Source organism: Phodopus roborovskii, unplaced genomic scaffold, assembly GCF_943737965.1.
Source record: "Phodopus roborovskii unplaced genomic scaffold, PHOROB, whole genome shotgun sequence".
Taxonomy (NCBI): Eukaryota; Metazoa; Chordata; class Mammalia; order Rodentia; family Cricetidae; genus Phodopus; species Phodopus roborovskii.
Window position 1 is genome coordinate 23,976,216 of NW_026126416.1, and position 72,089 is coordinate 24,048,304.

Consider the following 72,089-nt stretch of genomic DNA (forward strand, 5'->3'; position numbering starts at 1 on the left):
CCAAGTAAGCATATGTTAAAACGGTAACAAAGGTTCCTCACACCTGAGAGGTTGAGAAATGGGCAACTCTTCCATCCTTGAGGATGCGAGCTTCATAAGTTGGAGTAGTCCCAGACAGGTGTCTCACACTCAAGCGGCCAGCAACCCAGTAGCTGCTCAGGCTGGTGCCTAAAAACACTGGTTCTGATATTAATAAAGTAAAACAGCACCAGTAACAAGCAAGCGAGCTTAGCAGCAAAGGAGAAAGCCAGGCAGGTAAGAGGGAAGGCCAGATGAGCAAACGGTGAGCTAAATTTCCTTCTGCTACACCATTTTTCATCTGGGCTGCTACCATGTGGCACCCACATCCACGGTGAGCCTCCCTGTCAATTAAGACCCAATTCAGGTGAGCCTCCCTACTCAGGAGTGTCTAATTGTGGCAATGAGGCTCTAAACCAACAATCACGTTCTTCTTCCAAACAGCACTCAGAGAAATTCACATCACATGGGGTCCTAGTGACTTGAATCTAACGGTTCCCCTTCCTACTGCAAATAGTAATAACAAAATGCCAGCAGCATTTAGTGAGCTCTTTCTGGGTGTGAAGCGTCACTCACAGCACACATACCTGGGCTCTGCTGAGAACTCACTTGAGATTAGCTGGTCTAGGATGGTCACTTCATGTATTGGACACACTGGGGTAGCTTACCTGTCTCACAGCCTCTACCCCTCCCATAGGCTAGCTCAGACTCTAACACTACAGTCTGAAGAAAATCCACTACTTGCTAAGTCTCTGTCACATTCAACATTGTCACTGTTGGTCATGCAGGCCGCAAGTCAGAGTAAGAAAACACCACCGAAAGGCACAGATCAAAGGGTTAGGAGGACTTGGGTTGGGTTCCCAGTGCCCACATGGTGGCTCGACCATCTGTAACTCTGGGTGTAGGGGATGTGATGCTCTCTTTCAGCCGCTGCAGGCATTGCAAGCTCATGGGTACACATGCATACATCCAAGCAAAATACTCACACAACAAAAAGTAAAAATCATCTTGAAAAAGAAGAGCATTCGTGGTTAGCAAGGATTCAGAGGCATGCGTTGTGACGAGCAGATAGGGAAAGCAAGGGCACAGGAGGAAAGTGCCCTAAATTGGAGGCAAAGCAGGGAGCTGATTCAGGGCTGGGTTTAGTCCCTCTCTTCCTTCCTTGTTTTCGTTTTTTTTTTTTTTTTTTTTTTTTTTTTGAGGCAGGGTTTCTCTGTGTCACCCTGGCTGTCCTGGAACTCACTCTGTAGACCACAGATCTGCCTGCCTCTGCCTCCAGAGTGCTGGAATAAAGATGTGCACCACCACTGCCCAGCTTCGTTCAGTGTTTCTCTGTGGACATGTAAAACAAGCTGATTCAATGATACCTCATATAATAATAACAAAGATGTAACAGGAAAACATTTGTTGTGCAAAATAAATTAGTTCTATTCCATGTGCCCAGTGCCCAGTGCCAGCCTGAGGTGATTGATTGCCTTTGTGCACATAAAAATAAGACAGACTTGGAAACATTTTCTAGAGTCCAGAAAGGTTGCCTCCTTTTTTAAAAAAATCAATTATGAGTTTCCGCTTGAGAGAAAAACACTTCACAGAGCATTTTACATTCTAAGTGGAATTTAGCTCCCAGCTGAAATGTACCTGGAAACCCTTCTTGTCAAGGAGTCAGGTAGGAATCACCAGTTACCTCTGCTTCGGCTGCCGGTAGTGATTCAACAGAAGCCGGCTCGATAATGAACTGCTTTGTGTAAATCAGGAAGAATCTGTACATCGGGTTCCCCTGCCCTGCCCCTCCCCTGAGCAGCACGTAAGAAAGGACTGAAGTGTCCCGTTCCCCCCAGCTCTGCCCTACCAGAGGCCAAGCTCACCCTTGGTTCTGCTGCCTTCTCAGAACCAAGTGCACAGTTGGCTAAGGGCCTCACAGGTCTTGACCTTGGTTTTCCTCCTCCTTCGTGCAGGGGGGGTAGCACTGTTCCATAGGGTTAGATGACACAGCACTGTAGGGCAGCTGCAGAGGGTGGCGCTTGCACGAACACGTAGATGAGGAGCGGCCATGGGGAACATTTTCCATACACACAGTCCCAAGCGCTGGACAGCCAAGCAAAGCCGTCCCCATGAAGAAGCTATGAGAAGCCAGCTAAGGAGGAGACAGTGGGTTATTAGCTCTACCTTTCATATGCTAGTTGAGGGGTCCTTGGGAGGGGTGGTGTGGTGATTCGGGCACATTCGGATGAGTCACTGCTGTGTGACAGACTCCTCCTGGGGAGATGAAACACACAGGCCTACCCAGACAGGGAGTCCATGACAGGCCAGAGGCCAGAGTACAGATACCACCCAAGTCTGGCTTAGTGAACCAATGAGTTTTATTGGAGTTACTTACAGGAATATAGGTGAGATGAGGGGTTACTTACAGGACCAGATATGACTCAAAGGCAGTCGTATCCAAAAACCCAGCCCAGCATGGGGTGACAGCTCACAAAGCTGAGAGGAACCTGGAGCTCACTGCACAGCACGTAAGAGGCCCAGCAGGTTGAAGAGCATCCTTTCCAGGCGGCTCTTCCAGTTGGTCCCAGCCTCCTCCAGCAGCTTGGTGGATCTGGTCAGTTTCAGGGGCTTCCTGAAGTCACTTGGGTTGCTTACTAGAATTCTGTCTTACTGTGCTTCCCAGTGGACGCGATGTTTCAACCTCAGAAGAATCTGCTGACATAGAGGCAGTGAACAAAGACTGTGGAGGTTTTCCTGGCTCTGCGCTGGGCAAAGGAAACCATGTCCGACAGCCCCCTTTCCACGAGGGCAGTGTGTTCTGCCTTCGGAAGAAAGAGTCTGAGATGCTGCTAAAGGGGACCGTGGGCCCTGGCTGGCCACAGCATCTCTGAGGGTAGTGACAGCACCAGGCAGAGAGAACAGCCCTCTGGTCACATCACTCCCCAGTCACTGAGCCTCCAGTTGAAAATGATGACAGAGATGCACGGCTTCTGGGGTATTGGGATGAGTCTGGAAGTGCGGAGATGATCCAGGAACCATTTTGCCGACCCCACTCCATATGTATGGAGTTATCTTGCCAGCCAGGCTGGTTGGCTCTCCCCTTATACTGGCTACTTCTTCCCAGCCATTTTGGCCACAGAAGAACCACATCCTCTTCCAGGGTTAGGAGGCTGGTGCTGACCCCTGAGCCCACCTCTAGCTTCTCCCCTCCGACTCCTACCTCAAACTAATTTCACCTCTTCTTGTTTTCTCTGCCAGAGTCCCTTTGCCCTCAGACCTACCCAGACCTCACCTGGGTGCCTGTGAACTTCCTAGTCTAGGCTCACTCTGCTTTAGTTAGGCTCCTCCCCAAACAGCACTACAAAGAAGCCAACCTAACCCTGGCCCTCTTTGCCTATGACCTTGACTTCTCTGTCTGAAGAGTTTTACCACCCGACAGACACGTCTTGTTTACGTGCGTCTCCCTGTACTGGGTTCTCGGTGCCAACAGAGTAGAAGCTTGGGGAATGAGGGTGATTTTAGACCGCAGCAGCCGGCCCGTGGCTGTATCGGTGTTCCTTGCTGTTGACCTTTGAGAAGCATAGCTTGTCTATCACTTAGAGAGGTCAGTTTGATTAAATGATAGACAGAGGATGACCCCACTGGGTCATTGGGGGTAAAAAGCCTGAGGTGCTGGGTAATACAGCTCGGGTCATGAGCCCAGTGCAGGAAAAGGTCACTATGCAGATAAACAGTCACCCACAGTAGCACTTAAGAGCCCTCCATGAGCATGTGCACGCAGGTGGACAAGTGAGAACTGCCCAGGGCACTGAGGCACCCAGTGAGAGCATCAGATACATGCCAGAGTCCAAGCTCTTCCCATGCCCCAACCCTCCATCCATGAAGGTTCCTTTCAGAGCCAGTAGGCCAGCTGAATGGGTGCTGAACCCTGTCAGGGCAATTAGGAAACACAAAGCTGAAGGGTTGATAGCCCAGGATGTGGCCCGGAGAAGTTTCTCTGGGCAAACACAGAATAAAGGATCTGCCTGCCCCTTTCACCCCTGCCCAGTGCCAGGTTATGTAATGTGTTGATGCTGCAAGTGGCATCCACCCAGCCCTCTGCAAGCTGTGCCTACACCCCAGGAAATGAGTCTCAGGATGACCCAGATAGCTGGATGCTTCAGCGAGAGAGACATGTGGCATCAGAGAACAGATGGGAAGGCCAGCACAGACTGCCCAACATGCCTACACATAGATACATGCATGCATGTACACCGAGTTCACACACACATACAAGGCACATACACCAGTGTCCAAATAAATGCACAAACCTGCCTTTGGAGTCATTCACATAGGAATTTGTATTATGCCCTTAATTTTTATTAAGTACAGTTAAAAAGCAGAAAACAAGATGGAAATGAGTGCCCTTGCAGCACTGGCATTTAGGGTGGGGAACAGATAGACACGTGACACATCACACTGGATGCTTATTTGTGCTCCAGAGGACAACAGCCAGCCAAGAAGGAGAAGATGAAAAGGTGTAGGCTGGCAGATGTCAGGGAATGGGCAGGGGGAGCATTTCAGAAGCAAAACTGAAGTACAAAAGCCACAAGGCAATAGTGTATGACCTCAAAATTGCAGAAAATCTAGAGAGGCTTGAACAGTGAGAGAGGGGGACTGGGACAGGATAGGAAGTGACAATGGGCGAAGACCTTGCCTTCATGGTCAGGAAGAGAGACATGCAGCATCAGAGAACAGATGAGACAGCAAGTGTGATCCTGTGCATGGGCACGGTGCAGTGGCTGCACCTCAGCTACAAGCCGCGCTGGGGACCCCTCCACCTCTTGAAAGCATAGTGGGGAGTCACAGGACATCTGAAGCTTGCCCATGAATTGCCACTGTATATGCACCCTAGCTGTGTGCCTCAACCAGACCCTGTGGGCCACCTAGAGGGGATGAGACGGAGGAAAGCCTGTATGAGGATGAGCCCTCTTTATATCCCTGGCCCGGGCCCCACACCCAGGCAGGTTGGGAGCAAGAGGCTGACAGACTGGGGGTCAGGACTCAGGTATTATCTGCTGCCTTAAGTGGATTCTCTGAGCTGAAAAGGCTGGGGATGGAGGGAGGCAACCACCCATTTTGATTCCCCTCCAACCTTTCATCTACATATTTTCATAATGGCAGAAAAGACAGGACTCATACAATGAGGACTTCCACTCTTCACCTAGGATGAGCATGTGACCCGTGTGTGTTCTCTTTCTGTCTTCCCCCTTGGCAGGTGGGCAAGCAGGATGAGTCTGTATCTGTATCTATATCTATCTCACAGCAGAATGCACTGGGTATTCAACTAAACAAGGGCCACTCTTCCATACAACAAAATACCAAATACGGCTACCTTGTCATAAACTATCATGACAAAGCCCTGAGTCTATCAAGGAAGAGCCTCTTCACTTGCTGAAGTCCCTCATGTTGGAACTATAATGACCTGAGCGCTACTGGACCACCCTTCCCAGTGTTGTCTCTTTCATGCCACTGGCATTTTCAAGAGAGACAGCACAGTTGTCTTGTGAAATGTCTCTCAATCTGGGCATAATTCACTGTTTCCGCATGATTAGGTTCTGGCTAACCATTATGGGTAATACCCTGAGAGAGGAGGAGCTGTTCCTACCCACTGTTACATAAGCAGGCACACCACGCCAGTTTCCCCTCTCATGGGTGATGCTAACTGTGGTCATCTGATTAAAGTGCTTCCATTATGAAGGTAATCCCTTTTGTAAATAATAATTCATCTGTATGATGGGTTATATTTGAGATGTGAATATGCTATCCCATCACAAAGTTTCACAAAGTGATTTTAATAGCTGTTGATAGTTTTCTTGAATCAATCATTGCATTAGTGGCTGTGAAATTATTTTTTCTAATTCTGCTATTTTTTTTTTCTATACATGTGGATAAAACTTTTCCCAGCCTTTTTCCTTCTCAGTTTCTGTAGGATTACCATACACTTCTGTGGGTTTTTAAAAAAATCATTATTCAACGTGTTAAAATATATCACTACTGTCCTTTTTAATGCTCACATTATTACAAATTTTGTCGGGGGGAGTGACTCCCTTTAAGCAAATTTAATACTCTTTCCCTTCCTTTCTGAAATAATTTCATTGAGGCATAGTTGACATACATTAAATTACTAAGCATCTTTGAATTGTGTAGCTTAGTATGTTTTGACATATGCTTGCATTCATGAAGCCATCACTGTATACAAGATAAGGAATATACCCACTACCCCTTGTAGTCTGCCTTCTAGCCCTTCATTTCCCTCAAGCGACCGCTGACCTGCCTTCAGTTATTATTGCACACTTGTTTGCATTTTCTAGGGTTGTGTAGAATGATGTAGTTGCGATTCTTTTGAGTTTATTTCCTTTTGCTCAGCATAATCTCTTCAAGGCTATCCTGGATTACTATATGCACAAGTAGTTTTTTTTTTTTTTTCCTTCCTTTTTGTCATGAATAGACCTCCACTGTGTGTACACACCACAATGTGACTGTCCAGGTGTTGATTTTCAGACACACATTTGGTCTTGTTTGGGGCTGTTACAAAAGGGGGAGGCTGCTATGAACATTCGTGTAGACCTTTGTATGGGTACAGACTGCCTTTTATTTTCAACAGAAAAGATGAAATGAGTGACTACATGGATTTCTAACAATTGTAAAGAACCACGGGAGAATCATTTTCTGTCCATACCAGCAGGTATAAGATTTTAGTTCTCCCACACACTTCCCAGCACCGATGTGCTCAGCTTTAATTAGTCTATTAGATGTGTATTCTATTAGATGTGTATCCGTCTATTAGATCTTCTTGAGGCTTGTTTCAGTTACTTTTCTGTTGCTGTGATAAATAAATAAATAAATAAAGATTTCTTTTGGCTCACAAATCAAGGCCACAGACCATCATGTGCGAAGGGGAAGTGGCAGGAACTTGAAGCAACTGGTCACAGTGTGTCCACAGCTAGGAAGATGCAAGCAGTGACTTTCTTCACATGCAGACTAGGCCCCAAGGCCTGGAATGATGCTTCCCTCCTTTAGGGTGGGTCTTCCCATCTAGATTAACAAGTTTTAGATTTGTATGTCCCTAGTTCCTAGGAATTTTGAACATTTCTCATTAGAGATTAACTCTGAGTTACCAGTAATGCACAGATGTCACATTAAAGAAAGAAATCAAGTTGGGTGGTGGTGGCACACACCTTTAGTACCAGCACTCGGGAGGTAGAGGCAGGTGGATCTCTGTGAGTTTGAGACCGGCCTGGTCTATAAGACCTAGTTCCAGGACAGCCTCCAAGAAGCCACAGAGAAGCCCTATCTTGAACCACACACACACACACAAAAACAAAAAAGGAAGGAAGGAAGGAACGAAGGAAAGAAGCAAAACACTTCTCCTAGAACAAGTCTAGGATTGAATTCTCTACTTTATACCCCGCATCTCTTTACACCCCTTCCATTCTCTATCTGTTTGCATGAGTCTGGATCTGTTACTGACTGAAAGGTGTTTTGTGAATCTGTTTTCCCTGTGTCTGTGTCTGTCCCTGTGTGTCTGTCTGTCCCTAACAAAGGGCTTTACTTTGTATTTACTGAACAGCATAGGACAGAAAGCATCACATGGGGAAGGAATGGGATGCTTCACAGAAACCTTTAACAGAGTCGTATAGGGATTAAATCACCGGCTCCTGATTCCAGCTGACCCAGATAACAAATGCCATTGTTTATCAGCCAATATCCATACAAGTTTGCTTTCCACCTTAATGGTAGATTTTAAAAGTTGCTCTCAACTTCCATATTCAATGTTTTCAGCAAATTATACACATGTATTATCTAGGTCAAAGGCATGAAAGAGTGTATATTTAAGATTATAGGCATTAGTTTAGGCTTTAAAAGTTAACCACATGGGAAGTCCAAGGCAAGTAAAGTTGGTTTTTACATTGTTCTCATAAGGGCAGGTTAAACAGCTTGAGCACACAGTAGGATAGCGGTCCTGAGTGACCTTAAGTGTATTATTAGCCAGCTGTTGAGGTCTAGCAAAGTTGTAAGAATGCAAGAGATATTTTCATAAAATCCATAGCCCAATTTTTCTTTATGTCATTAATTTTCTTGCCTTTTTTTTTTTTTTTTTTTTTTTTTTTGTTCTTTATACATTGTGGGCCTCCTCTTCATTCTGCTGTTTCATTAGATGTACAGAAGCTCCCTAGCTTTATGAGGTATCATTTGTCAACTGTTGGCCTTAATTCCTGAGTGAACAGAGCTCTATTCATGAAACCCTTTTCTACACATATATCTTGTAGAGTACTGCCTGTGATTCCTTCTAGTCGTTTCAGGTTTCACACTGAGGTCTCGATCCATTCGGAGTTGACTTTTGTGCAAGGTGATAAATATGGGCCTAATATCGTTCATAGGTAAACAGACATTTCCCCCAACTACCTGTTGAAGATGCTGCCTTTCTTCCAGTGTATGTTTTTGCCATCTTTGTTAACTATCAGATGTACTCATCTTGCATCTTCTATTTTGTCCCACTGGCCTACAAGTGTTCTGCCAACACCACACTGTTTTTATTACTACAGCTCTGTAATAAATCTTGAAATCTAGACTGGCAATCCCTCCAGAATTGTTGTTTTTGCTCGATTGCTTTGGCATTGTGGGGTCTTTTGTGGTTCCTTGTAAATTTCAGAATTTTTTTTTTTCCTGTTTTTACAGAGAATGACATGGAGATTTTGATTGGGACTGCATTTAATCTGTAAATGACTTTTGGTAGGATGGCCACTTTCACAATATTAATTCTATTAATTCTACAATCCACAGGAATGGGAGGTCTTTCCATCTTCTAGAGTCACACTCTGTATCTCTCTTTAGAGATGTCAAGTTTTCACTACAGAGATCGTTCACCTTCTTGGTTAGGTTTATTCCAGACACTGTATTTTATTATTTTTTGAGGGTATTATAATGGAATGCTTCCATGGTCTTCTTTCTCACCCTGTTTGTCGTTGGTACATGGAAAGGCTATTGATTATTGAAAACTGATTTTGTATCCTACCAGTTTGTTGAAATTGCTGATCATTCCTAACAGTTTTCTGGTGGAATCTTTGGGATCTTTAATATATATTATCCTATCTTCAAAAAAGTGACAATTTGCCCTTATTTATATCCCTTTAATTTCCATCTTTTGTCTTACAGCTCCAGAGAGTGCTCCCAGAACTATACTGAAAGGGAGTGGGGATGGTGGACAGTCCTGTCTTGTTCCTGATTTGAATGGGATTGATTCAATATTTTCCCTGTTAGGTCTTCATTATGGTGAGGTATGTTTCCTTTAGTCCTGCTCTCTCTAGATCAGCAATTCTCAACCTGTGGGTCATGACCCCTTTGGGGGACACATATCAGACATCCTGAATATCAGGTATTTACATTACAATCCATACAGTAGCAATATTAGTTATAATGTAGCAATGAAATAATTTTATGGTGAGAGGTCACCAAAAATGAGGAACTGTATTAAAGTATTACAGCATTAGGAAGGTTGAGAATTTTTATCATGCACTAGGATTTTTATCATGAGATCACTTTCCATTTTGTCAAAGGCCTTTTTAACATCTATTGAAATGATCATTTGATTTTTTTTTTTTTACTTTAAGCCAATGTATATGCCTTATATTTATTGATTTACATATGTTAAACCATCATCCCTGCACCTCTGGTATTCACTTGATTATAGTGAATGACTTTTCTGATATACACCTGTATTGGTTTTCAATCATTTCATTAAGGATTTTTGTATCTATGTCCATTGTTCCTTTGTGTGTGTGTGTGTGTGTGTGCGCGCGCGCGTGCGTTCATGCACACACATATCTTTAGCCTGCTTCTTTATATTGCATAATGACTTTATAAAATGAGTTCTGAAGTGTTCTTTCTGCTTCTTTTTTTCTCCTTTGAGAATTTAACAATTTTTGGTTGTAGATCTTTTTTTGAAAGTCTGGTAGAATTTTACTGTGAATCTATCTTAGCCTGGGCTTTTTTTTTTTTTTTTTTTTTTTTTTTTTTTTTGAGAGAGGATGGAGGTCTGAGTTCAAGGCCAGCCAGGTCTACAGAGCAAGTTCTAGGACAGCCAGGACTACACAAAGAAATCCTTTTCCAGAAAGTAAATAAATTCAATTCAGTTTTACATGTATGGATGTTTTACTTGCACACGTGTCCATGCACCACAAGTGTACCTGGTGCCTACGGAGGACATGGGATCTCCTAGAACTGCAGTTACAGATGGTCACAAGCATCCATATGGTGTTGGGCATCACACACACGGCCTATGGAAGAGTAGCCGGTCTTTTTCTGAGCCATTCCCACTCTCTTAGACTCCATGTGCAGACAAGTTGAGAACCAAGGTGAGCTGCCACAAGCTGTTGGAACTGTTATCTTCTCCAAACTCCTTAAGTTTGTTGATGAAGCTTATGGTGTCTTCTTTTAATGTCTGATATGCACTCTCACTGGACACCATTTCTGTAGGACTGGTGGGTTTGGGTCCAGGTAAAGGTCATGTTGTCTTGGCCTTTCATGCCTGCGTTTGTATGGTGACACCTGGACATGTGGACTCTTTTTCTTGGTTGTGTGTTTGATGTGAGGTTCTAGACTGCCTTTATAGATTAGAAGTTTGATTGTGTTTTTGTTGTTCAAGCTTGGTTTTATTTCAGATCACATATGAGAACTTGGTAGGTCAGTCCTCTGGACGGCCAGTGTTGCTTTTGGATTGGAGGAATGAGAGCAATTCCAATTCAGTGGTAACCAAGAAACCAGGAGGACGGGACTAATGGCTGGATTTGCTTGGGTTGGGCTACCTACATTTTGCCTGAGAGTGTAAGGATGTTGTGGGTGGACCAGAGTCTTTGATACTTACCAGGTCAGCACACAGGCTGGTGTCACAGGCTGGGCTGGGCTGATATGACAATCTATGGTTTGTGGTTTGAAAGAAAATGACCCCCACGGGTTTGGAGGGAATGGCACTATTAGGAGGTGTGACCTTGTTGTAGCAGATGTGGCCTTACTGAAGGAAGTGTGTCACTGGGTGCAGGCTTTGAAGTCTCAAATACTCAAGCTAGGCCCAGTATGGCATTCTCTTCCTGCTGCCTGTCAATCCAGATGTAGAACTCTCAGCTCCTTCCCCAGCACCATGTCTGCCAGCACACTACCATGCTTTCCGCCATAATGATAATGGACCTAACCTCTGAACTATAAGATGGCCTCAATTAAATGTTTTCCTTTGTAAGAGTTGCCATGATCATGGTGTTTCTTTACAGCAATAGAAACCCTAACTAAGAAACTATCCAAGTTTCCAGGGACTTGTCAGGCTATATAGGTACACGAATGTGTTTCTCTGCCTGGGCCTGGAAGTTGGGGGTAGTGCAGTTGGCTAGGGTCCAGAGGACTCACCATACTAGACCAGTAATAGTATGTGTAACCTGGGCTAAGCCTGGAAGTTGGATATGACATGGGTAATCTAAGGTCTGTTGGATTCAGGGGGCTGGCTAGGTACATTCCTGGGGCCAAGTCTGGAGTGTGGGAATAGCAGGACTCACTAGATTGGGCTGGTGTAGATAAGATGTGGGAACTGGGGTAAATCTGGGGATTGGGAAGGTGAAGGTGGACTAGGATCAGGAGATTCACCAAGTTGGACCAGGGCTCAGGATGTATGACTTGAGCTAAGTCTGGATATGATGGGCAGGATAAATTTGAGCAGATTCAGAGGATTGAGCTGGCACAGAGGGTCAGGTAGATTCACCAGGCTGGGCCAGACAGAACACAAAGTATGCAACCAGGAATAGGCCTGGAGATTGAATATGGTCTAGGTATTTTGTTCTCTCTTCTTCACTCCTACCTCAAACCTTTCTATGGCTTTTAAATTGTCTTGCTTTGTTTTGAAGCTACATCGGCAAATTTTTTGGATGTAGGGTTTTTCTATGTAAACTATGTAAATCCACTATGTCACCCAAGCTAACCTTGAACTTGCAGCAATCTTTATGGAATTACAGGCATGTACCATCTTTATGGAATTACAGGCATGTACCACCATAGCTATTATCTGCACTGGAACCATGGACTGAAGACAAGAAGGCCACGTTTCCCTGACTTGATATATTTATTCAGTAGGAGTCTTGTGTGGTCCTGTTCTCTGTGTGTGAAAAGACAAGTTCTGTCTTGCTTTAGCAACTGCTGCTTGTGAATCTCCCATTGAGTAGCAGTGACCAATCCTCACGGAAATAGGTAGTCATTAGCCTCATTTGTACATGAGGAAACTGAGTTCTTGAAAGGTAGAGCAACTTGATTGGAACCCAGGCTGTCTCACAGTAGGGCCAGTGTGCAAAAAACTAAAGTATAGGTGCCTCCTAGCAAAGGCTGATGGGATATGTTGGCGTTAGGTATACACCAAGTGAAAGAGCCAGGCCCTGGCAGTGTGGGGCCAGGAATGTGTGAGTTTGGTAACACATGTAGTATGCTGACTGGACTGACCATTCTGTGTTCTTTCCATATTCAAATTGTCTGGTCAGTGCTCCCAAAGCATTTGGGCAGGGGACCTAGATTATGGTTATTAAATTCCCAATATTATTTGTCTGCCCTCAGGGAACAAGAAGACCAAGCAGAGGAAATGAATGAAGGTTTTGTAAGAAGGATGTGATTACAGTCTCATGGGAAACAGGATGGGGCAGCTAAAGTCCCCTGGAAGGAAATCAGGATCTTAGAGGTGGTTTAGCATCCCCCAACATGGACTCTAAGGCAATTCTCTCACAAATTAGTGCGAGGAGATGTTAGCAGGTGGTAGTCAATGTGTGATCAGTGATCTGACAAGTTCCAGGTAGAGCGCTTAGTGTAGGACTTCTCAGATGTACAGTGGAAACGCCAAGAGGGAAACAAAACAAACGGCATTTTTTAACATTATTTGAACTTAGAACCTTTAATTTGAAGAGTATCTTATAGGGTGCCTTTTGGCTTAAGGAACAAAACAGAACTAGGACTAGACCATGAATGAGCACTTAGCTCAAATGTCTACTTTCTCCCACGCTCCAGGCACTGACAATCAGGGAGACCCAGAGAAAGTGACCTAAACTTCTGCCTTCCACCCCACTCCCAACACTAACAGGCAAGGTGTTCCCAGACTCAGACTTCCAACACCTACTCACTCCCAGTACCAATAGATAAGCAGCCACAGACACTCAGCCTCCGAGCTTCCCTTCCACTCAACCAAGTCCACATGTACAAGTTCCAGTGCACAAACAAAACAACACAAAAATCCAAGACAATACGTCTCCTTCAAAAACTACTAATCCCACAATAAAGGACCCCAATGAGAATTGGAAGAAGGTCCAAACAAACATTTCAAACAAATGATTTTAACTCCATCCAAACAGCTCAAAGAAGACATGCATATGCTCCAAGAGAAAAAAATACAAATGGAATGAGGAAGTTAGTATAAGAAGTGAAAACAATTCAACAAAGAGAATAACTGAAAAAAAGCTAAACTGAAATGATGAAAATTCAATAAATCAAATAAAAGCTCAGTGAAAAGACTCACCAACAGAATGGATCACGTGGAAAACAGATTCAGAGATGGAAGACAAGGTAGAGGAATTGGATTATACAATAAAAGCCAATGATAAATTCTTTAAAATATGAATGGAAAATAGGAGTGCTCTGGGAAGCTATTATAAAGACCAAGTCTTCAAATTATCGGCATAGAAGAAAGAGAATAATACTGCACCAAAGGCTTACAATATATTTTCAATAAAATCATAGAAGAAAAATTTCTTGACGAAAATTTTCACCTAGAGAAAGAGATGCCCAGCCAGGTATGAGAAGCCTACAGAATATTAACTAGAGAGGAGCAAACCAAGGAATTCCCCATGACATAGTTAGAACATCAGAAACACAGAGCAAGGAAAGGATGTTGAAAGCTGCAAGTTAACTATAAAGGCAGCCCATTGGAATAACACCTGATAATCTTAAGAAACTAAAAGCCAGTGCATACCTGGCAAGATGTATTCTAAGTCTTGAAAGACCATAACTGTTAACCCAGAATGTTCTACCTATCATAACTATCTAGTAAAATTGAAGGAGAAATAAAAACTTTCTGAGATAAAAGCAGAATAAAGGAACTTGTGATCACTAAACCAGCTCTAAGGAAGATACTGAAAGGAATGCTTCAATTTGAAGAGAAGAATATACACACCCAAGAGATCATAGGAAATAAACAAATAATGCCAGGACAGTAGATCAAAAGAGGCCTCAAAAACACACACACACACACACACACACACACACACACACACACACACACACACACGAAATCAAGAAAATGACAGAAGTTAATGAACAGTTTAATAATATCCCTGAATATTAATGATCTTTATCCCCCCAGTAAAAATACAGCCTAGCAGATTGGAATAGAAAACACATTCCATGACTGAAAAATAGTTCAGCAGCTAATAGCATTAGCTGTTCTTCCAGAGTACCTGAATTTGATTCCCAGAACCTACACAGTGGGTAACTCCAGTTCCAAGGGACAGGACACCCTGTTCTGGCCTCTTTGGGCGCCAGTCATGTACAGTTAAATACAACATAAAATTTTTAAAAAGTTAAAAAGGAGAACATAACCCATCATTTTGATACCTCCAAGAAACACACCTCACCATCAATGGTAGACATCACCTTAGGTTAAAATGTTGGGAAAATATTTCAAATAAATGAAACTATGAAACAAGTAGGTGTAGCTATTCTAATATCTGATGAAAATAGCTTTCGAACCAAAACTAGTCAAAAGAGATAAAGCAGGGCATTTCATACTCATGGAATGAACAGGCACTAAAAGGATATTATAGTTCTAAACACATACACACCAAATACATGTGCACCCAATTTCATAAAAGAAATACTACCAGGCATTAAAAAAATACATATTAAGCTTAACATAGTGACAGTAGGAGATTTAATACCATACTATTACCAATATAGACAGGTCATCTGGACAAGAACTAACCAGAGAAATGTTGGTGGAAAAGAAAACTCAAGTCAAATGAACCTAGCAGACCTCTACAGAACATAGTACATAAACAATAAAGAACATACATCCTTCTTAGCAGCATATAGAACTTTCTTCAAAACTGATGACATATGACATAAGCCTGAACAAATACATAAAACTGAAGTAACACTCTGCATTGCCACACTGGAATACAGCTAGCTATCAACAGTGATAAAAATAACTACAGACACTACTGAATGATACTTGGGTTACTAGATTAATCAGGAAAGAAATAAAAATATTCCTAGATTTTAATGAAAGTTAAAACACAACATACTGGCATCTATAGGAAACAATGAATGTTGTGAGAAGAAAGCTTATAACACTAAGTACCTACATCAAAAATTTTGAGAGATCTAATATTAATAATTTAATGATGCACCTAAAGAAAAATCTTAGAAAAAACAATAACAAATCAAATCCCAAAGAGCAAATGGGAAGAACTAATTAATTAAGGCCAAAAGTGATGGAATGAAAAAAAAATCAAAGAAATTTAAAGCTGGTTCTTTGAAAAGATAAACAAAACTGACAAACTCTTACCAAATTAACCAAAAGAAAAATGAGACCTAAATCAATACTATTAGGAACTAAAAGGGAGCTATTCAGAAAATGGTAAGAACAGACTTGAAAAACTTCTTGCATTGATTACTTCTCTGCTTCATTATTTGTGAAGATGTTATCTTTTCGTCAACATATATTTTTGACATCATTGTTGAAGATTAGATAGACATAGTTATGTGGAGTTATATCTGATTCCTTTATTCTATTGCTCTGGTGTGTGTGTGTGTGCTAGTATCATGCTGTTTTTATTTCTATGACCCTGTAATATATGAAATTAGGTACAGTGTACCTATAGCAGTGTTCTTTTTGTTTAATAATGCTTTGATTATGTTTTAGTTAGGCTTTCTATTGCTGTAAAGAGAGATCATGACCACAGCAACTCTTACAAAGGAAAATATTTAGTTCATCATCGGCACGGTGGGAAACACGGTGGTGTGTAGACAGACATAGTACTGGAGAAGGAGCTGTGATCTGTGTGCCACACTGCATGCTTCAGCATAGGAGATTTCACCTCCACAGTGACACACTTCCTCCAACAAAGCCATACCTCCTAATAGTGCCATTCCCTATGGGGACCGTTTACTTTCAAACCACATCAGACTCCTTAGTCTTTCTTACTGCTATATAAATTTTGAGAATATTTTTTCTATGTCTGTGAAGAGAGGTCTTAGTATTTTGACTGGGATTGCAAAGAATCTGCAACTTACTTGCCTTTGGTGTGGTGAGTATTTTCACGATATTAATTTTTCCAACCCAAAAGCACGGGAGATATTTCCATCTTGTGGTATCTTCCATCTTCTTCAACTTTTTCCTTCAGTGTCTTAAACTGTAGAAGTTCTTCATTTCCTTGGTTGGATTTACTCACAGGTCTTTCCTTTTATTTTTATAGCTATGATGAATAATACTGTTTACCTGATTTCCTTAATAAGTTTGTCGTTGAGATATAAGAAAGGTTCTGATCTTTGTGTGTTAACTTTGTATCTTGCTAATTTGCTGAAAGTATTTATCAGCTCTAAAGTGTTTTGGTGGAGCCTCTAGGATCTCCTGTATAGAATCATATCAACAAATAGCAGTATTTTGAATTCTTCTTTTCTATTTGTATCTCTCTCACTTCTAGCTAAGACTTCAAGCACTACAATGGAATAGAGAGAATGGGAGCTCTGACCTTAGTGGGAGTACTTCAGGTTTTTCTCTGTTTAGCATGATTTGTAAATAGTCTTTTAACGTTTGACTATAATCCCTTCATCTCCAGCCTCTCCACTTTTTCATGATGTAATATTGGATTTTGTCAGAGGCCAATGTCACAGGCCTTTTTCATCATCTCATGAGATGATCATATCTTCTGCCTTTTAACCCATTGACATGATGGCTAATATTCATGGCTTTATATATGTTGACCCTTACCTAAATCTCTGGGTTGATCTTCTTTTGTATGAGCATAAATTAGGTTTGCCAGTATTTTACTAATAGTTTTTGCTATGTTGATCAAAAATATGTACTTTTTTTTTTTTTTTTTTCTTTACTTCCTTTGTCAGGTTTCCTTTGTCAGCCAGAGTAATGCTGGCGTCATTAAAAAAAAAAAAAAAAAAAAAAAAAAGCCTGGAAGCCTGCCTCCCTTTTTATTTAATTAGCGTAGTGTTGGTGTTAGCTCTTCTTTGGAGTTCTGGTGGAATTCTGCAGTGACTCCATCTGGTCCTACTGTTTTGTTTGTTTTTGAGACTATTACTACTTCCCTCTCATTGCTGGTGGATCTGTTTATCTCATCTTGATTTAATTTAGGTATGTTGTAGGCTTCTAGTAATTTGTCCATTTATTTGAGATTTTCCAATTTCACAAAATAAAAGTGTGGTTTGAATGAGAAATGCCACATACAGGCTCACGAATTGAACACTGACCCTCAGTTGGTGGTGCTGTTTTGGGGGGGGGGTTATGGAAGGAGGTGCAGTCTTGCTAAGGAAGCATGTTACTGGGGCCAGGCTTTGAGGGTTTATAGTCATGCCCCCACTTCGTCTATGCTGTTGGCATGGTGACCTCTTAGCTTCTACTTTCAGCTGTCTGCTACCATGTCTCCTCCACCACTATGGACTCCAACCTTCTGAATCGTAAACCAGAAAACTTTTCTCCTTAAGTTGCTTGTGGTCATGGTTCTGGGAGACATGTACACCAACATGCAGAAAAGGGAAACTAGATCCTCACCTCTCACCCTACACAAGACTCAACTCCAAATGAATGAAGGACCTCAACACAAAGCCTAATAATGATAAAATTAGGAGGCTCCAATTCTAAGCATAGGTAGAGACTTTCTAAATAGAACTCTGATACCTCAGGAAATAAGACCAACAACTGACAGGTGAGGTTTCATGAGACTAAAAGCTGTGTACAGCAAAGGAAATAGCCAATCAAGTGAAGAGGCAGCCCAAAGAGAGAAAATCTTTGCCAGATATTCATGTAACAGAAGACAAGTGTCTAGAAAATATAAAGCACTCACAAAACTAAACACTAAGGAAACAAACTACTAAATTTAAAAACTGGGCTACAAAATTGAACAGAAAATTCTTAAAAGAAGAAATACAATGAGTAGTGCGTTCTTAAATTAGTGTTCAACATCCGTAGGCATCAGGGAAATACTGATTAAAATTACATTAAAATTTTATCTCACCGGGCGGTGGTGGTGCATGCCTTTAATCCCAGCACTTGGGAGGCAGGGGAAGGTGTATCTCTGTGAGTTCAAGGCCAGTCTACAGAGTGAGTTCCAGAACATCCAAGGCTACACAGAGAAACCCTGTCTTGAAAACCAAAACCAAAACAAACACACAAACAAAAGGATTCTAGCTCACCTCAGTCAGAATGGCCATCATCAGGAATACAAATGACAACAAATGCATCAGTGTTAGGAAAGGAGAAACTTTATTCATTGTTTGTAGGAGTCTAAACTAGTAAACTAGTAAAGGCACTCTGGAAATCAATCTGGAGGTCCCTCCCCCCATTCCCTCTCTGCCCAGGGGTTAAATGTGTTTTAATGGGATCAGACAAAGAAGTATGGAAATTCCTTGAAGAATTAAAACTTTGTTCTATTTCAAAAGTATATTTTAAAGCAGATTATTTGAGCCAAACTAAACTAATTTTCTTTCATATATATACATATATATTATATATGTATATATACATATATATGATTTTTTTCTTATTTCACATATCAATCCCAGTTTCCTCTCCCTCCCTTCCTCCCTTCCTCCCTCTCATGCCTCCCCAACACCCTTTCATCCCATTTCCCCCACCCCCCCACCCCCTCCACCCCAGCCCAACTCCATAGGGAGGGTGATGCCTTCCAGGAGGGATTAACAAAATCTGTCAAGTCATTTGGAGTCTAGGCCCTCTTTCCTGCCTCTAGGCTAAGGGAGTATCCCTCCATGGGGAATGTGCTCCCAAAATCCTTTTGTGCACCAGGGATACATCCTGGTTCCACTGTCAGAGATCCCTTAGACTGCCCAGGCCTTCTAACTAAGACCCATGTCCAGGGGGTCTGAGTCGGTCCAATCTGGAGGTTTCCTAAAACTAGAAAATCACCACATGACCCAGCTATGCCATTCCTGGGTATATACCGGAAGAACCTTCTATTTTACTATAGTGATACAATCATCCTCATTGCCATTCTATTCACAATAGTTAATAAACCAAATCAACCTAGATGTTAATCCATGACAAAGGAAAATGAAAATACGGTACATATACACGATGGACTATTACTCAGCTTTTGAAAATAATGCAATAATGAAATCTACAATTGAATGGATGGAACTGGAAATTTTTTTGGGGGGGGGTAATGTTATCCAGGCCCTGAAAGACAAATGTTGCATGTTCTCTTTCATATAATGGTGGTAGCTTCAAATCTTGTGTTATAGAGTGGAGTGCACGTAGAAGTCGGAAGATTAGTGTCAGGTCAGTGGGTGAGGGAACATACTTTAAAAGGTGTGAGGGGCATGGATTATATGTAAGATGAAAGTAGAGATGACACAGAAAGGTTCAAGCAGGTAATGGAGTGATGGGATGGGAAATGAGGGGATGGGAGGGTCAGCCAAAAGGAAATGAGCATGAAGAAGCTACATGGGACATGAGATCTGACAGCCCAAGTTTGTATGTATGTATGTATGTATGTGTGAGTGTATATATACACATATATACTGTGTGTATGTATACACACACATATAAAGAGGAGATAGCAGAACATATGTGATATAGAGAACAGTGGGTAGAGGCATACAAGGAGTGAGGGTTTAAGTGGAGCTATGAGAGGGTGAACTGAGGGGTAGGGGCTGGATTAACGCAAACGAAGAATGTATGAAGAAGCTTCAGGAAACCCCACTAGTTTGTAAGCGAATTTAAACATAGTTTTTAAAAGGAGCTGAACAATCTGCTCCCAGAAACATAGGTTATTAGGTGAAACTCTCAACATCAGGCACAAGTTACCTCCCTATGAGTTATTTGTCAGGGAGGTCTCTGAGTTATCCAAAACAAGATAGGCTATTGCCATTGCTCTTGATTGCCCCTCATAACCAGATGCTAAAACCCTGTTGCTGAAGACACTCATTTTGGATGTGGGACAGAGAAATCAAATGAATTGACCAGTGACCTCTGTCCCTAGCTTTCACAGTGATGGTAAGTGCTATGCAGGCTGCTAAGTAGGAATACATCAATGGTTTTTACCCAGTGCTGGATCCTGATGCTACAACAATGACCAGCTGGGCAAGATGTGTTCACTGGTGCAATAATGGCAAGGCAGTTTTCAGTCCCAACCAACTACTTTCTTGATTAAATGTGACACATGCTTCCAGGAGGAAATTCATGCCTGTTACCATAAACACGGCTAGGGAAGCTATAGGCCCTAAGAACCTATTGATGTCCTGCTAAATGGTCAGGTTGTGCAACTCTCTTCTAAATATTTGTTTCTATTCATAGAGTTGTGTTGTTCTCAACCTTAGTCAGAAACGTATTACAGAGAATAGTGGCTAATTGAGAGACTCACAGTGTTGAGAAAGCTAGGAGTGAGTGTGAGGGCTCAGCCAGGTATGGAGTACCTATACCATGGCACTCCACCCACAGCTCAGAGAACACTGCAGACGTGGGGATGGAAAGAACATGAGAGCCAGAGGACAGAAGAGAACTGTGAAAGGCTGGCCTTTGGACATGGCATGGGTGTCATATAAACTCACAGAAGCTGTATTTATCTGAACAGGTTGTATTTAGCAAGATAAAATAGAAAGCTTATCACGAAGGAGAGAGGGTCTCCTGATGTCCCTCCCCTAGCAGGAAAGGAGGGATGTGGGAAGCTGGGGATGTGGAGGGAAGGAGAGTCATTTTTCTTTTCAGGAGTAGGGAGTGGCCACTGGTAGGTTGCCCATGGATAATCCCTCATCCACACACATATATAGGTAGCACTATTTGGACTTGGTGGGCCATAACAATAAAATGACAAGAAACTGGGAGGGAGATGGGAGAGCTGTTGAAGAGGCTTGGGAGAGCAGAAGGAAAGGGATGGGAATGGGCATGAATTGTATATATGTATGAAATATAAAATGTAACTATCAACAGGTCCTGTGTGGGTAACTACCACATCCCCAACCCTATAGTACAAATTGTGTTTACTGTCTCACTAATCCTCAGGAAAAAAAAAAAAATCACAAAGTGGAATTGCTGCCATTTTCTAGAAGAATCATGCCAGAGAGTAATATATCAAGATTATCAGAAGCAAAGAGTGGTAACCTAATACCTGCTCCCTGGAACTCAATCTACCATACTACTAGATCCAAAGAAGAGGGTGCCTCTCACTCCCCACACCGTTGCCAACAGGCCTTGATGGATTTAGACTCAGGAATCTTGACTTCTCTTCCAATTGCTTTTTCTCACTTTATTTCTAGACATGGCCATGTCAGATGGCAAGTGCCCCAGTTAGCGTGTTAACTACACATAACCTAGAATCATCTGAGAAGAGAATCTTAGTGGAGGAATTGCCTGAATCAGATTACAGATTACCCTTTGGGCATGCCTTGATTATTATTGAATAATAATGAATAATAATTATTGAATCTCCCATGTAGGGGATTGTCTTGTCACTGTAGGCAGTAGCATTCCCTGGGAAGATGTTCCTAGGTTGTACAAAAAAGCTAGGTAAGTAGGAGACAGTGAACAAGCCAGCAAGCAATATTCCCCCATGGACTCTGCTTCAACTTCCTGTCATGATATCCTTCAAAAATGACCCTAGAAGTATAACGAGACAAACTCTTCCCTGAAGCTTTTTTTTTTTTTTTTTTTTTTTTTTTTTTTTTTTGTGGTACTTGTCACACACAGAGAATGACTAGTAGAGTGGGTGCCATCTACTTCCCTTGTCCTTACTAGGAGTTGTAGCCAAGGAACCAGGTGGGCACGAAGCAGATCTCAGGGCATGAATCATCCTCTCCACTTTTAACCGACACAGGCACCATCCTCGTTCCTGTGACCCTGACACACCAACAAGTCACTGACCAGGCCCCATCTTATAAGCCATTATGTAGATCACAGCCCCTGCTCACAAAAACAACTCCCTGGACCATTCTGGTGTGTAGTTTTATTTACATATGCATTTATTAGATTTATTTATTTAGACCAGTTCTCACTTATGTATCCCTGGCTGGCCTGGAATTATGTAGACCAGGCTGGCCTCAAACTCACACACCTGGCTCTGCCTCCCAAGTTTTGGGATTAAAGGCGTGCGCCACCATGCCTGGCAGGTGTGTGGCTCTAAGCAGCTGAGTAAGAGTAACTGTCACTCTGGAGAAAATGAAATTCAAAAGTTCATCAATGAAGCTCTCCAGGCATTCAGGCCACTCGTTTACATATTCTCAACGGCGGCTTTGCATTACAACAGTATGGACCCTATGGCCAGCAAAACCTAAAATATTTACTGTTTGGCCTTTGACAAGTTTGCCGATCCATGATCCAGATGAAAGAAATTTAAACTGCAATATCACTATTAACATCTGGTAATATCCTCAAGAAGGTTCATTCTCATGTGTCTGGGGCTGGCTGGAATGAACCTGGGCAGAGAATGGGCTCACGGGCTCTGTGTTCCTGTCCCACTGTCACAATCTGCCCTGCTGGCTCCCAAGGAAGTTCTTTCCTTGAGATTGTGGAATAATAAATAGACTCTGATTAGACAGAGTCTCTGTCATTCATCTACTTAACACAGGCTGCTGTCTACTATGTGCTTTAGGAGGCACTCTTTAAGGACATACACACATTTAATTTTATTTTTTATTTAGAGAATATAGTTAAATCATTTCCCCCTTCCATTTCCTCCCTTCAAGCCCTCCCAGAAACCTCTCCTTGCTTTCTTTCAATTACATACATATGTATGTATGTATGCATGTATACATATAAATTCTTAAATTCACAAATACAACTTGCTCAGTCTGTGCACGGTACTTACATGTGTATGTTTTCAGGGCTAACCATTTGGTAGAAGATAATCAATTGGTTGCTGTTTCCTGAAGAAAACTATTTCACTCTTGAGTGAAGGGACTGTAAGCAGCCTGCGCATGGCAAACATGGCTCTGGCAGGCCTTGTCTTCTACCCCATTCCCTCAGCCTTGCTAAAAAATATTAGATTACACTCCTCAAGCTTGCCACCAAGGTCTAGTCCCTTATTTGGCCATTTCCTCCTCCTGAGGCTGACTACAAAGTTCCAGGTATCAAAGTATTGAAGTCCGGCAATCAAAAGCCTCCTTTGACTCACCTAAGTAACATGCCCAATCAAAATTAAACACCTCATCCTGACACAGGGTTTGCCATTTTCCTGAGCCACATCGGTCTCCTCTCTAGCAAGAGGCAGTCTTTTGTCTCCCCGCCTCCAGAATAAACACCCCTGCCCCCTCTCTCTCGTTCCCTTCCCCTTCTCTCATCCTCTATCTCCTGTCTTTGTCTCTTATTCCCTGCCGGGCCTCTCTGTGGCAAATAAATCTTTGTGCTGAGAACTTGGTCTTGGGATGTCTTGGGCCAATTCTGTTCATTTCACTCAGCATCCCTTAGCTGTCTGTTTTTGTGTAGGGCTTTTTTGCATCAGTGTTAGTATGCCCACTGCTGTCCTTGTTCAGCTCATGTTTAGGCAGTCACGTTGGTCAGACTTAGACACAATAGTACAGCAGATTCCCTGCTCTCTGACTCTTATAATCCTTCTGCTCCCTCTTTCACAATGATCCCTGAGTCTTAGGCTTAAAAAGTTGCTGTAGACTTATCTGTTGGGACTGGGCTTCACATATATGTATTTATCTTGATGACTAATATACATTTGTGTATAAATCATAGATAAAAATAAATCATATATAGAAAACTGCGGTAGGGATGTACTTTACGAAAAATGAAGCATGTTGAAGACAGTGATGGTGGGGTCATGTTTCTTTAAATAAATCAGGAAGGGTCTTAGGTGGCATGAACAGATGACCACCTGTATGAAGCAGGTATACCAATGTATTCCAGGTGAGGGAACAGTGGTGTAAAGGCTCAGGTTGAAATGTTCTCTGTGCTTAGAGATAGCAGGAAAGCCAAGATGGCAGGGAGACAAAGAGGATGCTGGGTGGCAAGGCTGGAGAAGTAAGCAGGAGAAATATGGGCTTACAGTGTGGCTTGCTCTGTTGACTTAGAAGGAAATAGTGTGGATATTGACCAAGATGGATCTCAGTGACATAGAACTCCTTTGGAACCTCAGGCATGGATATGGTGATAGAAAAATCTCATACATGGCTCCAATTTGGAAGACCAGAAGGGAGACCTGGGCCCTTGAGATTGCAGGCTAAGCAGGGTCTGGAGTGGGATTCTGGCTAGGCAGCAGGGTGGACAGAGCAGTCACCCAGGTCTTGTCTCCTTCATGACCCCCATATATTACAGAGCCTCATTTCTGCCTCCCTCTGGCCCGGCCTGCCAGACCAATTTGCCATATTCTCCCAGTTCCTTCCTCTGGAACACAAGCTCCTACTCACAGACAGCAGTGAGTAGGCAGCAAGCAAATATTGATCAAATCACTAATTTGGAGGCTGAAGCTGAACAGCAGACAGAAGCTGGGGCAGGGGCAGGATTAGGGAGGTTTGGTTAACTCCTTCCACAAACGTGAGCATGACTTTTTTGGGTATGATAGTTAGTGGTATCAACAAAATCTAGAACCACTTGGGAGATGAGCCTCTGGGAATGCCTGTGAGGGATTATCTAATGTTTGAAGACCCATCTTAATTGTGGGTGGAGCCATTCCTCGAGCAGAAGATTCTAGACTGTGTGGAGAAATCAGCTTGTATGCATTCTTCACTGACTCTGCTCCTGGCTGTGGATGTGGTATGGTCATCAACTTCAATCTCCAGCCACCCTGACTTTCTAACTAGCTGTGAACTTCCTCCTAAGTTTCTTTTCTCAAGGTTATTTTATCACAGTAACAGAAAACAAAGTGAGACACAAATTGGTACCAAGTGGGGAAAATACTGTGGTGAACCTGACCAGGTGATTCTCGGGCTTTTGAAACTGTTTTATAATATAGACATGGAAGAATTGGGGCCTTTGGACTAGAAAGTCCTCAAGTATAAAAGCAAAATGGGCTGTCCTGATGAGAGTTTGGAAGACCAAAATCCCGAGAAACCCAGACAGTGGCAGCCTCTTTCATGAGTTCTAAGGGGACAAAGGTATCTATTTGGAACTGGGCTAGGGGCCCTTCATGTGATAATTTGGCCAAGAGCCTGGCTGCATTTTGTCCATATCTATCCTAAGAAGCTGAATGAAGCTCAGTGTAAAGACGATGTATTCATTTGTTTGGCAAAGGTGTGTGAGCAAGCTTCAAAGTTTCAGGCAGAGACTATGTAGACAACAAAATGCTGTAATTGTCAGAAGAGCCATTAACAGGCACCTGTACTGCCCTGGAACCATACCAGAGGTGTCCCCATCAGAGGCTCCAAACCAAGCTGCTAGCAATATTGTCCGAGGGGTACCAGTTTCAATGGCATGAAACACACAAGACTGAAGGAGTCACTGATGCAGCTGAGGCCAGGTCATCTCTGACAGGGACAGACTCCCTGTAAAGAGCTCCTGAGGGGCCATTTGTGTGCAATGAAAGCGAAGCAATGAAGAGTCCCCAGGATATTGGAGATGTCAGGACTGTAGGATGTCAGCCAAGGCAAGCTGTAAAATGGGTTGGAACCAATTGGAGACCAGAGCTGAAGGGGTGTGGCTACTTGTATTTTTGGAGATCAGCCAATTTCATTATAGCTGCAGACCCTAGGTAGAGTTATTCCTTGTTACACTCAGATTCTTCCCTTACATTAGCACTGAAATTAAGACTATGTGGAGGGGGTTATGAGGTGGCTTAGTAGGTCTTCACATGTGCCATTGACAGGGATATGCACACGTGTGTGCTCCCACATGCATGCACACACACACCTTGTGATCTTGTACTTTGTACATGGAGAAAACAGAGCCTTTGCATGATGCATACACCATTCTTTGTTTCCCTTTGTAGATGTCATCAGCTGCTTGAAGCTCTTGAATCTTGGCTTCCAATCTTTAAATCAGAATAGCCTTTTCACCCTTCAGTTGTGCCTACCCCATTTCCCTCTGTAGCCCTGGCTAGCTGGAACTTGTTATGCAGAGGCTGGATCAAACCCAGATATCCTTGGTGCTATGATGAAAGGTGCACCACCACGCCCTGTTACATTGCTTCTGTTTGGGTACTTTACCAAAGTGCCAAGTAACTAAGACATTTGGCATTTTAGATCTATCCCCAAAAGGTCTAAATGCAGCTCCAATCCTTGGAGCATTGTGATTTACTCTTGTTAAAGGTGTATAATGCTTCATGTTAGCCATACCCAAACACTTGTCTCAGCCTCCTCTTTCTCTTTGAAATACTGCCCTAACTCCAGGGTCATACAAGATTGGGAGAGAATGCTCAGAAACAGAAGGGGCATCATCATGTTTCCCCAGTAAAAAGGCTTTTTAGTCATCCTATTATATGGTGGGTAAGAAAGTCTAGGAGAGAAGTGCCCCGGGTTAAAGGGCTAGTAAAAGCAGGCTAACCCATGTCCTTTTAATGCAGCTAGGCATGGGCTGTGCACCTATTTCCTCAGTCAGTCACAATCCACAATCTAGGGAATCCATTGGCTGCTCCCCCACTTTCAGTGCACAATGGAATAGGCATCTACATTTCACACCTGCTCAACTAACTACAAGGGAATATGGTAAAATGCATTTATTGGAAATGTGCAAATGATACAGCTTCTTTGAAAGTTTGACAAAGGCCAGGTCTTAACACTCATACACAGAAAATAAAAATAATTCTTAGAACACACACACACACAGAAATCCACTAAACTTGGGCGTTACTCTCTTCAAGTGCCAACTCACACTACCAGGGTCAAGGACAGAAGAATCCTTTATTCCTTTCCCTATGTCCAGGGTCTGGAATGGAGTTTACACAGTCCAACTCTGTGTAAGAAGCCCTTTCCTCTAACATGTAACCCAGTGTCCTGATCCTCTGTGTTTTGCTTGTTTTTGTTGTTTCTTCCGGAACTCACTGATCTGCTTGGGAAAGGCCCACAATGGTAGGCTACATGTCAAACATTAATCTTTACTAGACTGGGGAGCTGCGCATTGGAGAGGAACTGCGTGGCACTGAGAGCCAATGCTGTGCTCCTGGTTTTATCTTTACTTGCTCTGGACGCAGCCATCAGTGCCTCCACATCACACAGAAAGACAGACTTACATCAAGGCTGTTAAGCTGGCAAGCTTTTCATATTACTGTATTTAATTGGTCTGTTGAGGGCAGGTCAGCAAGTCTGGCTTGAAGGTGCCAGGACCCTGACTAACCCTAACCCCAATAATAATAATGCTGTGGCTGTCCAAACCGGAAAACAATAAAAATCACAAAACACTCATTTGCAAATAACATATGGCTTTTTTTGTCCCCAGCAATAACTTTATTCACACAAACGTCCCTTAATTTACAAAGCTTCAGTCATTCATACACATTAGGGGGATCCACAGTGTTCAAAGAACTTAAATATAATGTATCATACCAACCCAAGTAAGCCAAGTACAAAAAATATTCATATAAAGTTGTTCACACATAGGTCCTATATTACCAGCTTCTGTGCAAAAAAAAGGAGGGGGGGGGAGGGAGGGATTACATTAACTAGTATAACTAGTATTTGAAGCTAAACTTGTGCCTGGCTTTAAACCTTCCTCAAAACCAAGTCTGACCCACATGAGCACTAAGAATAACTGAAATATCCTCTGGTTTCGATGGCAAGTAGCCTTTGGAACAATTTTTTTTTTTTTTTTTTTTTTTTAAATAAATGTCCCCTAAGTAGGTTTTCTTCTTCCTATGAGCTCATCTGGGTTTAAAAAAAAAAAAAAAAAAAGGAAGTTCACTCCTTGAGGTACTCTCCCTAATCCTATGGGCCCCTATGCCACCAATGGCAGACTTGTCCCTACAAAATGGCTGTGGATGCTGACATCAGCCAATGCTATATACGGTACCTACAGGGCTGGCTCCTCTCCCAGAGCATGTTTCCAGACAAGGCTCCTTTTCCTCAAAGTCAGACCTCTGTTGACCCGGAGGCCGTATGACAAGCTCAGAATCAGGGAAGGCAGAGGCATCAACCTCCAGAGTCTGATGGCCTGGAGAGCTGAATAACCAAGCTTAGCCAATTCCGAGGTAGAATCCCAGCAGCTGTCTGGAGCTGCCAAGTGGAAAGAGAACCCAGTCAAGGGTAAGAATAACCCAAAGACCCACTGAGAGTTGAGTCACTGGCACTCCCAGATGTGGAAAGAGGGGCAAACGAGCTAGAGACAGGGAGGGAAGACCTCATGGTGAGCAGGGCTAGAAGGGGCATCAGAGTAAGGCAGGGAGGGCAGTAACATTCCCTTCCTTGGAGGACAGCAGTCAGACTCTTGCTCCTCCCAATTCCCAAGATACTTACAGGTTAAAACCCACATATAAACCATCCTTTTAAGCTGTCTTCTAAAACAGTAAAACAGCTAATAGCATAAACAGATTCCCACAATGTTCTCCTCTTCTTGGAAAAAGATTCACAATGTAACCTTATTGCTGCAAACACTGGTTTTCTAAAACAGTGATATGTCACAGAGCTGAGAATCTTGGAGGGAGGGATGATGGAGGTGGGGGCTGGTGGGGCAAGAAGGCTATGAGGAAGCTGGGAAGTGGTCTTAGCACCACAGGGTTAGGAAGCAGAGTGAGTCAAGGGCCTCTGCTCACTCCAGGCCTCCACCACCACTGGAGTTACCACTGGCAGTGCCACAAAGGAGGCCGGGCCCCATCCAGAGTCAGATCTTCACCTAGTGCGGGCACACCTCTCCTCCACTGTAAACAGGGTATTTCTTAAGTAAACATTAAAACATCCCTCTGGCAGCCAAAGGGCAACCCCTACAAGGTGGGAATAGAGTTCCTATTTCCTGCCCCAATGCCCTAGAGCTAGGTGAGGCTAAAGCCTAAACCTTAGTCTCCTGTGACCAGAAGGGGGTTAGCTGGAGCCAGTCTGGATGGTGCAGTGGGTGTCTTCCTGGCTAGAGGTTAAGAATAGGGAGGGAAAAAGGCAGTGTGCATGTGGGCAGCAGCATTTGGTCCTGGTCTAGAGCTGCTGTGAGGGCCACAGAGGCAAGAGGGAGGTGTGTCTGGCTACAGCCCCCAGGAGGTGGGTGGGGCTCAGGGTTTTCCTTCCCCTGTGGCTATATACAGTAAGTGACAAAATGGACAAAGAAAAGACAGCCACCTGCTTCTGGCAGAGTCTGGACAGGGGAGGACAATGGAATAAGGCACTATGATCTGTCCCCTGCTGACTCCCTTCACACAGGGGAGCTGAGCTCTGAGCAGAGAACAACTCAGGCCAGGCCAGTCTAACAGGCAATCCTCAAAACCAAGAAAAAGGACAGCTGTTAGAAGTTCTGCAAACTTCTAGACTATGGACAGATCTAATAAACCTGGAGGCACCTGAGATGATGCCCCACAGAGCTACTGGCAGGCCTGCAACCCATACAGAGGCAGAAAGGGAAAATAACAGAGGTGGCAGATGCTGATCCTCAAGAGGGGCAGGGAGCTGGGCTTTGAGAAGACTACAGAGCCCGCCAGGGGCTGACTGACTAACTGGTCACAGCACAGCAAGCATGTCACCGGGCCAGTTTCCATCTGGCTGGCAGGTGATAGCATAGATCACACACAAGAGAAAAAACAGGTAAGAAAAAAATAGGAACAGGCACTTGGGGCTTAAGACCTGGCTCTCATCTGAGCCAGAGATAGAGGTGCAATCACCAGGCCAGAACCAGCTGGGAGTCATGGAAGATGAGGTGCAGGGAAGCAGGCTACCCTTAACCAGGCTACCACCTGCATCCTATGGGGGCTTATGCTGACACCAAGAAAAGTATGGTCGGAAAGCACTATAACCCAAGTCTTGATTGTAGAAAGCTAAGAGACTAGGAAGAGAAAGAAAAAGGTAGGTAGAATAGCGATTTGCTAGGCCCGAGTCTTTACCAGGAACCCAGGGCAGGACTAGGGCAGAAAGAGTGGGGTACTGAGTTCAGAGACTGCTTTTCCCATTTGTTCAGGCACAAAGAGACAGCAGCACCCAAGAAAAGGGAAGGAAGAGACAGAAGTGGAATGTACTTTGCAATTAGGGGACGCTGCTGTTTCCACCCTCCCAGGTGCCACTCTGATTAGGCTCAGGAGGCTGCTTCAAAAATCACTCAAGGAGACAAGATGCTATCACAGACCAGCACAAGGGCCTACATTACCACCCGCAGCCAAGCACCCACAGGAACAGCAGCTGACCTCTGGCCAAGAGGAGAAAGAAACTTTGGTGCTAAGTTGCCCGAGAGAAAGCTGGAAAATCCAAGTGGCCATAGTTAAGCATGTTGTGCTGGCCTTCCCCATACTATAAGACCAAGGGACAGTTGCTTGAAGGAAAAGCCCCCCCCCCCCCCCCCCCCGTTGACCTCTCATTTCCCTATCCAACCTACACGAGTTTAGGAAGAAGAGAGAAGAATAAAGATACCTTCTTTCCTTGTCCAGAAACCCCATCCCATGTGGCCAAAACAAGGTGAAAAATATGGAAAAGTTTTGGAGCAACCAAAGGTGCATCCAAGTAGAGGGCACCAGAGAGGATGGATGGTGGGGTCCATGGAGCAGCTGGAAGGAAGTTATCTTCCAACAGGAAGCTGTAAGAACACTGCTAGGGAGTTAAGAGTGAAAGGCTATTCAGAGGCAGTGTAGCCACAGGGATCTAGGTTGGGGATGCTTTAAGACAGCTAGCTGCTATATGGGCCCTTTAATAGCCACATGGGCATCCCTGTCTGCCTCATACCTCCCTATGCAAGGCAGATCCTTCCTCTTCTCGTCAGACAACAGTTACAAAGAGGTTGATCACCTAACGTGAAGTCCCTGGGGGTAAGAGAGATGGCGCTTGACAGTGTCACCCAGTGGTGAATGACACCATGGATCCTGGTACACAGGGCACACCTTTCACTGTGAGGAAATCATGGCAGAAGCCAGTAGAGGGTACTCTGCAACAGTTAAAACTGGATCTTGGGGCCTAGGTAGTCTCTGTGATAGGCTGGACTTGTAGCACACTGGGAAGACAATCCAGGAGGGCAGAGGGTAAAAAGTATTGGCCTCAAAGCAGTGACAAGAGGCCAAGGAAGACAAAGTCTGACAGAGGGTTGGCACAACAGTCCTAAATAGAAGAGAGATTTGTGCAAGTTGGGTGGGGTGGTCTCTTTTAAGAGTGATGAGATGACCACTCTTGGTCTCCTTGCTCGGGGACCCCGGTTGGAAATGGCAGAAGGAAGTAATTCCAACTACAGTGAGTTCTGGTGTGGCTGGGGCTCCCAAGAGCTTAAAGAGAACCAGACCATGGTTTAGGTCTTCTCTAAGAGTCCTTCTGGCCAGACCCTGGTCTCCCTCTGCTGAAAGGTTCTTCGCCTCTGATCCTGTCTGAGGCCTGAGGGCTGGCCAGGACCAGCCCATCCAAGGAGTCCCAGAGCTCTCATGTCTGGTAAGGAAGTAACTCAGAGGCTGCTTCCTTATTATCTTCATATCCCTTTGCAGGAGAAACACCAAAACTCTGGGTAGATAGAACTTCTTTGGGAAGTGGGATGCTAAAGCAGAACTGAGAGATGTGTAAGAATGAAAACAGAACATGAAAGATAAAACCAAAATTGCTTCCTAACTTAAGAAATTAACGGATTAACGGTGAATATATGCATAAGCTTTGCCCACATTCAATGTTCTTAAAAACAAAACAAAAGAAAAACCCAAACAATAAAAAGGTGCCTGTCCAGAGTGTAGCCTTCTGCTCTTCAGAAGTCTTGATGGTTTAATGTTTAAAAAACAATAATAATTATTATTATAAAGGAAAAAGAAAAGGGTAGCATGGGAAACCCAAGCAAAAGCTTCACATTGTGGGAGGTCCAGCTGTCAGGAGATCGCCACCACCTGTACCCTCTGCCATCCTGTCCGAGACATGATGAGACTGTGGGTCCCGAAGGATCGACCTGGAAGACAGAAGGTAGGCAAGGAGTGGACATTGGATCAGTGGGTGAGAGTACAGAGCAAGCACCCAATCCAAACTGACCCTGAAGCTGTGTGTGCTGGCTTTTCTAAATACTTTATGTGGGTAAGCTGAGCCACTAATTCCCTTGCCATCTGTAAAGACATGCTCTTATTTCTCAGGTAAGGGAACTGATGTGTTCAAGGTCATAATGACTAAAGGCAGCCTCAGGAAGAGAGGATTTACGCATGCTGGCTTCAGCTACCAATCTGATCACAAATCCTATATCTTATTCCCACTCCAGGTTCCCTGTACTCTACAGGATCCATTCCAGATAGAATGCCCCCAACAGACCCTGATGGCCTTGGTTCTATTTAGCCTTTCTTCTCCACTCTCATCCATAACTGTCATAAGCCTCACTGCAACCCTTGCAAGATTTCGATATCCTTTACAAATGATAAAATGGTGTTCAGCATCTGAGAACCTATACTAAGTTAGCCAACACGTTTTTAAAAGACCACATTACCTTCTCCTCCTGGGTCAGGAGGACTCAGAGCAAAGTTTCCCAGAAGCAAATGATAGGTCCAACTCTGTCCACACCATCTCCTACTTGGGCTATAACCGAGTGTTCTGGATAGAATGTATGCAAATTCGAGCCCTTTGTTCTTTGGTCTCCTAATCTACACCTATGTCACAAGCTGTTTTGAAGATTACACAAATTCAGTTGTGCATGGCTTAATGATATAAGAAACATAGAGCCACTTGAACATGACTGTATTTATGGGACCACCATTGCATATGTCTGCAGCATCATTTTGTGTGATTATACATAGAATACTTAGAAGAATGCCTGGTCCTCTGAGCACTGGCTACTATTTGGGAACTCCTTTGTTGCCAGGCCTCAGGAATAAGTAAGACAGGAAACTGCCCTTCAAGGAAACCTAGTACACAAAAGCCTATAGGGATTAGTCTTGGGTCAGTTCTATATTCTGAGCCACTTAATCACATAGCTAAGTATAGCTTTGTCTTAGGCAGGGCAGGTCATCTGGACAGCAATGCTGTGAAGTTTTCAAAGTGACTAGTTTCACCCAAGATGACTGACCCAAACAAGCCCTTCCCTGCATGTTTGCAACCCTTCAGTGGCTTCCTTGCTCCATGGACACACCGAGCCCATTGTCTGAAGCTTCAGAAGTATGCCCTGGTTCCAACCCAGTGTGCACCTTCTCCCCTGGAGATGTGGTCAGTCCAGCCAGAAAACAATGGCCCCATAGACTCAGGTCTTACAGGTGTCTAGCTCATTCACAAAAGTCACAAAAGTGACTGCCTCTGTCTCTTTCTCTAGTCTTCCATCTCTTTTGGGCTCTGAGTAGAATGAGTATAAAGTATAGGACCTACAGTAGGTTCTGACATATCCAATGAGCCTGTATCTCCAGCTAGACTCTGAATGTACCTTCAGTCAATCGGCCATCACAAGCAGTTGTAGGAGTCATGGGAAAGGCATCCCCCGCACTAATGGAGGAGGGCAAACAGCCTCTGGGAAGCAGCTGGGAAAGACTTGCAGAGCTTCAGTTATGCTGAGAGCTAGAGCCTGGTAGCTCCACTTCTAGAAACCTAGCTTCACTGATAACTCTAAACACAGACATGAATACATGACTAAAGACGTTCAATTATGATGCATTGCTTCCAGTGTTCAAAACTAAGAGACTCGCTGTTATAGTGACAAAGGAGAGATGGGTGGCAATTGTGCATCAATAAGAAGCCTGCTAATGAGTGAAGTAGAATACATAAGTTACAAAGCTGTGTGGTGGAAAGCAGGCCTAGAATTTGTCTCTACAGCTCGGGATGGAGGAAAGTCCTTGCAAGGTAATGGGTGAAAATCTGTGGTGTTTGGATGGATGATGCCTTTAGGATGTAATTAGAATTACATAGTCATTTAGGTGGGATGCCATGATTAAACTCTGACAGGAGATGCTAGGTGGTGCAGAGATGACTCTGTGGTTAAGAACATTGGTTGCTCTTTCAGAGGACCTAGGTTTGAGTCCCAGTATCCACAACCAACTGTAACTCTGGTTCCATAGGATCTAATTCCCTCTTCTAACAGCCTTCTTCTATGAAAGTAGGCCCACACATGATGCCCATACATACATGCAGACAAAGCAGTCATATATAAAACGAGTAAATCTTACATACTCAGAGACACACATAGACACACACACACACACACACACACACACACACACAATCATGAACAATGCTTCTTGATACATGATGCCCTGTGTTGCCTCAAAAGACAGCCAGCAAGAAGAGCCATCATCAGATGTGATTCTGTCTTGAGAGGACCAAAGCCAAGAATCATCCTTTTCCCTTATTTTTAATAAACTAGCATTATAACAAAACTAAACTTGCACATAAAAATCAGCATGCACCGAAATTAACCAGACCGAATATCACATAAAAGCATGCACTCTGGAAAGAGGTTAGATGGAGTAAAGGAAGGACCTCCCAAGGAAGGGGAAGGAGGAAGGAAGAAGGAAGGGAATATGGGGAAGGACAACTAAGAGTAAGGACCACTGGAGGCAGTTGTATGGAAACTTACTACTGTAGAAGCTTCTTATTATATATACACATTATGAAAGAAATCTAAGTGGAGTCACCAAATAATGGAGAAGAAATGCCCTCACTAGACATTTTTCTCCACCAAGCAAAACTTCCAGTGCCAGGAGTGGGTTACATCTAATTGAGTTGTTGGGAAAGGAGCACCATGGAAAGACCCCAACAACAAGATATTGTGAAGGATAGTGATTGCTTCCTACAAACTGATGGTATTGCTGAAAACAAACCTCACATATCTCCTTGAACACAGAGATGTAGTGAGATATTTACTTTGTCTCCTTCTGTGGCACTGACCACCACCATTGGGGGTAGAGCCACGGGCTGAAGTGACCTGTGGAAGGAGGTCTGAGGAAGAGCCAGGGAATGCTCTCTTGCTGGCAGGACTCGGACAGGAGAGCATCCGGTGGAACTTGCTGGTGTTCATCTGTCTAGGTTGTAAGTTATTTCTCCCTGAATAAACATCTATCCAGCCTATTGTTTATCCTGATCCTTATTTAACCACAATACAGAGATGTCACCCTGGTGCCTAACTACAGCCTTCACCCCTACTGATAAGTGTTCATGATACTGGCAGGTACTCTGCACGCTACCAGGAGAAAGAGAACCACAAACCCAGCTATAAATCCCATCATCTAATATGGTGACTTGCCTGCACGATACACTGGTACAATCAGAACAAACACTGTGGGGGAATAACCAACCTCTATCTGAACAGATTTAAGACCAACTCCATGAGATGGAACCCATGCCAGAAACTGTGTGGGTGGCCAAGAACCTGAAACTAGATAGACATGCCATGGGCCTGAAGGAAAACCAAATACCAAATCGTTCTGCTAAAGAAACACAGCAATAAAATTACTCCTAACATGATCTGCTATGCCTATACATTGGTGTCTTCCTCCACCAGAGAAACTTTCTCCTGCAGTAGATGGAAACCAACAAAGAACTACAACTGGACCATGCACAGAGAATGACCTCATTCTGTGGAAGAGGTGGGTTTTAAGAGCCAGAGAATATGGATGACACCAAGAAAACAAGACCTTCTGGACACAACAGGACTGACGTACATATAAACACACAGAGACTGTGTTAGCATGTACAGGTCCAAGGTAAATAGGGGCCCAACAGTGAAAAGGGGGACCAGAGTAAGTTTCCATCCCTTACCAAGAAGCTATCTTCAATTGACAATGGTTTGCGAAAAACCAACCAAACAAAAACCCCTAGTTTTCTCCAATGGAGTTTTGAGTGTATAAACTACATCTAAAGGCAGCTCTATTCTCTACCCCCACTAAGAACAGCAGCAGCAGATGGCCAACACAAAACAAACTCAATGGTATTTTGGGGAAGGTTTGATTCCCCCCCCCCCCCATTGCTTTGTTTGGGCCTTTTTTTTTTTTTTTTTTTAAACCTTACTGGTCTTTTGCTTGCACTTTATATTTTCCAATTTTGTGGTTTTGTGTTTTGTTTGACTATCTTTCTTTTTGTGTTTCTCCTGGTTTTTTGTTGTTTTAATTAAATTCTGGCTTCTTTTTTTGTCTGTTTCCTAAAGAGAGGAAGAGAGAAGGAAGGGAGTTTGGTGGGTGAGGAAGTAAGGATGATCTGGGAGAAGTTGAGAAAGGGGAAACCATGATCAGAATACATATGAAAAAAAGGTTGCAATCAAAACCAAACAAAACCAGCATACACCAAAATTAACCAGACCCAAAATCTATACATAAAGAGCATGCGTCTGGAAGACAACTCAGATCTACTGAGTGTTGAGGCCTACTTTCTCACTGGATGTTTCTGCTCCCCTACTAGCAAAAGGAATTAAATGATTCCCCCAAGGATACACTTGGGGACCTCTTCCCAGTGTTCAACTTGGGGGAAAATTTTATCTACTCCCTAATGACTTGGCAGCCATGCCAGCCTCATGTAGCTTTCCCCTGTTGCTTTCTGCCTGTGTTTCCGGTAGGTGAAGAGGTGAAACTGAAGACAGTTACAGCTTCCTCAGGGAAGCCACACCACAATGTGCTCACTGGAAGATGGAGGCACTTTTTACTATCTCATCAAGAACAGTAAAGACCATCTGGAACGAGTCAAAGCAGCCAGCCCGTTTACTAATGCTTGTGATGAGCAGCGCAGCTCCCAGCCTTGGTGGGTTCTTGCTCATCACCTTTCATCCTAGCAGATGCCAAACCTTGGCTTCCTTGTTGACCAGGCCATAACACGATGTCTGGTTCCTAGCATCAGCCAGAGTCTTTTTGTGGCTCTCAGTGGGCCCCTAAGCACAGAGTCTTCCTGAAAGTCAACACATGAAGGAAGTTGATCCACACCTGTGAAGGGTGGGCTGCTTCTCCACATCTGACAGCTGTCAAGGGACGGCTAGAGCCGTACCCAATCCTGACGCCTGCCACTACTTTGGAACCAAGCTAAACCATTCCTCGGCTCTCTCGCCATCAAAGCTGGACAGCAGAAATGAAAATGGTAGATCATGGATTTTTCTGACATTCAGACTTCTACTGGTTATAGAAAGGGGCTCCGCTCCTGTCTTCCCCTTTTCTTCCCAACTTCTCAGCAGGAGAAATTCTCTCAAAGGGAAAGCAGATTCCACTCAGTGTTCATATTAAGAGAGTTCCTGAAACCCAGGTGTGGCAAAGCTGAGAAACAGCTGGCTTCAGAGCAAAATTAGAACCTAGCAACTATCTATCTGTAAGATGGCAAATACATAAATGGCAATTAGTTCTTTAAAAAGGGCTTTACTCTCCTAAGCTGACAAGTAACTCAGAAATGACAATGGAGTTCTGGCAGTGCTAGAAGGACTTGAACTCCATATTCATAATTCACAATGTCAGAGGGGTGGATGTGGACCAGGGCAAGGAAACAAGCGGTATCCACCAGTTCCCAGGAATCTTGTTCTTACCCAAGGAGCCCACACTCAATCTTCTACACCCCACAAACACACTGTGTTCAGAGGAATCTGGCCGCATGGTTTCTCTGAAAGGCACCAGACTCCCGGGCTATAACCACACAGCCCAAGTCTTGGACATCGATTCCTAGGTGGAGGCTACTCAGGAGCAGCAGCAAGAGTCACATCTCTACATGATGGCAAGTGGAGACAGAAGCAGGGATGAGGAGGCCTGGCTGCCAGTGCCATAGTTTTGTCCTCTAGGGACTTCATTTTCCAGAGTGCTCAATGACAACAGGGAAGGGACTTTTAATCCTAGGCTCTTCTAATCTCAGGAATGTGCCACAAAAGGCCTCAAACTCTCACATGCCAAGCCACATGCAATTTTCTGGTAGACTGCCTTACTACTTAGACTTTGAGATGCATCCATGACACAACGTATAGTGAAAGTCAGGAGCTTGACTTATGCAGACAAAAACTAACCAGAGGCAGCCTATGAATGCCAAGAGGAAGTAAGTGCCCACTGCTCTGGAGGTAGCACAAGTAGACAGTACAATCTGTGTGGCTGAGATGCTGGGGAAGCAGGTCAGTGAGAAAGTAAGGCCAGCCTCAACTCATCATGCCACAGCCTTTGCTTTTCTCTGACGTCCTTAAGCAGAACCTGGGACCCTTCTTTATAAACACAACACCACTGAGAGATGTAGGCTGTATCCCCCATCATCTGAAGCTGGATCCACAGCTACCTTATTCCCTAAGAAACCATTCTGAAGCACAGTTGCCAGGCCCAATGGACGTCAGGGCAGGACTCGGCCAGAGAAAGGGCATGAGGATAGCACCCTGTTGTAAACACATTAGCTTTTCCTCTTCTGTGTCAGAAAACTCCATGGGCTGTGAGTGGGTCTATGGCAACTGCACAATCAGGAAGCTCTTCACATGGAGACTTAGTCATAACATGGCAGTGGTAACATTGACTGTTACTGACAATACTATATTAAGCCATCTGACTCCTTAAAGTGTACTGCCAAAATTAATATTAAAAAGTTCACAAATGTACAAAAAGAAGACTCACTGGCCAAGATGGAAGATTCTGGATTTAAAAGGCTCCATGGTGACTTAACAGTAGGCAGAGCTGCCTGCTGAGTCATCCTGAATTTGCTTGAGAACTTGGACCCATTGAGACCTCTGATCTGACCTTGACTAACTCAATGGGTCTTGGGGTTGGGGCTGGTGTTTTCCTTTAGCACTTATGTTAGGAAACAGGTCCTAGATCAAACAGAACTAAAAGAGACAATTTTTATTCCTAGAAACAGCTCTGATAGAATCAGCAGTTAGATAGGTACGTACCATAACAAACTTTTTTAAATGTGGGGCTGAAATAAAAGCTGCCAGCTGCCTCAGTTGGGCCCCACAAAGCCAGGTTCAACTGTAACTGCAATGATTAGCAGAGAAAGGGCTCCAGGGAAAACTCAGGATCCTGGAATTTCCCCAAAGGACACTTTCCCATTAGGAAGTCATCTAAGTCCTTGTTACTAAGGGCGAGGTCACTCTTCCATGTGGTAACAGGACAATTTGTGGTTATAAAAAGACTCAAGGCCAGAATGGTATGGGCAAAAAAGACCATATGGTCTTCTGGTTACGGCTCAAAGCTGAGCATGCCAAGAGAAACTCTTGGGGTTCTTTCTAAGGGAAAGAAGGCTTGTGGCTTTCTCAGGGAAAGAAGGGCTCCTCCATACATTATTATGGAGAAATATAATGAAACTCATGGTCAGCCCATGAAGGTTTGGCAAAACAAAATACCAAGATGGGGGTAAAGCATGACACTGGTGCTGCTGAATTCTTTGCTTGCTGAGCTGCAATGGACTACTGTGAGCACCATCCTGCATCTCACACTGAGAAGAGACAGGAGCTTCCCAAAGCCAGACAGCAAGGAGCGTGGTTTAATGAAGACTCCATAGCAAGTTCCTAAATGTCACTACTGTGGAAGCAAGGCTTCCATGCTGCAATATGGTTAGGAACTATAGAGTTTCTTTCATGTCTTCTTACAGAGGCATCCTGCCAGGTGTGCTACTGTCCGATCCACCCTCCTAAAACGCTACAGGCACTGCTGCACCTACTCTCCAACCCCACCTTATTTGCAAAATGAAGTTCCTCTTCCTTAGGCTGATAAAGCCCCTGGCAGCTCAGAGGTAGCTGACCTTGGTAGGAGCCAACCTAGGCTAAGCTCTTCTCATACATTCCCCTGTGCTCTGGCAATGAATGCCCTTCTCCAAGTCCATCTAGATATGGGAGTCCCAAATGTTGCTATCACTCATCTCAACAAAAGGCAGCGCTCTTTTCTGAGCTGCTCAGGATCCCCCTGGCGTTGCCTACATGGCTTCTCTTTGGGAGTTCAATGGAAGAGAGCCTGGGCTGGAGCCCTAGCCCTTGACCTAGCACTTGTCACTCACGTGGCCAAATCATTTCCTCTCTGGAATGGAAGTGAGGACATGCAGAAGGGGCAATAATACCAACAACACAAGTATTTAACAAGATAAACGGTGGGAGTACTGAGTCTGGCAAGCTCAGCAAGTAGGGGTTCCCTTTCACATCCCACTTACGTTTCCCAATGATAGAGAAGCCAGCCTGCCCCAGGCCTGCCCCTCTGCAAAGGCAAACAAGAAAATGCAGGGCTAGCAGGGTGTTGGTGATGCATCCCTTTAGTCCTAACACTCAGGAGGCAGAGGCAGGTGGATCTCTGTGAGTTCAAAGTCAGCCTGGTCTACAGAGTGAGTTTCCAGGACAGGCTCCAAAGCAATACAGAGAAACCCTGTCCCGAAAAAGACAGGAAAAAAAAAAAAAAAAAAAAAAAAAGAAAGAAAGAAAGAAAAGAAAAGAAAAGGCAGGGCTATGAGTATGCATATGCTCTATGTGCAAAGAAAAAGGACTTAGGGATTTCTCGGTTCTACTGCCAAGACTGCCTCTCCTTTGTATCATGTATCATTCAAACCAAACTGTGAAGAGATTCTGAAAGACTGTCAGAAGTCTCAACCAGAGGTCCAGTTGAGGCTATGGAGGCACCGATAAGCTTTCCATAATTGTACTTAAAGTTCCAAAGATGGCTGAGAGGACTGTGACATTAGCTTGAAGCTCTCTATCTGATCAGAATTATAATCTAGTTAGCAGGAAACTCCTGGCTAATGGCTGTCTTTAGTTCCTGCCACTGCTCAACTGGAATTACCTTGCAACACAGCTCCATCTCCATTCACCAAAGTCAAGGAACGGGGTTGCAGAAGACTCCCGTTACATCTTCCCACAGCATCAACCCCAGTTCTATGAGCTGGTGGACAAGTGGGGTTCTGGTTTTCTGTAAAAGTGGGATGGAGTGTGTGCTCTCCAAAGGCTTTTATCCCACACTAGAATGAACCTGAGATGGCCCAGGGAGGGAGGATGTCTGGATTGTGTCAGTGGTGACAGCTGTACTTCACTTTAGGTACTTGGCTTAAACCCCAGAACAAGTTTTATAAAGGTAAAAAGTCACCCTGTTGTTTGTCCAGGGTGTGGTATTTTTCACACCCATTTCTGTTGCCCCATGCAAACCGAGAGTTCCTTCCAAACATTCACCAGATCCAAACAGGCAATCTGGTTACTAACAACAAATGACTCCTTACTTGTGACTTCCAGTTTTCTTTATGTCTGGTACAAGGGGCTGGGTCCTGCTGGCAGTGTCTGTGCAATCTGCCAAGATCTCACAGCAGCACATTCCTACTCCACGCCTGAGATTTGTCCTAGACTTCAGCTTTCTAGAAGGCATGTCTTAGGCATGTCCAATAAAAAGTAGAAAAGGAAAAGCAAAGGGGTGCTGTATCTGGTTGCTAAGGGTGTCCCTTTCCCCAGAGGATGGATGGACAGAAATGCAGAATCAACCAGCTGCCTCACATCATTTTAGAAATTTGACTCACTGGACAATATGATAGATACTAAAGTACAACATGACATTAGCAAATCTGTTTCCCCATCACTGACTGCTATAGTACTATGCCTGAATTCAGAAAACAAACTAAAAAAAAAAAAAAATGCAGCCATCATTCATGACTCCTTCCCCCAGCTTCAAATCAAGATTAGTTTTGTAGCTGGAAAACAACCATTTTTACTATGCCTTATGGGGTACCTGGGTGGCTCTAATACATTCTTTCCAAGTCCCCAGACATCATTTTCTTTAACAAAGAAACAAAATACAGAATTCTTTCTGACCTGTTTATGTTGCAGGCTGAGTTACAGCTTTCCCCTGGTACCTCTTACTGAAAGTGAAATTCAGTTAAAGTTGGGAAATTCACTGCAGTGTTTTATAGCATTGATTTATTTTAAACTTGGTTGGCATTTTTAAGACCTGCCATGCCTCTGAGGCCTAGAAATTCAGAAAGAGGTCCCTATTTCCTCTGATTTGGATTATCATGAGGTATTAGGTGAAATGAAGAGGGGCTGACAACTTATATGCTCTTCCCCAGTTTGTCAAGACAAAATCTTGGGTACTCTGCCCAGGCCTGAATCTGTGCCATCACCACTTGGGAATTCTACCCCTCCTTTCACAACAGAGTGGCCGTGGTCCAGGTGAACAAAGCTTCCTCGGTACATACCATGTGCTCTCCTCATATCTCAACTACGATAAGATATTCCTAAACTCCCTCAAGAACCAGCCCTAAATGTTACTCCACAAAAGGCTTCCCTGCTCTCCAGAGCCTCCATCTGTAACTAAGCTGCAAGCTCTCAGGAGACAACACTGAATTCTAAATGACCAATGTCACCAATGGGCAACTGCCGGACAACTGGAGATGACTCTCCTACAAAATCAGACTTGGCCCCAGAGTTTTTCAACACAGGGTGGCAGGCAGCCCCACCCATCAGAGCAGACAAAAAGGATGGCATCGGAAGCTTTAGTCAGGATTTGAGTTGAGAAATCTGTCAGAGAATTATAGCAACATTGTTTCTCTGTGCTGGTCCTTATCTACCTGAAAGCTCTAGTTGATTCTTGGGGGAAAAAAGACCAGCCAGGACTCTTCCTTTCTCAAGCTGCTGCTACACTACTTGAACGAGAACGCTCCTTGGTTATATGGGCACTTCTATCCTCCCCGGCCTCCCCTGTTAATGTCTAGGGCAGGCAGAGTAACCCAAAGGAATCTGTATACAGGCAGACATCACCCACAATGGCTAGGCTGCTCGTCCTGCTGTGGTATGTACAGCCAAGAGCAGGGGCTATCAGAGCAGTGCTTCTGGAAGAGAACCCACTACCTGCTTCAAGGCATGAACCCACACATGGTTGTCAAGAGACAGCTGGAGGCAGAATGGAAGGACCAGGAACCTCCAACCACACACATAGTTATCAAATCTTGACTCTTAGTGAACTGCTGCTCTCTCATGTACAGGAGGAGGACAAGCACATCACTAGACAGAGGATGCAGAACAGTAAGTACATAACAATAACAATTCAGGGATAGAGGTGAAGAGGAAGAGTCATTGGCCCCAACTCACAGGCAACCTTTGATAACAAAGCAAGCTTCTTTGATAACATGAAGTTATTACACTGCTCAGTTGCAGTGTCTTCATGTCCCTGGGGTCCAAGGAAATGGGAGTCAGAAGAAAGCTAAACCTTCAGGCAGCTCTGCTGGCTGATTATTAGAGTCCCTCAGAACTGCCCAAGGGATGAGTTCTCTGCTGGGTGGAATCAGGATGCCATTGACAGCTGAGAATATGGGCAGCATCTGGACCTTGCTACCACAGCCCCAGGGCAGGCCAGTTCCTTCCAGATGCTGGCATATCCATCCATCTAGCTTGCAGGGACAGAGGACCCCTGAGTGGGTGCACAATCCATGACAGAACTGACAGCTCAGCTTCCTATTGTCATCAAGAAGTGGTAACAAGATGCCCCAGGAAACTGCCTAGACCTGATACCAGCCATCCTCATCTGTGAAGGAAAACTCCAAAACATAGAAAGATAAAGCCCCAAGGGACATGTGTGTGCACTGGTATCTAAGCCAAAGTCATCACAGTCAAAGGCAACTTTTATTTCCTGGGACAAGAAAGAACCAAATACGGCATCTTCCCCCAAAGTTCTCTCTTGGCACAGCTCTGTGAAATGCTAGTGAGACACAGTAAGACACAGCCTTTACCCCTGCTATACAGACAGGGGCTCAAAAGAAGTTAACACAGAAAACACAAATTCTAAGTCTGCCTGGCCCTACCCCCCAAAAGAAAATAATCAATGGACCCCCTATATCCAAGTGATTGTTCTATTTAAAGAAATCTCTCATTCTTCTTATGGATGCAATAATTTACTTCAGGCCACAGAGTAACAACAAGTCCTCCTCCTACCTCCACCCCACAGGATGAGAGAGAGAGAGAGAGAGAGAGAGAGAGAGAGAGAGAGAGAGAGAGAGAGAGAGAGAGAGAGAGTCCAATTCAATGCTCCAGAGACTAAGGCTAAAATCAGTTTCTGGGTTGGAACCAAAAGCCTTGAACCTTTAGCAACCACACCTTTCCTTGAGGCCTGGCTTGGACCAGGATACAAAGACCATGGGGAACCTACTAAATTCTGTTGCCCTTGCCTGCACTTAAGAATGCTTAGAGCTAGACAGCCAAAGTCAAGCTGGTCCATGCTAAATTATTCACTGAATTCAATTATGAAGACATTTTAAGACCTGAGTTAAAATCTAGACTCTACACCTTATTAGCTCTATGACCAGGGCCAGTTCTCTAATATTAAGCAAGCAACTACCAAGACCTATCATGGAGTGAAGACTACTTTCTATGACCCGTAACCCTCCACAGACACCTGGGGTCACATCAACACCTGCTTTCCCTCATCAGGCTTTAGCTGTCCATTCCTAACATATGTCACCCAAGAGCTTGGCTTCAAAAGGCCCCAGAAACAGAAATTGTGTACTGGACCACAGGCTTGGTTACTAACACAGGTGCTCATATCCCAGCAGCCTCCTCCTCCCTGGTAAAGAGTGGGTTATGGCAACAGGAACATCAGTTTGGCTGGCTTCCTGCATGGGATAAGTAAGGCTTGTGGCTGATAGGATTCACTAAAATTACTCTTCTAAAAGTGACAAATAAGGGACAAAAATAGGCTTTATTGAGCACTTGTTAAATACAGATGTGCCTTTCTAGAATAATCAACAGGACAAGCTGGCTTTGTGTTAAAGACAACTACACAATGCTCATAGAGAAGAAAGCTACCAGCACCAGGTGCCCCACCTCAGCTCAATACCCCTAAAACGCAGTGTTTCACTGAGACAGTTTGTTGGAGCACTTTCACAGCCCCTGTCAAATATGCACGGTTAATTCCATTTTGTGTAATAAAACCAAGAGTGGTAAAACACTCTGCCTGATGATCACAGCCAATAAACCACAGAAATAAGTAAAACTCAATTAATTTTATCTCTCCAAAGGAATTCTACCTTTCTAGTCCAATGTGAAGTTTCTCCCTCTTTTCAATGTTACAAAGCATCAACAACAGTAACTACTCATTCAGCACTTACCTACATTTTATTCAGTTGAGTTTTCCCATGTTGGTCCTAGGGCCAGTTATGCTTAAATTCCTCAGCCATGCCAAGACTAACCGAAAGTTACCTAGAGACCAGAATATTCAAGTTCTGTCCCTTTATTTGGGACCATCCGCAATCAAATCCCTTTCTCTCTAGGGTTCTAGCTACCACACTTCTCAGATCCTCTTTCCCAGCAAATTCCTCAGAGAGAGCTATTACTGCTTCTCAACCCACCATCTAGCTTGGTGATGACAATAGGACGCCATTTGCGTTTTCCACTTTCATTCACCCTCAGTATACAATGGCGTTTTCCAAAAGTTACATGATGAGTTGTCTGTACCTCATTATAATGAAGATGCAAATGAGGTTACTAAAGCAAGAATTAGATTTGCAAAAATAATGCTAGTCATCTTTGGTTTTTTTGAAAAGTTATCTTTCATAAAATAAAACTAAGAAATATTTAGCTGGTATATTGTTATTAATCCAGTCATCTCTCTAAAGAGAGCACTAAAAAATGTGTTTCTTGGCGCTGAAGAGAGAGCCCAGTAGTTAAGTGGCTTGCTGTTCTTCCTCCCAGGGACCCGAGTTTGGGTTCTAAGCACCTAAGTCGGGTGGCTCACCCAGCTTCAAGGGCCCATCACCCTCTTCTGGCTAATAAGATGGCCAACTAATCCACCTGACTCCTTGTTTTCTTTTCATACATACATCCTCCTCTCCTAGTTCACTATTCAGTTAGCAGATCACTGCAATACTTGCTATCACTGAGATAGCACCCCCCACCCCACCCCCAGTCCCCAAAGTCTTCAAGATGCAGGCCCTCAACTATTAGCATGTGCTCAGAGGGCATTGATGGGGGGGGGGGGATAGAGGTGGGGGGATGGATGACCCTGAAACACTTAGCCTTTCCTAACAGAAGACCAGTGTTCCACAGCCTGTTTTCAATATGAAATATAAACTTAGAAAGAGCAAAGTTTTGATTTTGCCTACTACTGTATCATTTATGCCTAAAACAGTATCTAGCAAAATGTTTCCCAATAAAAATGCTGGAGGAATTAGTCTGGCCACAGGAAAGGAAACTAGGTCGAAGGCCCTTTCTAACTCTAGCTGAGCAGATATGGCTCATCTGACAACATAACTGAAGCCTGAGGGACCAGTCACACAGCTGGGCCCAGGCCTACAATTCAAAGTGTTCTGCAAGGACAAGGCAAAACAGGCCAGTCAAACTGGCACCAGAAGCACAGCACCGATTAGTCAACAAAATGAACAGACCAAAGAGTTTGGGGGACACACCCAAAGAGAAGCCCCTAACTTTTCCCTCGTCCTCTCAGAGTCACTTATTTCCTGTAAATGAAGTCACTTCTCTTCAGCACAAATCTCAACCATCCAAATAAGGGCCCAGATCTCAACTAGTAGGACATTCCCATAATCCTAACCTAAATTCAGGCTCTTTTCCCAATGACAATTGTCATTGTTCTCGTATACAAGGAAAATTTGAATTCCAAGAGGTCTTTTCAAATGCAAAGGCTAAGACGGAAGTGCAAAGCTAAGGTAAGAAACAGTCTTGGAGCACTAGCCAGCCATCTCCACTGAGAACAAGACAGGTGTAAGCTGCTGGGCTCAGTACAAATCATCTCCTGCAGAGGTGTGGAGGAACAGAGGAGCCAGGCCCTGTGCCTGTTAGCTATCCCTGTAAACAATGAAACCAGCACCACCCCACCACTGCATCTTGGAATCCAGGAAAAGAGGGCAAATGAATTCAGGTTAAGATATACCTACCCTTAGTTTAATGGGAAATGGGATAAATGGCTTATAATATGAGTAATATCTAGCATATATGTTGGTCAATTTCTAATGTTCTGTCTTGTCCACACCTCAGACTCTTGATCCAGTCTAACTGTTCTGGGTAGAAAAATCAAACATCTCTGGACGCTCTGTTCTTCATCCTAGCTGGTTCCTGTCCTCTTCCATCTCTAATACTATCTATACATATTCCACACTAACCCAAATTGATGTATTCTCTCCAAGTCCTCCAGCATCAACTCCCACATGGATAGAACTGGGTACATGAACAGCAAACACACAGCTGGGACAAAGTTCCTTCTCTGAAAAATGGATTCCTTTCACCACCATTTTACAGCGAGTATTTGTTACTTGATGATGATAATAAAGTCATTTCTAAAGATCTTGGGAGACCTGACTCATATAATTTCCTCTTAAAGATTTCACTTCCCACTTTGTACTCAAATAATCTGACCTATGTCTACTCACCATGACCTGGGAGCTAATGTGCACCAACAAGACTTACTTCTTCCCGGCCTGCACTCTCTCTACAACTCCAGAGTTCAACCCAGTACAGGACACAGCCAGCCCAGGGAGTGAGTGTATGCACGATAATAGGAGAGCACTCACCTAGTTTTAAAACACCAAGATGGTCAGCCCTGGAGTTTAAGCAGCACATGTGACCTGGTCCATTCGGGTTTCAAGTTCAAAAGCATCAGGTCGGTCCTGTGGGTTAGCAGCTAACATGTCTTTCAAGAGCTGCTTCACCCCCTCAGACATGGAAGTCCTACGTTTCTGGGGGATATGCAACTCCATCTTTGGGTTTTCTAGCAGCGCCTCACCAACAGGGACGATCTCAGTCCCCTGTTTAATGTAGGTCCCCAGGAGCTCCTTCTTGGTTTCAGAGTCAATAAAAGTAATTCTTTCTATCATTGCCCAGATGATAATGCCCAGGGCAAAGATGTCCGCCTTGGCTGTATAATGTCCCTCCCAGACTTCGGGAGCCATGTAGAAGTCTGAGCCACAAGCTGAGGACAGCCAGTATTTATTCACATTCACATTTTTGTTATCTTGATTGCCCTCTTTGCCTCGAGGTGCCAGCCCTGCACAGACCTTGCTCAGTCCAAAGTCTGCCACCTTGAGGATGGGGGTGCCAGATCGCTCGGTGATGAGGATGTTGTCTGGCTTTAGGTCCCTGTGCACGATGTGGTTTTTGTGCAGGAAGGCAATGGCGCTTGTAAGCTGTAGCATGAAGCTTTTGTTGGTGGCTGGGTCTGGTCTCCGGGACAGGACATACTGATTGAGGTCTCCACCTTCACAGTACTCCATGACAAACCAGAGATAGCAGGGCTCCTCAGCATAGCCCAGGATCCTTTCTCCTAAACCAAAGGACAGGAAAGAGCTTGAGTGGACAGTCACATCACTATAGTAAGGAAGACAGTGATAAATAATTGTGCCAAGAGGACCTACACAACTGGCACCAAGCAAATTCTATCCACACAGTCCACTTCTACCCATACAGAACAAGTCAAGGTATGGCAGAGGCATTGGGGCCTGGTGTCAAGCACCTAGCGTTAACTGCCATCTAATTGGCTTTGAGGCCATTTTGTTTATTTATAATTTTTCAAACTGATGTACAAGTCTATCCATTCTTTGTAGGGCTGTTGAAATGATGAGAATAAAAAGCATACAAAAAAAAAAAAAAAAAGCTTTGTAAAATGTGTGCTGTTTCTGCTATTACCATTTGGTTACTGGCCCAGCTTCTATGACTGCTAAATCATACCAGGCCCATGTTCTTTGTTCGTCTTTCCTGATGCACTTACATATTCTTATTAACAAAAACAATGACATTATGGTTTTATTTCAGATGTACACTCCAATTCATGCACTCTTCTGCTAGTTCACCACATGTCTAGTCCAAGCTAGGTCTATATGCCTCTGGCTCTATGAGGCTTGGTTGCACAGGTACCTCACAGCAATTATCATTTATCCTTAAGTGCAGTGTTGGTTATAAGGTCAACCTCTACCGACAACCAGTACACATGCAAGAACTCCAGGCAGAGATGAGAAAGACAATGGACAAGTGGACCAGGAAGGTCTAAATAAATGGGAGATATGGGTAGGAAAATTTAGCTTGCTGGAGCAGTGAACTCTGAAGCAAACGCATAAGGCAATTAAGTATTGGGCTGTGTAGGTTCAAAACCAAGAAAGACTATACAGATTGACTGGTCATGTGTTAAGTGAGTCAAGACCTGAAAACAGGTCCCTTAGCTCAAAGTATGCTATGTCCCAAAAGACAAGGCTAACACTTCCCCAGCCTCTGGAAGGAGGCTCTTTTTCCTAGCCATTTACTACAGTATTACACTATAGTGATTCAATAAATAAGCCAGATGAGTCTCTGCTTCCCCAATAGCCCTTAAACCACTAAGGTACAAAGTCTACAAAAGCCAGAGATAGGAGGAGACATGACAAAAGTTTTTGGTTTTAACCACAATCTGACAGAACTCACTTCCCATGTAATTGTACAATTTGTTTATATTAGTCATAATCAAAGTAATACTGACAGAACCAGTTCAGGGCACATGGCTTCTTTTACAATCAGTGATCTGCTCCCTCACCCCCACTCCCTGCTTTATAATCCTCTTTTGGTCACTGGAAAGCAGGCTGAGTTTAGTTTACCTTATTAAAAAAAAAAACCAAAAAAAAAAAAAAACTGAAAAATGAACCCAGAACTCACAACCTGAAGCCCAAACCCATCTAGATGGTGAGAGACAGACAGAAAAGGACAGCAAGAAATGCTCCCCAACAGTACAGCCAGGGAATAAGGCATCAAATTCCTTCTGCAAAGACCACATCAGAGAGCAACAAAACTCCTAGTAGGAGATATGGGTAGGGAAATTATTATTTTATACACAAAGCTGGTAACTATGGTAACTAAGGGGAATAAAAGAAAACAAAGTTGGCCAAAGGAACTACAACACAGATCCAAGTTGTAAGAATCCAGGGAAAGGCTGGAGCGGTGGTGACACATGCCTTTAATCCCAGGTGGATCTCTGAGTTTGAGGCCAGCCTGGTCTACAGAGTGAGTTCCAGGCCAGCCAGGGGAAGAAAAAAGTTAGGTTAAAAGTGCCCTAAGCTAGTCTACGGGTGGGGTAGACAGTCTTAAGTGGCTGAAGAGCCCTTTGACAGAAATGCGGGCAGAAGCAGCATTCTCAGAACCCATTCAACATCACTGACCAAGATAAATGGATTACTTCTCTGAGCAAGCAAGGGTCTGGGCTTCCTTCAGGGGAAGCATGCTTTCCTGGCACATCTTTTTATGCAAGAGTCCCAGCTGTCCACACAGAGCACAGCAGAGACACATTAGGATACTGTCCTTCCTTCAAGGACTACCTGCCTGGCAGACCTCTGCTAACTCATGACCAAGACCAAGGAAGAATTTTATGGAGAAGCAAACCAAAATGAAAACAGGACAAGCACAGACCAAGAAATAGAATCTGAGTGACTGCAGACCCCAACTCTACCCTCTGCTCTAATGAATTATTAGCTCGTTGGCACAAATAAAAGGTAACCAGAACCTTGGGAAAATCCCTGAACTCTGAGCTTCAGAATTCTTCCCATCAAATCTGAGAATTTAACATTACCCGACAAGGTCCAATGAACTAAGTCACAGGTGTGGAACACCTTTTACAGATCATAAGATACTTTTAGAGAATTATCTACTAACCATCACTAACATACTCATTACCATCCAAACTCAGGTCCCTTAAAGTCAGTGGGTGTTGGGGGCGGGGCGGGGGTTGGCATGCAACTACAGAAACCAGAAGAGGGCATCATATCCCCAGAGCTGGAGTTAGAGGTAGCTGTAAGCCACCGAACATGGTTGCTGGGAACCACACTGAGGTCCTCTGGAAGAATCCTCTTAACCTCTGCACCCTCTCTCCAGCCCTATTTGTTTTGTTTTTGAGACAGTCTTGATATGTAGCCCAGGCTATGACCAGTACTGGAATTACAGGTACGCCACTACACTCAGCTTGGAAATCATTGATTTCCCAGTACTATACAGGTCAGAGATTATGTTACATGTTATGCAAAACAGGTAATTAGAACCAAAAAGAAAGGTAGATTGCTCCAACTACAGACACATCTCATTCCTTGGGCTGTGACAACTGAAGTCTATATTCTAGCCCACAGAGGTCAAGTTGTGCAAGGGCATATTTTGGACAATGGATGAACAAGTTCCCTGTGAAGGCTGAGGGGCAGGGAAGACAGATGAGCAGCTAAGAAGTCATCCACTAGGAGGCTCTAAAACTGAATGAGGACAGCCAAGGGAGGAAGCTGGAAAGGGTCAGGGTAAAAGATTAAGGTCTACATCAGAATTTAGTAACTAATCTCCTGTGATAATCAAGGAATTCAAAGCATTCTCTGGGAACTGTCTTCATTCCACACTGTAATCCTGATAACTACGCCCTTAATCCTGACAACTACACCCTATTTTCGGGTGAGAAGACTGAGGCTCAAAAGATTAACTACTTGTCTGCAGTCTTGAAGCAAGTGGGGGCAAGATTCAGAAGTCCTCCCTCATGGTGCTAGCAGCAATTTCACACTTGAATATTGTTTTCCTTGCTATACACTTATTATATGCAGGTTCTTGCATACACCAAGCAACTTAAGCTTCATCAACTATAGAAACTACAGATTCCTTTTTATGGTACAGAATTTTGATTGACTTAAATGTGCTTTGTGAGAGGTACTCATCAGGATGCAACTAAATTAGGATGGAGAATTTGAGTCACTCAAGAGGATTTCTAGCCCTAAGGATAGGGCTGAAGGGCAAATTCAAGGTGAACTGATACTCTACAAGGGAAGTTAAGCTCTCCCTGAGAGTTTACACTATTAAAAACCTTACCCAATGCAACCCCAATTAACCAATGTTCTCAATTAAGACAGGGTGGCTTCTATCTCCTGGGGATGGCTCCTAAAATCCCAACACATAGAAGGAAAACACTTGGTAGCAAAAGAAAGTCTGTACAATTGCCTCCAAGGCATCCAAGAACAGGTCAGAAAGCAGGTGCAGTGTCTGGCTGCTGAGGTACATGGAAGACACCAATAGGAAGTGGTGCAATAAGCACCATATAAACCATAATTCAATACAAACAGCGGCAATTAAGATAGATTAATACATTAGTACTAAATCCTATTAGTAAAGTGTAATTACACCCATTTTTATAAGACAACAACAAAACACAATTCTGAACTTGAAGCCACATTCAAGCATACCCCCTTAGCAGTTTTTCAGAAGGTCTGTACTTGAATGCTGAGTTGGGTTACTTGTTTAGCTATTTTACACTATACAAGACACTCATAGTATCCATTTCAAAAGATGGTCATGAAGGCAGAATGAGCTGTTATGAAGCCTTTACACAGCACTTGACACATAGCATCAAGGTTTTGTCTCTCAGACAGGGCCTTACTCTGCCCAAACTGATATAGGACTCACTCTGTTGTCCTGGCTGACCTTGGACTCAAAGCAATCTTCCTACCTCTTTCTCCAAGTGCTGGGATTATGATGAGAGCCACCACAACTAGCTACATCCAGTAAATTTTAGTAAAATTGAGAGTAAAACCTTTGGACCCTAAATCCATTTTTCCACTGTATCCCATTAATTTTGAAAGTCACCAAATGCCACTCTTATCTATGTCAAAATAGCCAGACTATCCAATTCTGTCTACTCTTGGAAGGTCTCTAAATTCCAAGGTCAAATCACAGAAAGAGAATTCAGAGTTGCTTTGTTGAAGCCTAGGCAAAAGATGACTACCCTTCTTGGAGCACTTTAGGCTGGCCTCCTTAAGGCACTCAATGGCCAGGAAGCTTGTAGTTAATTCACTTGCAAACTCAGGTCCCCTATACTAGGTTGTCTCACATCAGCTACTTTTGTTCCTGCTTTGCTAGGCCACTAATGAAACTCTCAAGAACCTGTTTATTAGGATGCCACCACTTGTGACCTTGCAGCATCATCACTTAGGTATACAGGACTTACAAAGGAAAGCCTGCAAAGCCTCTTATACAACAACCTGGCTTATAGCAGCATTGGTATGCAAAGACGGCTGCCCAAATGCCTAGGTCAAACCCATCTTGAGCTACCTTAAGCATTCTGAGTAGACATCAGAGCTTATCAAATAACTAAGCTGGTCTCCCAGCTCTTCTAAATTTCTAGTTTTACAAGAATTCGTGCAGAATGTTTATGTGTTCTGGGTACATGGGGCCAATCTTTACCTGTTTGTCAGAAGGATTTAGACCAGGGCAACAAGTTTCTGAGTGTGAAAAGGAGTGAGGCTTGCTTGCTATTTTCTAAGTGGCACTGACTTTAAGCTTTGTTTTAGGTACATTCAGGACAGAGGTTTCTAGGGATGGAAAACAAGGTGATAAAAGCAACTGTTGATGCCTTTATCCCCCTTTTCATCGAAGGACTTCAAAGTTGAAGACAGTTAATAACCCATCAATCAAATTTATAGGGTTGGTAATACATTTTTTTAAAGCCCTTGAGCTAGTTAGTGTTGTGCTAGTATTTCATTTTAGGCAAATCCTATCCTCCTTTCAGAGTTATTTCTTTCTTTGTGAAACAGAGGTTAAGGGCTGGGGACAGAAGGCTGTTCAGAAAGTGCTTACTCATCACGCACAGAAGTCCTAGGTTTCCTCCTGGACAGCACATAAACCAAGAATGATGGTGCATACCCTTACCCTGGTACTTCAAGCAGAGAATCCTTAGTTCAAAGTCATCTTTGGCTACATAGTAGATTTGAGGCCAGCCTGCGCTACATGAGATGCTACCCCCGTAATATATCCACACACACACAAACCCCCCAAAAAAGGCCAAAGAAGGTATGTATGAGCTGTTCTGACCACACTGTATTCTTGGTAGGACTCATTCGATCCATGCTCAGAAGAGATGAATTTGATGCACAGAAGCTAAGAGTGGGATAGGACCAAGAACATAGTTCTAATTTTTATTTATTTATTTACTATGGGTACTTATTTGTACATCAGTTTTATTTCTGTAAACTACAAAACTGCTTTCTGTGTATTCACTAGAAGCTGAGGAACAAGAGGAAATAACTATTCTCTTGGTGTAATACTCTTCCTCTCAAGATCACCTGTTCTGCTAACTCTTCTCTTTTTCTCTTAATTCTCTCTACAAAGCCCTGGTAAATGAGTTAACCCTTCACACTGAAGAATGACCCTGAACACTATCCCTTCAAACTTTCCAAATACCCATAAAGGCTATAAAATGTGTTTTGTTTTCTTTTTTCCCTTCCAATACTACCAGAGGCATGCAGTAAAAAAGCATGTTTGAAGGACACCAATGTAGATAACCATTTTGGTCTATCTCAAAATAATTCTGAATTACAAGACAGAGGGCAAAGAATGGCTGAATGGTTACAAAGAACTTTCAGGTTTAAGTAAAGTTATCCTCCCTGGGTTAGTTATCTCTATAGAATTCCTTTCAGCTCTGACATTACTGGACAACATACTAAAAAAAAGAAAAAAAAAAAACGGGGATAAAACAGATACTTTTAGTGTTAGCAAAAGTTGATTAGGTACCATTTTCATTATCCAGTTGACATCTGACATGTAAACTAAACTGTCATTTTCATAAATAGAGGCAATGCATATTAAGTCTCTAAATTGAAACAAATAATACTAGCATGTGGCTCAAATGAGATAATTTATCTAGTTTTAGCTCACAAAGGGAGGGTGAAAACACTAGTATTGTTTTCAACCCCATAGTCAAAGTTTGGGAAACTTCAATAAGAACTTCACTCTGTAAGAGGATGAATATGGAAGAAATTCAAGGAAGCAGTCTGAAATTAATATGGCAGGGAGTGAATTCCTTAGGGACTATTACTGACATCCCCAGCATGCACAACAACCTCATGACAGAGATACCCCATCTTAGGATTAAGTCACTCTCCTCATGGGTTTTCAACTTGTCCAGTGTCATCTATAAGTTCAGAAAAAGTCAGAACTGCCTGTAAGCCCCAACTCCGGGGTGTGGAATTATGAAAATCCATTCATTCATTCATTTGTACACCGTCAAGAAATTGGCATATAAAGGACTAAGAAAATAAGTGATGAGGATGCAGGCAAAATAGAAAATTCTTCAAGAAGCCTTTAAAAAAAAGCCACCTAGAAAACAAAAAAGAAAAAAAGAAAGAAGAAAGGAAGAAAGAAAGAAATGATGGCCTTTTTAGAATGAACAAGCAGTATGGGAAAGGGACCCCAGAGAATTAGATCACACCATCCAATCCATTGTTAAGTTACTTCAAAATTCTACAAGGGATTCTCCAAAAAATACTTTAGGAAATAAGCCTATCCAGTCCTATCCATTCTTAAAATAAGTTCAACCTTAGGTAGGGAAAGCAGCATTACACCTGCAAAGATCCTTGAGTACAGACCAGTATGGGTTCAAAACACTTCTACTTCAAGGACACAGGAATCTGAAGCCAGAGTCCCACCTCTTTCAAGCTGATTAACCTTAATCAAGTATCCATTCTCTATTTATAGCATGGAGACAGAATTTACTTTTACAGACATTAACTAAAATTGTTTAGAGCTCATGTTATAGTTGGGACCTGGATTGGTCATTTTCCCATGGACTGGCCACAGGAAGCACCAGACTACCTCTTGTAGTTCATCCAGGAATCCAAGCCCCTTTGGCCTCAAGCAGCCCTGTTTCCGCTAAACCCCATCTCAGTCATCCCTAGAGGTTATGTAAACTACTGAGCTTGTAAAGTGGGAGGAAAAGATGTAGCCTGTTTTGTTTTCCTAAACTTTTGGCCCACCTGTGGGGGTTATTACTCTGGGCATGCCTCCGGGACTAAGGAAGAACCAATTGAATGATCGTCTGCCCTAGGGTGAAGGGTTGGGGTTCTCAAAGGAAACCACACTTGGAAGCAAGAGTTTGGGAATGGAGGTGGAAGGCTTCAGTAAACTAAAAACCAGGAGATAGCATGAGTGGGTCCACTACGTTTTTTTCCCCCTCAATGTTTTGAAGAGTCATCAGGGGTCTCTGCAGTTCTGCCAATAAGTTTTGAATCCTATTCTTTATCCATCTTTAAAATACTAGACTTGTAATTATGGCTCACACCTACTAAGTGAGTACTTAAAGAGATCATGGTTAGCACTCAGTGAGCTTGTTAGGGAATGTCAGCTAACATTTGGGGAACAGACTGACTTTTGCAGCATTCAGAGAAGGGGAGGTCCCAAAGCCTGGACAAGGACCTGAGTAACCAGAGATAGGCCAAGCGGTTCTGAGAACAAGGGGGTCCAGGTGAGGGCAGGCTGCCTGCTGTATTCTAACCTTTGAGTGAAGTCTCTACCAGGCGCAGGTACAGCTGTGAGTTCTTGTTGCCGTGACTCATGCGCTGGGCTAACCCGTTGCGCTGCAGGACGCACTCCTCAAACTGCACGATATTCTGGTGACGGCGCTTCAGGCTGGTCAGGGCCCAGAATTCAGCTAGTGCCAATTCCACGTTCTCGGGGGCGTCGCAGCGGATCTTCTTGACTGCCACCCTGGCCCCACTGCGCCCAGCCACAGCCTCGTAAACCACGCCGTAGCTGCCGCGCCCGATCTCCGCCAACAGGCTGTAGCGCGGCCGCGCAGGACCACCGCCGCCGCCGCCCTCCGGCCGCCGCCGGGCCAGGAAGGCCTCGCCCGGGGCCTCGACCATAGCGGGATCCATGGCCTGGGCCGCCGGCCTCAGCTTCGTGCAGAGCGCCCGCTGCACTGGGCTTCGCCTTTTCCGCTCCGGACTTTTTGTCCCTCTGCGGGCTCCGTTCTCCTTCCCCGTTTCCATGGCTGCGGGAGGCGGGGGGAGCAGCAACGGCGCCGCCCGGGCCCCCCCTGCCTCATCCCTCCGTCTAGCCCCGAGATGTGGAGGAGCGGTGCCTTGGATTGTGATCTGAGGGCGAAACAATCAGTTAAAACCACTAGGCCGACAAGGGCAGACAAGGAGCTGAAAAGTACCGAGCGTCCCACCTCCGCCGCCGGTAGCGGCCCCTTTAAGAAGGAGCCGCCGCCTCGGATTGAACGGGGGAGGGGAAAGGAAAGCGGGAAAGACGGAACCACCGGGAAGTACAGAGGGAGGACCGGAAGCCGAAACACAAACCGTCCACTTTCTCCATTGATTTATCCGTCAACAGTAGCGGGGAGAAGCAATAGGGACCTTGACCATCTGAGACAACCGTCTCCGGGGCGGTTCGGCCTGCCTAAACTTTCCTGGTGCTCAACCCCCTCCCAACAGCCACCTCCCCGCGTCCTCCCCGGAGTCTCCCGGTGTAAACAGTCCTTTGAATTAAACCCAACCGAGCCCAGCGGGTCGACCCAAGCCCCTGGGGACAGCGGGTGCAGACTGACAAAAAGTTCGGCTTCGGAGAACAAACCGAGTCCCCGACGGCCCTCCCCGAGTGCTGTGGGCTGCTGGCTCTCCCGCTTCGGCCCTCCCTTCTCCATTCGCTCTCACCTGGCCGGCGCTGTTCCACTTCCGGGCGGACCGGTTCCCCCCTGGAGCCCGCGCCCGAGGATGGTCGGTTCCGAGCAGGGCTTGTCTGCCGAGCCGAGTGGAGCGCGAGGCGGTGACCCGGGCGGGACGTGTGTTCGGTCGCGGCGCTGCTCCCGTAGTGACAGCAACGCTCTCGGGGGAGGCCCCGGCTTCCAGATTCCCGTGTCCGTCCTCGAGTTCGCGCCAGCTGAGCACTTTACGTAACCTCTTTATGTAAGCCGCACCTCCCGCCGCTGCTCTGGTCAGTGGAGATTCCTGGTGGCCCATCCCCCAGGAGGCCAACCGAGGGCTGCGCCGCCTCTGTACTACCGAGGTCGACCCAGCAGCCGCGACAGCCCGGAACCAATCACCGGCGAGAACACCCAGCCAACAAAAAGAGCGCGCCAAAATCCCGCGACCTGCACAGAGGGCCCTCGCGAGTCGTCTGCGCTCTGCAAGCCCCTCTCCGCGTCTGACCTGCATGGTAGCTCCACGCCGGCACTTTATGCTGATTGGGTGAATAGCCTAGGTTTGATTGATCCACAGCTCAGGCCTGGGTTGGAATGCTGATCCTCACGCCCACTAATGATCCCAGTGATCTCAGCCGCGCGTAATCCGCAGTATCCTTCACTGCCAAACCCGGTGGTCCTCACTTCCCAGGTTGCAAAGGACCAATTGAAAAATGATGGCTGGCTAATTGAGTGCCCGATATAAGCTGCTTTGGGCTTGGATTTGGGATCCGTTCCTCCCTGGCCGCCCGTTGTAGGGGGAGGGAGCACACAATGCCTATGTAGTTAAGAATGATCTTCAACTTTTCCTCCTGGCTTCATCTCGTGAGTAATGAGATTAAAAGCGCATACTGCCACACCCTGTTTAAACTTTGTTAGGAATCAAACCCAGGGCTTTGTGCATGCTAGGCAAGCAATTTTCCAACTGAGCTACACCCCCAGCCCTTATGCATGGATTTTTAAATATTCTGTGGCCCGCTTTGTACCCCATTGCCTAGAAAATATACAATTATTTGTTAGCTGAATCTCCAGATGTTGAAGGACATAACTAGAGGTTCTGGTACATGATATTTAAGTCTGGGGAAAGAGCAGTGGGCGTGACATTCCGTGGCACTGGAGGAGACAATCAACCTTATGTCTTCATAGAGGTTTACAGAGTTAAAGAACCGAGAACAGAACAGAGTTTTGCAAAATAAATGGTAGACATTGTAAGTGAAACAAGATAGATTAAATGTACGGGAATAGAATGAACTAGAGTTTCTGAAATTTGGGGACAGACCACTTAAGATACCACAAGCACTGAAAGCCTCTAACTTTTGTGTATGTTAAGTATCAGTGTACAAAGTGTAAGAATAGTAGAGAAGTCTCACCCTTGTCAGAATTACATTGTTTTGTTATATTTTCATGTTTTGTGAACATAAGTATATGTATACATACAAATGTATACATCTTGTATATGTGTATATTCTTTTATAAATCTTTTTAAATTTAGATGTCATACTGCTTTATCTCTTTATCTATTTTATTTCCTGAAGACAAAGATACACTCTTGCACAATCTCAATACAACGATCAGGAATGTTAACAATACCATGTTTTTGTTTAATATGCCTTTCCTTTCTCTTCCATTCCAATATTCTACCAGTCATCAGTCCCCATCCCGTTGGGTTAGGATTATCCCAACAGCCTTATTTTAACTTTTTTTGAGACAGGTTTTCTCTGTGCAGCCCTGACTGTCCTGGAACACCCTCTGTAGACCATGCCGGCTTTAAACTCGAGGATCTGCCTGTCTCTGCCCCTCCCAAGCATTGGAATTAAAGGTGTGTTCCACAACACTTGGTAATTTAAGCTTTTTAAAATATGGTTAATAACCTATTGGGGGTTGTAACTTCACATGATTTTGAGGTAAGGGCGTAATTTATTTGGTAGCAATCTCCAGGAAATGACATTGGTATGCTTAATAAATGTCAAGAAGCTAGTCATGCCATAACTAGTGGGGACATTTCAGGGAGAGGAAACAGCAAGTGACACCATAAGAACAAGACTGGCACTAAACTTCGGTCAATTAAAGAGACTACTAGAAATCAGATGGTGGTGGCAAATGCCTTTAATCCCAGCACTTGGGAGACAGAGTCTGGTGGATCTCTGAGCTCGAGGCCAACCTGGTTTACAAAGCTATACTGAGAAACCCTGTCTCAAAAAAAAACAAAACAAAACAAACCAAAAACAAAAAAACCAGAGAGAGAGACTACTAGAATGTAAAACAGCTTGGGTGATGGCTCAGTGGTATAGTCATTTGCCAAGTGAACCTGGTGACCTGATTTCAGTTCCCTGAGCCCACAAGAAGGAAGGAAGAGAACCAACTCCAGAAACAGCTGTTCCCTATCCTCTACCCTGGTGCCCACAATCATACAGAGATTGGGGGTGAAACCAGGGTGTGAGTCTTCTACAGCTGCAAAAGTACCTGATAAACCCTGAATTCAAATTTTATTCTTTATTCTCGGCTTGCCTAAATTACTAAAGTAACCTTCACTTCCTTTTGGCTTGCTAGCTAACATTTATGAGCATTTTCAATCTTCTGAGCACAGAGATTGACCAAGAGCCCATGACACCCTTGAAAAACACACACAGTAATAAATAAAAATTTAAAAGTCATTTTCTTTTAAAGCTAAATGTATGTCTGCCTGTGGCCCAGCTAATGTTATGTCTAGGCATTTGCCTAAGATAAATGAAAACTTGATTCACAAATAGACTTTTGTATCTAGCTATTCATAGTGCCTCTTCCCATGAGAGTCCAGAAACTGGAAGACACTCCTGTGTTCATCAGTAAATAAATAGACAAATTGTATCATCTCCATACAATGGGAACAAAAGCAGAATTGAGACTGGACACATGGATGGATCAAAATAATGCTGAGTGAAAGGATCCAGGCACAAAAGAACACGTGGTGGGTGACTCTTACACAGTTCTGGAAAGAAATACGACCTAATTTATAGTAGAGGGTGGGTAATGGAAAATAGAGGGAAAATCTTTTGGGGATGAAAATATATTCATTATTTCATGTGGTGATTGTTTTATTAGGAAATGGTAGAATACCTGAAATTGTGCCTTTCCATGGGTTTGGTTTATGTCTATCCACCTTTGAGCTTCACCTCTAAAAATGGGCTAGGGATCCTACATAGTGTATGATTCTATTAATATAAAGTGCTCTCACTAGCCTTTGGTAGCAGAAATGTCAGTACTTGACTTCTGGGTAGGAATGAATTGCCAAGGGACACAAGGATGATGGAATTTGTGAATTATACCATAATAAAGTTTAATTAAAAGTTGAAAAACAGCCAGGCAGTGGTGGCGCATGCCTTTAATCCCAGCACTTGGGAGCCAGAGGCAGGCAGATCTCTGATTTCGAGGCCAGGCTGGTCCACAGAGTGAGTTCCAGGAGAAGCTCCAAAGCTAAGAGAAACCCTGTCTCAAAAAACAAAAATCTGCAAAACAATGCTTTTTTGGTGCACATCTTTAATCCCAGCACTCAGGAGGCAGAGGCAGGTGAGGCACCTGAGTTCAAGGCCAGTTCAAGGAACAGAATGAGTTCCAGGACAGCCAGGGCTATACAGAAACCCAGTCTCAAAACAAACAAACAAATAAACAAAAAATAAAAAACATTCTAAGAACCAGCTAAAAAACAAAAGCCTGAGCCCCCACAGCCATGAAAATGTGTGCTTTAAAGGAGAAGCTTCTGAGACCAGAGCGCTGTGTGGCACAGCCAGGCTCCGCCCCTCCCACCCTGAACCTCTCTCCTAGTGACTCATCACTGAATTTGGAGAGATTGGGCATGACATTTTTTGGGTTTTTGGGAGCACTGTGGTTGTGAGTCTTCTGCAGCAGTCATATTACCTAATAAAGCTTTTTTGGGGTTGCTTAAATTACAAACATAACCTTATTTACTATTGTGCCTGACAGCTAACATTTCAAGATTGACAAAGAACCCATGACATTGTGGACATAGTAACCACCTATCATTAGCCCAAATTCTTCAACTAGGTTTGGATCCGAAGCCTCAGGCATTTCATACCCTCTCTGGGGTTAGCAAATTGGTGCTAGGGGTGGGGACAAGGTATTTTAGGATGGATGGTTTGGGAAATAGGGGATCACTGAGCAAAATTTTGATTTCTGTAAAAGAATAACCAAATGTACTTCTACTAAGAAAGTATTCCACCAAGCAGTGGTGACACACACCTTTAATACCAGCACTACAGAGTAGAGGCAGTTGGATATCTGTGATTTCTAGGCCAGCCTGGTCTACAGAGAGAGAGAGTTCCAGGACAGGCTCCAAAGCTACACAGAGAAACGCTGCCTTAACCCCCACCCTCACCTCGGCCGCCAAAAAAATTATTCCATACCAGATAGGAGAGCAAATGCAAAGAGGCTGAGGTAAGAGTGCCCCAGGAAGCCAGTGGGACAGCTAAGAGCAGTAGGAAACAGGTGTTTGGGGACCCGCTATAAGGCAGGCACAGAGACCACGGTAAAGGTTTAGGGCTTACCGAGATGATCGGAGCAGCTGGCTACTAGATATAGCCGTCCCTTCCTTTAAGAGAGCTGAGGCTCAATTATGTTAAGAACTGCCCCTCAAAGTGAGCAGGCTGAAGGTTGATGCTGGAACAGGGAATCCCGCCCCCTTCTCCATGCTCACTCCAAAGGACTAAGAAGACACAAAAAACACCAGGCCTGGTTCTGGTTCTATGAGAAAATGGGGGGGTTCTGGTTTGCAGAGGAAGATTGTGGGGAGTAGAAGAGTGAAGAAGGAATGAGCAAACAGCTGATAGCTCTAGAGGCTAGGGGAAAGTTAAGGGGAGAGATAAAGGAAGGCCACTCTGGGCCACACTATGGAATGGTGATTATAACAGGGTGAGTGGGCTGTCCTTATCTACTGTCTACCATCCTTGGTAGATGATAGTACCAGGATACAGGGGGAATGGTTGCTTGGCGAGGGAACCTCAATGGGGTGATACTCGACAAGGGACATTGGAAATAGCCTGGGCAGACCAAGCAGCTAGTTTGAGAAGTTCCCCTGAGTAGCAAAACTGTAACTTCATGGACTCTCTATTATCTGTATTGTTTTGTTTTTATCTCTGAAACCAGAAATCTGACAAAAAGCAAATTGAGAGAGGAAAGAGTTATTATTCTAGCTCATAGTTCAGAGGAATGCAGTCCATCATGACCAGGAAGACACATCGATGTCCAAGGTATTGACCAGGAAGAAGAGAAAGGCACTTCTCTTTCCTTTTCATGGGATACTGCCACTCACTGCAGAACGGTTTGAGTCATTTCTCAGTTAAAACGGTGAAAGACAAATATTCCTATGGTTGTGCCACATTAATACCCTAGGAATTTCGGAATTCTACTACTTCTTCTCCTTCTTCTCCTCCTCCTCCTCCTCCTCCTCCTTCTCCTTCTTCTCCTCCTCCTCCTTCTCCTCCTCCTCTTTCTCCTTCTTCTCCTTCTCTCTCTCTCCCCTCTGTTTTGTTTTTGACACATGGTTTCTCTTAATAGCTTTGGCTATTAAGGCTGACCTCGAACTCACAAATTTTACTGCCTCTGCCTCCTGAATGCTGGTATTAAACCACTTAACTAGTGCAGTAGATATTTCTTAGTCCAATCAAGATTAATGAGAAGAGTCTCCTGAGAAATCTGGAGCTTCCTGTAATGTCTAACACCATGCCACTCACAACAAAGCTATATGAAAGGGACTGTGTCCTCATTTTATGGAGAAGACTGGGGCTTGTAAGTTGAGTGCCCATAAGAATCCCTCAATGGGCCAGGGAGATGGCTTAGTGGTTAAGAGCACTGGCTGTTTTTCTAGAGGTCTAGGTTCAATCCCCAGCACCCACATGACAGTTCATAACTGTCTATAACTACAGTTCCATGGGATCCAACACCCTCATGCAGACATACATCATGCAGGCAAAAACACCAATGCACATGAGATAAAAATAAATACAATTTTGCCAGGCGGTGGTGGCACACGCCTTTAGTCCCAGCACTCAGGAGGCATAGGCAGGTGGATCTCTGGGAATTTGAGGCCAGCCTGGTCTACAAGAGCTAGTTCCAGGACAGCTTCCAAAGCCACAGAGAACCCCTGTCTTGAAAAACCAATTAAATAAATAAATACACTTTTGAAAAAAGATAGTCTAAAAAAAAAAATAATAAAAGAATCCCTCAGTGGTGGCTAGGCGGTGATGACACATGCTTTTGATCCCAGTACTCAGGAGGCAGGGACCAGCCTGGTCTACATGCTGAGTTCCAGTACAGCCAGCACCATTACATAAAGAAACCTTGTCTTGGGGGGGGGGGGGGGGAAAGAGAATCCCTTAGTGCTGTTCAAACCCAAATTTCTAGGTCTGAAGAACCATTCATTCAGTAAGTCTGGGACAGGATGTGTACTGATGGTTTTTGTCAACTTGACATAAACCTAGACATCTCTGAGAAGAGGGAATCTCAAGTGAGGAGGATTGCTTCTATTAGATTGGTCTGTAGGCAAGCTTGTGTGGTCCTGGCTGGTGTAAGAACACAGGCTTGAGGAAGCCTCCGGAAGCAAGCTAGTAAGCAGTGTTCTTCTGTGGCTTCGGCTTCAATTCCTGCCTCCAGCTTCTTTCCTTAACTCCCTTGCCCCCCATGGACCATAACCAGTAAACCTGCTATTAAAGTTCTTTCCCAGGGGGAGGTGTAAGCAATGCTAAGGACCCAGTGACAAATAGAGATACTAGTCCACCAAGTTCCCTCTGGGGAGTCAATGAGCTTATTACAGTTCTTATGGAGCATAGGCCCAGGGTTATTTGCAGGGATATGGGTGCTTCTTCCCCTCAATAGGCCATATCTGGAAAGCCTTTACCCAGCAGGGATGAGGGCTTCCCAGTAGCCACACAGATGGAGCCCCCTCAGCCTATATTCTCTAGTTCTCCAGTTCCCCACCTCCCAGGTCACATGCAATTAAGACAACCTTGCAAACAACATGTGACAGAGAGTGGATGGATACTCAGTAATGATCTCATGACCATCCCCAGCCCTCCATGAGAGACAGTAAACAGCAAACCCAGCCTGGGTGATCTGAACTCTCCAAGATGGTGGCTGCTTAGCCAAATAGAGCTTTTCTCTCTCAAGTTGCTTTTTGGTCAGTGGGATTTTTGTTTTGTTTGGAGGGAGGAAGTTGATTTTTGAGACAGGATTTCTCTGTGTAACAGTCCTGGCTGTCCTGGAATTCATTTTGTAGACCAGGCTTGTCTTGAACTCACTAAGATCTGCTTGCCACTGATTCTGCACTCTGTACACACACACACACACACACACACACACACACACACACCCCACACACACACACACACAGGGTTTCTCTGTGGAGCTTTGGAGCCTGTCCTGGAACTTACTCTGTAGACCAGACTACTCTTAACTAAGACAAGGTGTAATAACTTGCAATTATTTTCAGTCCCAATGACATCCGAGTTGACCTGTTAGTCTCTTGGGATTACACTTTGAGGATGAATCCCTTCCTTATATCTCCTTAATCCTAGACAGTATAAATCTGAAATTGACTGCAGAGGGTCTGAGATGTGGCAACAAATGTGAATCTCACTTAGAACTCATATAAGCCACTAAGCAAATGAGACCTGAGGTGATTATTCAAATCAAGGGAAAAGAAAAAGAAAAAAAAAAGTGATGTTCACTCCTTTACTCCCAGCGTTCAGGAGGCAGAGGCAACTGGATCTCTGAACTTAAGGCCAGCCTGGTCTACAGAGAGAGTTCCAGAAGAGCAAGGGCTACACAGAAAAACCTTGTCTGAAAAAACAAAATAAAATAAAACAAGGCACTCAGAAGCGACACACTTGCCAGCCATTGTGGTAGGCACCTGTAATTCTAGAGCTCAGGAGACTGTGACAGGAAGATTGTGAGTTGAAGAGTATCTGAATAAAACACAATTAAAATAGATGGGCAAGAAAAGGGAGAGAAGAAAGGTAAGAGAGCTATGTCATGATATTCAGGTAAGGTACAGCAGCTATAAAGCTAAAGTTACTACCTCCAGATTAGGATTGACACCAATTTTTGTTTGGTGGTTTTTTGTTTTTTTTGGGTTTTTTTTGTTTTGTTTTGGTTGGTTGGTTGTTTTTTGTTTTGTTTTTGTTTTTTTCTTTATTTTGAGACAGGACTTCTCTATGTAGCCCCGGCTGTCCTGGAACTCACTCTGTAGACCAAGCTGGCCTTGAACTCACAGAGATCCGCCTGCCTCTGCTCCCAAGTGCTGGGATTAAAGACTCTCGACAACACCACCTAGCTGCAGGGTTATTCTTATTAGCTATGGAGTAATGATAACATTGTGGTTAAATTATTTATGGCTGCAGGATTCATTTTCTCTGTCGATTGAAAGAGTGGAAATGCAGGGAAAGCCAGGTCTCAGGACTCAGCAGGTTTTGTTGCAAATAGAAGCACACACTGCTGGAGAGATCTCTCAGTTGTTAAGAGCGCTTGTTGTCCCTGTAGAGGACCAGGGTTCAGTTCCCAACACCCACATGTTGGCTCACAACTATCTGTAACTCTGGTTCCAGGGGATCCAGTACTCTCTTCTGACCTCCATGGGCACCAGACACATACACATGTACACATACATACATGTAGGAAAGATATTTATATTTCTAAAATACAATAACCCTTAAAAACAAAGAAACACACTCACACGTTTTTAAGAAGGGTGTAGATGCCTTAACTACCAGTAAAGTGGGCTTCCCACTTGGTGATGGTGACCAGCTTCTGGCCAAGAGGTACAGCTAGCTGTTTTCCTACCTTCTCCTGGGGACTGCTGGGCAAACCTAGTCACAGACTGGGTTAAAGAAATGACTAATAAGACTCCATAGAGAAGGATTCTTGTCCACTAAATGAGTGTGTCTGTCAGAGAAAACCTGGTCTCTCACACTCAGATGATTTTAATTCCAAACATTCTTCCATATCAGCCATCAGAAAGGCCAGGAGACAGCCGGGCGTTGGTGGCACACACCTTTAATCCTACCTACATAAAAAGTTCTAGGACAGCCAGAGTTACATGAGACCCTGTCTCAAAAAACAAACAAACGAACAAACAAAAAACCATGAGAGATATATCCAGAGAGATATATACAGTATGAGCTTATATTTTATTTAAATATACATATAATAGGGGCTGAAGAGATGACCCAATGGGTAAGAGCACTTGTTGCTTTTTTGTTGTTGTTGTTGTTTTTCGAGACACGGTTTCTCTGTATTGTTTTGGAGCCTGTCCTGGATCTAGCTCTGTAGACCAGGCTGGCCTTAAACTCACAGAGAGCTGCCTGCCTCTGCCTCCATCAACAAACACCCTGCCAAAGACTTTTTTTTTTTTTTTTTTTGGTTTTTTTGAGACAAGGTTTCTCTGTGGTTTCAGAAGCTGTTCTGGAACTAGCTCTTGTAGACCAGGCTAGCCTAGAATTCTGGAATTCACAGAGACCCGCCTGCCTCTGCCTCCCGAGTGTGGGGACTAAAGGCCTGTGCCACCACTGCCGGCCAAAGACCAAAATTTTATCCCAGCCCCCACAAGGGCTCATAACCAGCTATAGACACAATCCCAGGGGATTCCATGCCCTCTTCTGGCCTCTATGGTCATTGCATGAATGTGGTACACAGATAAATATGCAAGTAAAACACACATACACATAAAATAAGAATAAATAAATCTTTAAAACAATATATGCAGATGCAATTGCTAACATATATATTAGGACCACCCTAAGTGTTAACTAATTTATTTTAAAGGTTTATTTATTGATTACGTATATAGTGTTCTGCCTGTAAGCCAGAAGAGGACACCAGATCTCATTATAGATGGTTGTGAGCCACCATGTGGTTGCTGGGAATTGAACTTAAGACCTCTGGAAGAATAGCTAGTGCTCTTAACCTCTGAGCCATCTCTCCAGCCCAACTGATTTATTATTCTAGTAAATCTTGAAGTATATTTTTATCATTATCTTAATTTTCCTAAGAAATTTGAGCCAATAAGAGATTAAGAGACTCTCTCAAGGCCACAGTACTAAATAATGGATGGATTCAAACTTGGGCATATCTAATTTCAAAGCTCCGGATCTTGAGCAATTACATGACACATGTACCTTTGTAATTACAGTTAGGTTTGCAAGCATAAAGGAAATATTTGGATAAATAATGAATGCTCTAGGAAGAAAGCCACAGGAGACTTTTTTTCAGTTGACTCCTTTACATTCAATATGTCTGTATATGGGGCATTACTTTTAAATACTTTTTTCAGGTATGAAAAACAATAAAACTCAATTAATAACAAATAATATCTAATAATGTGGAATGTTCCTTATTTATGCAATGAATACTCATTAAGCTTCTGTTTTGTTTTGTTTTGTTTTCAGTTCTGGAACCAGCTCTTGTCCTGCAGGAACTCATAGTTTTAGTGAAGACATAAAGAGGACTTGTCCATTCAGTGATCTTTTCCAGATTGATGGATTGTTTTCTTTAAGGGATCTCAGTGTCTTTACTGTTCCTGGGTATGGTTTCTGCATCATTCAGGTCACTTTCTAGATTGCATATTTTTTCATCCATTTCCATTGTGATCTAGCACCTTTTTAGCTTTTAGCTACTACTGTTTCCAAGTTACTTCATCTAGCTTTCTTAGCCTTTTTTCCTTAGACTTTTTTCCATTTCTCCCTCTAGGTTTATATTCATGGCCACAAAATAAGCTTTTCTCCCTTAATATATTTTTAAAGTATTTTCTCATAAAACTTTCAAAAGATTTGCATAAAATTTGGGTAGATGCAATGGCTCAGTCAGCAACATTCTGGGCCCAGGACTGTTGTGAGAATTTTCTCCCTGAAGAGATATAAATATTTCCTCTCTTCTTCCAATGACAAACCAAGTATGACTCCAGCAAAGTTCACTCTTGGAACCAATGAACTTATTAGGCTTACTGAACAGAGACTGGGTGAGGGGTTATGGGCCAGAGTGTGGGTAATCCTGAAGCAGCCTGAGAGGAAGGTCCATTTTGGAGCTTGGGTGATGACTCCCCAATGGCCACATAGATGCCTGCCTTCCTCAGCCTATGTTCTCTAGCACTTTCCTGAGACCCTGAGGCCATGTGCAATTAAAACTGAATTATGTATACATGGCTGAGAAGACCACACTTAGGTGAGGATCCAATGATCCATCCCACTCCCTATCCTTCAGTTAACATCCCAGCTATGGTGGTGAGTTACAAGCAGACACAGCTGGTCTTGTAACAATAATGGTCCTTTTGATTAGAGGATGGGGAGCATAGTGCTCTGGTAACCAGCAACTGTGTCTGACTTTCCAGAACCACTTAAAAAAGTCAGGCAAAGTAGCCCAGGATTGTAGTTCCAGGGCTGAAGATGCAGTGGCAGGTAGATTTCTGGGGCTAACTGATCAACCTGCCTTGTCTACTTAATAAGCCCCAAGCCAGTGAGAGATGTTTATCTCACAAAAGTAATCTAATCCTAAGGAAGAATGGCCAAAGTTGTTCTCTGGCCATGAATGTTTAGACACTAGCACACAAATGTGTGTATATACATGCAACAGCACATGTATGAACACATGCATGAAGAGTTGACAGGACAACTCCCAATATAATGGCTTACAGCTATGGCAAAAATTGTTTTTCTATCCACTTTTTCTATGTGGTCTTCTCCAAACTATATTTCATCATCTAAAAGAAGGTAATTAGGAGCTATGGTATGACATTTCCTGGGGCTATGTGAACAAACATCTATTCATTCCAGATGGGGCATCAGTAACAGAGTAAGGAAACAATCTACCCAACGAACTGTAAATGGGGTGTGCTACCTCTTCTATCAAAGGGTTAAACAAGGCAAAGGAAGCCCTACCTTTAAAGAAATTTGTCATTTGTAGAGTTATCACTTGGCAAAAATCCCTCCCCAGTCATTATTTTTTCTTTTTCTTTTCTTTAAAACAGATTTGTTTTTATTCTGTGTGTATAGAGTGTTTTACTTGAATGTATGCATGTGTACTGTGTGTATTCCTAGTGTCCATGGCTTCAGAGACATTGTGACCCATTTCCTCCAGTGAGGCTCCACCCTCCTAAAGTGACATCTTCCCAAATGACGTCACCATCTGGAGACTAAGACATTTCACATTCAAGCCACAAAGTCCTTACTCTTGGACTAGAATCCAAAGTAACCTTTCCTTTCTCTTTATAAATTAATTACCTCAGGTATTTAGTTATAGAATGAAAGGCTTATTAAGACATAGAATAACATTATATTTGCACAGAAACACAGGTATTTGCTTTTGTTGTTTTTGAGACAAGCCTATGTATTCCAGGTTGGTGTTGATGTTTTCTGCCTCTGCCCCCAGAGTTCTGGGATTACAGGTTTGTATGCCCAGAAAACTACAGACTCAGTTCCTGGATATGGAGCAATGAAATCAAATAATATGGGCATTTTAAATTTTGATTTGGTTGCCAGATTCCCCTCCAGGCTCTGTGTCAGATTACATTCCAAATGACAACTTAGGTATGTTTCTGAGTTCCTTTAGCCGTGAGACATTGCTGTTCTATGGGGACTGATAGTGGTTGGCACCTTGAACACCTAAATTGGTCTCCAGCATTACTACTGGTGGGGAAACCTGGGAGTGGTGGGGAAAAGGACTTGCTCAACATCACTCATCATAAGCTTTGCCTACAGAGCTAATAAGGGACGGGTAGAGGTGGAGCCTAGTATTGTAATCCAGCTAGGAAGTGGGGAACGACCTTGAGTTTCAGGCTTTTATGCTGTCCCTTGCAGGCTCTTTATTAGTCCTGTTTTTCCTGAGTGCAAGCTCATGAGAACATGAGGATAAGAGGAATCTCTGGAAGCTGTTGTCAGTTACAGATTCCACTTTTTCTGAGTTATAGAAATTATCTTCCTTTCCAGAACTTTCTGCAACCCCTCCCCCGTTTTTTTTAAATATGGAACACTTTATGAATTTGTGAGTCACCCTTATTGTTCCCATTTTTTTTTTTTTTCTTTTGTGGATGTGCTGCTGAAGCAAGCACCCCACTCCCCTTGGTTTTTTCTTCAATGTTTCTGGACCACAGTACATGTAGCACCTGAGAACTAGTTAGAAATGTGTATTTTCAGATCTCCTGAAGATTTATTTACTCAATCAGAGACTCTGGGCATGGGCCTGGCAATTGGGGTGTTAACAGCCTTTCAGGGGAAACAGATGGTTTCTAGAATACAGTCTTCAGCTGGCCACTTCCCATCAGGTGCCTGAAGCCTCCTTTCCCACCAGTTTGTTCCTCCATGGCACAAGTTCTGAGCATGCTCTGGCTTCCAGCTTCTGAAACACTCCTTGTTCTCACATCTAGGCTCAAGCAGAGGTCTTCAGTTGACCCCAATTGTTCCTCAGCAATGAAAACCGGTAGTTTAAGATGGATGGATGCATAGGTAGATAGATTAGATAGATGATAGATAATAAACAGATAATAGATTATAGATAGACTACAGATAACTGAACCAAGGGAATTGTATATGCTGGGCAAGTAAAATAAAACAAAACTATAACCCCAGCCCATTTCTCACTTTTATTTTGTACCAGGGTCCCAAGTTGGCCTTAAACTTGTGATTCCATGCCTCAGGTTCCCTGAGTACTGGGATTATAGAAGTGTATTTCATACCTAGAAAACAGAAGTTTCTAAAGTCTGTATATATGTGTATGCATGGTCCTTGTACACTGTAGGTAAGCCATCTACTTCAAACTATACACTCCAAATCCTTGATTTTTTTTGAGATGGCATCTCCCTTTGTCAGTCAGTCTGGCTTGTGATCTTTCTGCTTCTATCTTCCAAGTGCTGATGCCACGGGTAAATGTGGTGCCATAAGTAGTCATGAAGCCCACATTTTAAAATTGTATTTTCCAGGTCCTATTGCAGCTATAATGTGGTCCGTGGGATGTGAGCAGAAGTGACACATGCAACTTTGAAATTGTTTTTAGGAGAGAAGAGCATACTCACTTTCCCCCCTGCCTAGAATACAAACAGTATGATTTTTGGAGCCTGCAAACAGACACTATCAGGTCACAAGTGTAACAGGGTGTTAGCATTGGCCATAGTAGAAGAAAGGGAGGGAGGGGAAAGGGGAGGGGAGAGGAAAGAAGGAAGAGAAGAGGAGGGGAGGAAGGAAGGAAGGGAAGGAAGGAGCATTCATTTCATGGACTATTGCTACTTTAGATATGTGGTCAAACAAATGACTCTCCACAGAACACCCTCACATAATGAATAAGAATGACCCCCCATAGGCTCAAATTTGAATACGTAGTCACCAGAGAACGGAACTCTTTATAGGATTAGAAGGATTATGAGCTGTTGTCTTGTTGGAGGAAGTGTGCCCATGCCGGTGTGGTTTCAATAAACTACTATCCCAGTGTCCCCCTGCCTGCCACCATGCTCCCCACTGTGGTGATAATGGACTAAGCCAAAACCAAGCCCCGGTTAGTTAA

The 72,089-nt window shown here is 43.8% G+C and overlaps 1 protein-coding gene across 2 annotated transcripts; it reads right to left on the reverse strand.

Moving 5' to 3' along the window:
• Nucleotides 1-2,577: 2,577 nt before the first annotated feature.
• On the reverse strand, nt 2,578-58,167 carry Stk35 (serine/threonine kinase 35). Of its 2 annotated transcripts, none has more exons than XM_051183406.1 (4): nt 57,532-58,167; nt 56,370-56,970; nt 47,638-48,386; nt 2,578-2,712 (listed from the first exon to the last, which is right to left on the reverse strand). In XM_051183406.1, the coding sequence occupies exons 1-3, from the start codon at nt 58,030-58,032 to the stop codon at nt 47,674-47,676; spliced, it is 1,815 nt and encodes a 604-aa protein (XP_051039363.1). In that variant the 5' UTR covers nt 58,033-58,167; the 3' UTR covers nt 2,578-2,712; nt 47,638-47,673. The 2 variants fall into 2 exon arrangements, with proteins under 2 accessions (XP_051039363.1, XP_051039362.1); XM_051183405.1 differs by lacking the exon at nt 2,578-2,712 and adding an exon at nt 32,006-32,209 and having other exon boundaries at nt 57,532-58,165.
• Between the last annotated feature and the right edge of the window lie 13,922 nt (nt 58,168-72,089).

Bases quoted from the DNA above. Each gene is read 5' to 3' on its own strand.
- Stk35 (XM_051183406.1), bottom strand. From the start codon at position 58,032: ATGCAGGTCAGACGCGGAGAGGGGCTTGCAGAGCGCAGACGACTCGCG. The intron at 56,971-57,531 runs GTGAGAGCGAAT...TTTCGCCCTCAG, and splicing joins AGTGGAACAGCGCCGGCCAG to ATCACAATCCAAGGCACCGC. The intron at 48,387-56,369 runs GTTAGAATACAG...CCTTTGGTTTAG, and splicing joins GGTAGAGACTTCACTCAAAG to GAGAAAGGATCCTGGGCTAT.